This window comes from Mercenaria mercenaria, chromosome 13 (assembly GCF_021730395.1).
Source record: "Mercenaria mercenaria strain notata chromosome 13, MADL_Memer_1, whole genome shotgun sequence".
NCBI lineage: Eukaryota > Metazoa > Mollusca > Bivalvia > Venerida > Veneridae > Mercenaria > Mercenaria mercenaria.
Window position 1 is genome coordinate 256,299 of NC_069373.1, and position 72,089 is coordinate 328,387.

General features: G+C 34.2%; 1 protein-coding gene and 3 long non-coding RNA genes across 5 annotated transcripts in view; 3 read left to right on the forward strand and 1 right to left on the reverse strand.

The window, feature by feature from the left end:
* LOC123528577 (uncharacterized) overlaps positions 1-3,848 on the forward strand; it is a 3,886-nt gene extending 38 nt beyond the window's left edge. The window contains exons 1-5 of the long non-coding RNA XR_006682001.2: positions 1-167; positions 1,097-1,215; positions 1,743-1,888; positions 2,263-2,359; positions 2,806-3,848. The exon at positions 1-167 is cut by the window's left edge and continues 38 nt beyond it. This is a non-coding gene — a long non-coding RNA (uncharacterized LOC123528577). The remainder of the gene's footprint in view (positions 168-1,096; positions 1,216-1,742; positions 1,889-2,262; positions 2,360-2,805) is intronic.
* Positions 3,849-26,827: 22,979 nt separating this feature from the next.
* LOC128547685 (uncharacterized) lies at positions 26,828-39,506 on the forward strand. 2 transcript variants are annotated; one of them, XR_008366638.1, is made up of 4 exons: positions 26,828-27,110; positions 33,585-33,652; positions 35,318-35,449; positions 39,011-39,506. It is a non-coding gene; the product is annotated as an uncharacterized LOC128547685 (long non-coding RNA). The 2 variants fall into 2 exon arrangements; XR_008366637.1 differs by lacking the exon at positions 26,828-27,110 and adding an exon at positions 32,779-32,888.
* A 1,717-nt stretch (positions 39,507-41,223) lies between these two features.
* LOC128547632 (uncharacterized) lies at positions 41,224-47,759 on the reverse strand. Its single transcript, XR_008366602.1, has 2 exons — positions 47,427-47,759; positions 41,224-41,422 (listed from the first exon to the last, which is right to left on the reverse strand). It is a non-coding gene; the product is annotated as an uncharacterized LOC128547632 (long non-coding RNA).
* A 19,663-nt stretch (positions 47,760-67,422) lies between these two features.
* The window catches only part of LOC128547692 (beta-1,3-galactosyltransferase 5-like), a 6,770-nt gene continuing 2,103 nt past the window's right edge, over positions 67,423-72,089 (forward strand). Inside the window, exons 1-2 of the mRNA XM_053520777.1 lie at positions 67,423-67,696; positions 71,988-72,089. The exon at positions 71,988-72,089 is cut by the window's right edge and continues 2,103 nt beyond it. Coding sequence (XP_053376752.1) covers positions 72,056-72,089 — 34 coding nt within the window. The 5' untranslated portion in view covers positions 67,423-67,696; positions 71,988-72,055. The remainder of the gene's footprint in view (positions 67,697-71,987) is intronic.

Consider the following 72,089-nt stretch of genomic DNA (forward strand, 5'->3'; position numbering starts at 1 on the left):
TGAAATATCACAAACCTAATGAGTGAATTAGCGAATTGTTTCCCTTTGAAATCAACACGCCATTATCGGTGGATACATGTCTGAAACTGGGTCAGAGAATACATGCAGTTATTGCTCTGAATATACGCGGATATTTAAAGTGCATGGCGGATTTAATAATTGTTATGGTAAGTGTTAATTTTCATTATAAATTTATTCGTAATTGGAGGCAAAACAAAATGGACAGACCGCTTCGTTTGTTGACTTATCGAAGATACAACTTTGCAGCGAAAAATAGCAGTGTTGGCATTTCGATTCGACTGTCTGCTGTCAAATACTTTTGTATTTGGAAGTTTTCATGATGGCAGAATATACTTGTACCCAAGACAGTCGGGCATCTACTGTGTTAAGTAGGCCTACATTCTGTATGAAACTTTCTATCTAGAAATTGTAAAGAGGTAAATGAACTGATGAACAGGAATGGGCTATTCCAGAAAATATTCCCCACCCCCCCACTGTGAAAGCAGTTTTTTTCGGGGAAAAACTTCCCCCCACCTCCGGGAGACATTTTACCCCCCTCGCCCCCTTCCACACCCCGGTTACCTGAAAATACCCCTATCCCCTTCCTCCCAATAAGATCCCTCCAAATACCCAACCCCCTTCCCTCCTCTCGGGTTATTTCAGAAAATATCCCCCCTCCCCCTTTCCACACCCCGGTTACCCCAAATACCCCCCCCCCCCCCCCCCCCCTCTCCCCTCCTCTCAGGTTGTATCAAAAAAACTGCTTCCACAGGGAGGGGATGGATATTTTCTGGAATAGCCCAATATTACAAGATATTGTACAATGTTTAAACTGTCACAGATGTCATTATGTACAGTGGAATCTACGAAAATTGAAAATTATAGTACAATAACACAGGAAAAGTGGTGTTTTAAATTGTCACTTTTTGTTGTAATTATAGCAACTAAAATAGACTCCTGAAAATTTCTTAAAAATTCTACATGCAAATTACAAAAAAAAAACCTACTTTTTTCATTCTCACTACTGCCATTACTGGTAGACAGCATGCTGGTAGGCTACTAAATAAATGAGAAATTCTTTTTTTATATTTTTCAGGATAACCTCCAGCAGTAAGAAATATAAAGGCTCACTGCAGTTTTGAGTGCTCAACAAGTATTGACCCCATACTATGCTCAGCAAGTAGGGCCCTTGTATTTCTGTGAATCCTCATGCAGGTATAAGATTTTGAAGTTAGTGTTTACATTCATATCAGTGTCAGTATCCTCAAATGCACTTTTTTCAATATCAATTTTAACTATGAAATTCCATATATCACTAAATTAAATTCCATAGTCTTCAAACAAATCATGCCTGACTCTATGAATAAAAGCTTCAGGCCTGCAGTGCACATTTTACATTGGAATTATAGTGACACCTTTGCAGAAATTTTGTCAAGTAAAATTATCTAAAGGAAGTTATATTTTGTTAAGACTTGATATTACTAATTTCTATGGGTTTTTTTTTTTCACTGAACTTTCTGTAAATCCCTGAAATTGGGTTGAAAATACTGCATTGCTTTATAATAAAGATGCTATACCATAAGCACTGTGAATTTGAATTCAATTAAATTTTGATAAATACAAGTTAATGTTAAGCAATATTTATAAGAAAGGATGAACTGTTTGGTCAGTGTTGATTCACTCCATTTTTGATGAGAATTTAATACATTTCTTATAAACTATTCTTGTTTTTGTATGAAAAGTACAGTACTGCTGTTGGAAGAGGAGCAAACAGTGTGGTACCTATGGTTCACCATCACTTCAAGCATCATGGCTATGGAGAAAAGAATGTTTCATTACATATGGACAATTATAGTGGACAAAATTATAAGAAAAGTGTTGTAATAAGGTAAGAATTCCCAATAAATAAAGAACTATTTATTAAGCACACAGAATTTGATGTTGAAATATTTAATTTTACTGTGTGTTCATACACTTCAGTTTGGAAAGTCACTAGTTTCCAGTTTATATATATAATGTGCATAATTTTATCTAAATGAAAAATAATATCTCCACTGATAAACATTGAATTACAATTTGAATATTGCATACTTACACAACATACTGTATTAAGACTTAGGTGTGTATGTAAGAAAATAAACTGTCCTAGCTGGCATTTATTTGTTTAATAAAGTGATGCTATGTTATATTCTAAGGACTCACTATTGCTACTTAGAAGTTTTTGTTTAAGAATTCATTGTTTAAATATACCCGTTATTTTAGCTATGGAATGTGGCTTGTTATGATGGGTCTACATGATGACTTGGAGTACAGCCTGATGGAGGCCCGGCATACAGAATTCAGTCCTGAACATGTTTAGGTATATTTGGCTTGAGCCTCTTTAATCAATTATGTTTTTATTAATAATCAAGTATTGATAAAACTTGCTGCAGAGATCATGTCTGTAAAGAAGCCATTTATATTAAAATACCACAGTTTCTGTTTATGTTTGTGTTGTTTAAGAGTGTCTAGCTCACTGCAAGCAAGTTAATCAGAAATAACATAATTCTAATAAAGTAACTGTTTTTTCTTAACCAGGTTAAAGAACTATTTGTTAAAATGAGATCAAAATCATGGCCCTTACTTGATGTAGAATATGTGCGATGGTTGAATGTTTTCATGAAAAGAAGTTATTACTGTAATAAAATCCTAAAATGTTATTTAATGTACTTATGTGTGGGATGTCTTTTGGAATGCTGTTGTTCAGGATTGATGAAAAGGTTATGTGTTCTTTGTCTTAAATATTTGATACATTTATCATTACAGAATGTCTTCTGCATGACCTGGTATAGATAGTATTCTTGAAGGATTATAACTTCAACACAGAGACGGAGATTAATATTTTTAGGCAGGGGGTTGGCATGACAGGCAAATTCACCAACCGTATTACCATTCCTGAGCTGGATGCCAGTCGACAGTGGTACCTGTATAATGAAATAGTGCCCCTTTGCAGCAACAGCAATGTATGCTCAAAACCAGCAGTGTCAAAGCCATTAAAATTGATAATTCAAGTCATTTAAAACGAAGAATGAATGGAAAAAAAGTGTTTAACATTTAAAGTAATACAGAGAAAGAGCTCTGAAATTTTGAATAATTTGAAAGTGTTTTTGATTTTTTGAAGATGTACTAGACCCAAATTCCATATATTTGAAAAATAACAAATGATACATATAGTTTATGTAAACATTAAATTAACAACTTTATGGTGTCACCAGTACTATGCATTTGTTAAATATTGACTCACTATATACATGTAAGGCTTAACACAGTATAAATGTGAAATTCCTCTAAAACACTGGAAGATTTTTCAACAATAATTGTGACATATATGGTAGTACATTTTTTTCATTACGACAGTTGGATTATATAGATCTACGAATATTTTCTGCTGTATTCAAACTGCATGTATCATTTCTGTCGGTATCATGTTTATTTTCACTTTTCATGAACAATTAATTTAACCTGTCTTGAAAGCACAATATATGTATAATTTGTAAAACACACATTGGATTATTGTGGAAACAATTTAGTTTTTATATGCCTAATTATATATTATTGCCGTTAGTATCATCTAACTCTTTTAATATGATCAAGACATTTAATAAGGCAGTTTTCTTAAACTATTACTGTGTGTTAAATGAGATTATGTAGTATTATGTTTACGGAATTAACTGCGTAACCATGGAAACATTTTTCTGTTGTTCTATATTATGTCTTGAAAAAAAACATTGTTTGAAGAACTCTTTTCAGTGGTGCATTTTTTAAAAATTTTACATGTAATGGTAAATGCTGAAAGTGTTCTACAATAACTTAGCAGAAATATATTTTAGGATTACAGAAATTTTGAAAAATGTTTAAAATAGCACCATATCTAGGGGCAAATTAAATTGAAACAAAGCTGGTGACCTAGTGTTTTTAGTTCATTTTTCAATACATCGTAACATGATCTTTTAATACAAAACATTTCATCAAAATCTATTATTGAGAAAAAAATTACGAAACTGTAGCGAGCGTCCTTAAAAACAACTTAGTTGTATTCAACGTGGGCGGGCTTAACCCGCATTCAGTGTCGATCAACTAGATAATTTTAGTTTTCTTAAGTTGTTTCACATATCAAAATTGAAAATAAACTGAGCCAAATAGCCTCTGAAATTTATGCGTCTAAATTTGATAAGAATTGCGGGTGAAAAGTTACAACGGAATATCAATTCTACAGACAGGTTTTGCTGTACATCAAATTTTATGAAAAATGAAAGTGAGAATTTGAGTGTAAAATGTCTGACTTCTCTTATAATGAGTGTTTATGTTTGACCATGTTATAATTGTTTCTTTATTGTGCAGCAGTCATGTGCTTTTTCAGTCGATAAATCTTACAAGTCAGACAATTAAGCCTGCAAGTAATCATTTCGCATTTCAAGACCACCCTTAAATATGTTTGTTTGCCATTTCCGACCCATTACTTCTGGGTCGGTATTTTTTTTTTCTAACATCAATGAAATATTAAGCACACTCGAATAAAAATACTATGAACTCATCCATTTCAGAAACGGTCATTGGCTTACAGAAACGAAATAAATTCAAGCCCTGAAGCATGCATTCTCATTTGGTTGAAGAATATTTTGTTTACACTTCCATGAAAATTTAATATAGCTGCTGACACGAAAATATAACGCAGATACTAAATTTTCTGTAAACACACGATCAATACCAAAGGAGCATCATGAAAGGCACGTGCAGTTTTCCCGCCAAAATAATTGAAGAAACGTCTGCTTCCAGTTCAATTTGGAAATCCATTATAAGGTAGAAGATAGCCCGATATTACGAAAATATAATGCAAATACTAAATGTGATGTTAAGTTGTTAACACGCTGTCAGTACTAAAAGGAGTAATATGGAAGCCACGTGCAGTTTTCCCGCCAAGTGATTGAAGAAACAATTATCTTAGTTTTAAATTGGGAGTGCGACATTTAGCGTTGTTACTGCGACATGTAACGGTGGACAAAATAGAATTTTTTTTTTTAAATAGAATTGGATGAATGAAATATTGAACATTTAACATCAGATCTGTTGTATTTTGAATTAAGAATGTTGTTTTTTTAGCAAAAACTGTGTACTAGTATGTCCTTCTTTTTCCTACATAGAAAATATGTCCCCTATTCAGAACTGGCTTCAGGAATATTCTTTGGAATGAAACTGATCGACCATTAGATGGGCAGATGGAAGGATGGATGGATGGACAGATGGAAAGACATACAGGTGGCAAAATGGAGAATACGCAGATTGTTATACGACATGACTGTGCTTGTTTGTTCCGTCAATAATCTGTATTTTCTGTTACAAATTAATATTAGATATTTCTCTGAATTATTTCGTACGACGGTGTAAGAAAAGAAATATACCTTCAAAGATAAAATTAAGAGTTTCCCAGTTATTCCACTACGGCTACATCAATACTTGGCTACTGGCTATTTATCTGACGCCACAAGATGTGAGCAGGAAGAATGTTGGACGTCTGCAATTTGTTGCTTTTTCCTGTCTTGTAATTCAAACTGTACTGTAGTCAATACTGTCCGATGTTTCGGTTCGTTTAGGTTTCTGCAAATAAAAAAAAACAATGATAATCGTTGAGAATATTTCCTTATTGTATTCAGAGATTTTAGCGGGCTAGATAAACAGGACATGTTTGGCAACTAAAGTTTGTTCCACCTTTTTCGTAACAAGTGTTTCCCTTTATTTTTTTAATCTGAAGATAAGCCGAGGAATTTATAACCGCAAGTCCTGGCGGCCAAGAGGCAGTAGAGGGCGTGAGGAAAAGCAGCCCCAACCCCCTCCCATCCCCTAGGAGTTAACACAATTTGCTCTCTGCAATACGGTTTATCATACTGTCTGGATTCGATCTAAAAAAAATTGCAACTATAGTTTGCTTGAATTTCGACACATTTAAATGTTTCTAAAAATCACAACAGCGGAGTTCATTTTATGTTATTTTTCGTATTCCCTGCACATAGCCCAGATAAATTTCTGTTTATAGCCTACAGTAGTGTAAGCTCAATGTAAACGTTAAATTCAATAACAATCAGGCTTGAAACAAAAAAGAAGTGATAAAGTCTATCAACACTACAAAATTCGTAACTGCGATAGTAATTCTTTAGGCGAACTGCAATCATTGTCCATTGCTTGATAAAATATAATTACTGGACCCAGGGATGAGGAGTTTGGGTAAAAGCTAGGAGTTTCCGAGAGTGGAGTATCTGACAGTATACATATAGCTTAAGTGCATTTCAAAACTCGTTTTGTCAACAATCATCAGAAAATATTTTCAGCGAAGATATCAACATACTACTCATTTTGCCACAATTGTTTCTTTAAAAAATCAAATTATCACGCGTCACGCGTGACGGTCACAATTACATATTCAGAATAATTTAAATGACGTTGCCATGTAGGCTAGACATTTTAAAAATCTTTTTTCTTTATGTGTGTTGTAATATTTTAAAATGTGTGTTTGTAGCTAAATAATGTGAACATTTGTTTGTATATACATGTAGGCCTAGGGAATGATATAAAACGCATACATGTGTCATTTTCCCGCAGAAATAAAACGCCGTCGATTATTTTTTATATTCAGTTCATGTATCGACAAAATCGTACAAGCATGTCCACAATAAATTCATTTTCAACACAGGCTTTTGAAATTCAATATATAATAATATTTATTATGATGAATGTTATCATTTGGGCTATTTTTTAGAGATCTATAACGCACGCTTTTTTCGGGTTATAACGTCTACATCAGGGATATGAAATAGCTATTATTATTAAGGGGCCCAGGCTGTCAAAAATAAATATTTATAGGTTATTAGCTTTGTATCAGGAAATATGCACGAGTTCTTCAGCGGAAATATTGCGCGACTTTAAGAGCGCAATATTCTTCTGCTGAAGAACGAGTGCATAATTCCCGATGCAAAGCTAATAACCCTTCTATTACATACGCATCTACATGTATAAATATTATGTAAATATCATAAATATGTTCAATAGCCTGAATAGGATTGACAATACTGAACTAAATAGAAAAAAATAGTGCAACAACACACACTGAATTACGTCACGCACCCGATATGAAATTCAGGCGTCAGTGTAAGGAAAAATATTGACGTGTCCGGTACCAGTGTAACTTAACGGGGAATAAAAACGAGTATGTAATAATTTACATTATGGACATTTTCTCCAACAATTTTGGGACCCAGTCCAAAATCTAGGTGCTGTGGGTACTTGGCCTTTACTAATTTATATTCCTGTGCAGAGTACCAGAGGAACGTTGACAGAGGGATTCTGCAGATGACGAAACGAAATAATGCTATTCTAGCAATAAATATTTATGGATCGAGAAATATGCACGAGTTCTAAAGAACGAGTGCATATTGCTCGATGCAAAGCCAAAATTCTTTTTATTACATACATATTTACACAATCAGGGGTGGCGAAATCTGATAATGACTTGTTTATCCATTTCTGTCAAGTGCTATTTTGTACTAATTGTCCGTATGGCCAAATTTCACTTGTCCGTACACGCTTTGGAACAACCTGGGCAATACCCTGTATACGGACAATTGAATTTCCCACCCCTTGCAGAACTAGTGCATATTTCTCGATACAAATCTAATAACCTATGATTATTGACTTTTCCGGTTCCACTGCAACTTAACGAAGTAGATCAACATGTTTAAAAGCTCATGATGCCTAATTTCACTTTCATTAATATTTGTCAAAGGTTTGAATATTGCTGAATATACCAGAATGTTTTATTGAATCTATTGTTTTTAATCCCTTTGTGTCATTACCCATAACAGTTGAGTTCATTTGTAAAATTGCAATATTAAATGTAGTGCTTCTATACCACCATGTAAGTGGTCATAACATCTATCTGAAAAGCTGTATCATCTGGGTTTTTTTAATAAAGCATTACTGCAGTATGGACTTTTAATAACATAGTCATTTCAAAACATATCCAGTCACTCATAACGAGCTAGATACATCAAGCTAGTTTGTAAATCATGGACTGAATTTGTAGATTGAATAACGTCATTGACCAGTAAGAGTACAAGATAACGTAACTTCACGCTGCTATACCGCTAGACTGCTAACACCACGCTGCAAGGCCGCTAATTTCGGGTTGCTATGCGTCTTACTGGTTATTTCGCGCGCATATTCTTGCATCAAGATATAGATCTACCAAAAGTATCTAATACAGTAGATATCTTTACCTGCATGCTCTATCTTGGTTTTGTCATCTTCCAAAACAAAACCACAAATCGTGAAACCCCCGTTAGACGATCCTATCATTAGTGTAAATTACAGCAACTGTTTAAATCTATACTAATTAGATATCTAAATCAAATGATTTTCCTTATTTCTACGACCTCAAAATTAACTATTGTTGATGTTTAATAAAAACATTTTCTACTCGCCTTCTGTCATTTATTGAAATCCTCCTGCCTTTGCCAATGCAATAAAAATATCTTCAGCCAACGCAAGCATTGACTGTGACGTCACTTTTAAAACACGTGAATTACATCATATATTTTCTCTCGGTTGGTTATTTAGGGTTAGGGTTAGGGTTTAGATATAGAGAATAATAGGTTAGTGCCGTAGATGAGAAAGTCTATCTGGCGAGGTGGAGGATGTTCTCGGGTGAGCCGAAGGCGAACCTGATAACGTCCAGAGCCGAGCCAGATAAACTTTCTTCATCTTGGGCACTAACCTATTATTCTATTTATTCTTCATTACTTCATTTTCCGATATTTGGCAATTCATATTACAAAAATAAGTGTGCGTCAACCGTTTCAATGACGTCATATTCGTAATGACGTCACTTATATAATGACGTAATCACCGACAAAATCGCAATAACTTCTTCGTTTCTGAATAAAAACCTATTATTTGACCACTCATTTTATTAGTTCGGACATTTCCAACACAATGGTGATGGTTTCAATGCAAAATTTCTTATGACAACAATATCGATCATAAGGTCACATGATCAACTGACCGTATATCACTGGTCACATGATCAACTGACGGTATATCAAAAAAGATATACGGCACCCTGATATCGGGTCGAAAATACTTCAAGTGACAGGATAAATTCCAATAATCACTGGAGTTAGGGGTAGGGTTTAGATAGTCCGATAATCTGTTTTCGGAATTTATGTGTTTATGAAATGAAAAAGTTTGTCAACTACTGTAGATTCTACTGGCAGGGGAGAAAAGTATGATACAATGACACTACAGTAAAGTAAAAAATGAAAGTCCCGAAAGCATTGATAGACAGGCAATCCTTGCGTGTATCAGTGCTATACACTGGGCACGTTAAAGAACAAGGCTGTCTATTCGCAACGAGCTAGGCTAAGTTAGCCGGACAAGCCTGTATCTGATTTCTGATCTCTCTGTCGTGGGGGGCTTTGTCTCACTCTGTCCCTCTGGTCAGATCGCTCTGTGTCTGTACTAGTAGAGGATGAATTATGCGCCCTGTGTGGCTGCATTGAACTATGTAAAGCGCCTTTGAACGTGAAATTGGTCATGAAAAGGGCGCTATATAAATCTGGTATTATATATATATATATATATATAATATAATATAAGTGAGATATTAAAGAAAAAACATCAACGAAATGCCTTTCAAACACACTGGATCCCGGAAGGATACAAGAACATAAAGATAAAATTATAGAGTATGAGAAAAAATATATGTTCAAACAGTGTCAAAAGTTTAATTATAAACCCGAGCGCTTTCGGCTTTTTAAAAAAGCCTTTTTCAAGGGTAGCATTTATATATCGAACTATACAGGCGGTATTTACGCCGTTGCTGTGTTGTTTTGATTTATGCTACCCTTGAAAAAGGCTTTTTTAAAAAGCCGAAAGCGCTCGGGTTTATAATTAAACTTTTGACACTGTTTGAACATATATTTTTTCTCATACTCTATATATAATATAATATATATAGACAGTGCCTATTTAGTGATATTTCAGGGTCAGGGTTAGGGTTAACTTAGATTTTCCTATCATATGGCGCAACATTATGCTGTTAACCAATCAAAACGATCAAAGCGCACGGCATTTATTTATTACTTTGGCGGTACATAAATTTATCATAAATGCTAATCGTTTCCAGTGAGAATAGCGAAGACTTGTTATTTCTAACAATATCTAACATATAATATTTATTATTAATCAAACCTCAATTTATCTAAAACTGATACAGTTACTCCTGCACCCGCCTAGCTTCTGGGAAACAGATCCACGAGGAAAAAATAGCAATATCAACATCATAATAAACTAATTATATTTATCCTTTTGTTTAGTTTCAGTCATACTTTGGTCTTTTCTTCATTCTTTTGTAATGCATGTTATAATTGTTATATTTGTAAAAGTAGTTAATTTTATCTAATACTTAATTTTCAAGGGAATGTGTCTATTGTGTTCACAAGACTGAAATAAGCAAAATTTGCCTTTTCGTCCATAACTCCGAGACAAATGGCGCAATATGGCTGGTTTAAAAGGAAATGAGATCCTATATAAGTTTAATAAAAATTATCTTAGAGTTATGACCCCAAATATATAGCCTCCACTGTGTTGACAAGGATAAAATCAGCATTTTTTTGCAAATTCAGGGGCTGTAATTCCAAGTCAAATCAAATGTTGCAATACGGTTGTTTTTGAAAGGAATCGAGATCTTACTAGATTTATAAGTTGTGTGCAAGTTTAATCAAAATTAACAAAAAATGTGGTCTCTACCGCGTTCACACACCTGTAACAAATGCGATCTGTTACGAATGTGGTCCTACACGCTCTTTACAGAATTGTCCGATACACATGTGTAGATGAAAGGAATTACTGAACAAGACTTAGTGCTATAATATAACAGTGTCCTGAAAGCATGTTCAATGAAGTGACATCGGTCATAATTGGCGCGCTAAAATAGCAATAAACATGACATCTTAACTGGACAATAAAGCTTTTTATTACAAAATCTAGTGCATGATCTTAGGTTTCTATTCTCTGTGTAACAAGAACGAAATGCATCAAGCTGCGCTCTTAACCCTTACCTTGCTAAATTTCTATAATGAACTTGTCCGTCTTTCAACTTGGACAGTACTATTAACTGTTAAAAGGGGCGCTGACAAAAAGATACAGACTCAATGGCGAACAGTGTAGACCATGATCTGGTATGCACTAGTCGCAAAAGCAGAAGCACTTGTCACAATCAGGCTAAAGGTTGAAATAGAAGAAAGGCATTATGCATAATATACTAGGTATTACCAGACGTTAACGATTCTAGGGACAAAACTTTCAGTTGTATTTTAACAAGATACTGCATGTAGTTTTGAATAAATATTGCCGAGTCAGTGATTTTTTTTTTTTGGGGGGGGGGGGGGGGGGGTGTGGGGGGCATTTTAGTGCCGAATATGGGCTGCTTCCCCTTGCAAAAAAACTTCCATTTTCCCCAAAAACATTATCATTATTTACCAAATATATTTCACATTTCCCCTTCTGATGGACATTGTTTTCAATTAAAATTCAAAAAGTCTGTATCACAAAGTGAAAACGAGTCAGTCAATAACTAGTCCATTTGTCTTACAGATATTTCAATAGAAAAGGCAAAAAAGATTCAACAACCTAAGAAAAAAAAAACAAGCTTGCCATTATTTTCCCAATTTCTGGATTTGTCGCGCTTATTTTCCCATATCCATGGGCACAGGCAGTTTAATTATTTCCAAAAAAAAAAAATCACTACGAGTTTGTTTTCTAACAATTGAAAGCAAAATTGGTAAACGAACCTTGTAGTTCAATGTGGAAGACAACATAATAAGCGGTATTTTCCGCGTTTGAAAAAAAATCAATTCAAAATAAATACATGAAACCAGGTGTGTTGTATTTTGTCGAGAGTTGCTATAAAAACAAATTATACACAGTCAATATATATTCAAACAGTTCAGACCTATAATGTAAATAAGTGTATATGCTGCGTATGTGTACAGGCACATGTATGTATATACCGGTATTATTGTAATGATTATGCAGGATTACCTACCGGCTTCTTTGTTCCGATGAGGTCTATAAACACCTTAGTGACCGCTTTAGAGGTCTATAACAATTTCCAGACCAGTCCTACTTCTACTGTCTACACAAAAATCTCAAGTGCTTGTAGTGGGAATCGAACCCGAGTCGCTCCGAGTCCAATGCTCTAACCACTAAGCCAAATTGTCGACACACGTATGACGTAAAGTCAAAAGTTGCAACCCATTAGTGTAACATAAAAACGACGTCAAAATCATGAAAAATCATTAGTTTACACATGATAAAATCGGGACGTCTAAATGCTATTATTTCATTTCAGGCACATTTTTGTTTTATGTTATATTATATAAAAAACAAGGCATACTTATATTAAAGTGTACATTTAAATGTAATAAAAACATTTTAAAAGTACAGATAATACATTTTATAACATCTGAATGTTAAAAAACTTTTTTCTGTCTCGTAAGTTTGTGTTTCTTTATAACTGTGAGATTTCACCCACAATGTCCAGAATGGTTTCGTGGAAATAAACCGGTAACAAATTACAGTATTTGCAATCAATTTCTTTAACAACACACATTATTAAACTTGAATTAGTGCGCATTTATTCTCATTATATCATCTTGTATGACAGAGATCCTGTTTTTGGATAGTAAAGACCGCGGTAATAATCTGAAATATACATATTAATTTTTATGGTTCTCTTTAAAAATCCACATTTTTAAACAAATAGCAGACCTATCTATCATTGTAGGTATATTCATTGTATTTTGCCGTTATTGAATAAAAAAGAAGACAGAATAAAACGTATCTTGACGTTATTTTCTTTTGACGCTAGTTTTTTTTTAAAGTGTGACATTTTTAAGAACTCATTCATCTGTAAATAAAAATATCATCTTAACTTTAAAAGCATTTTCAAAATTAGACTTTCGTGTTACAGAGAAAAGTAAGCGAAATTGATCAAACTTGTTAAAATACAAAAAAGAAAACACTTTTTTTTGTTACCGCAGTTTACAAAACATGGCTAATTTTTTATATGTTTAATAATTGAAAACGTGACAATTTTAAGAACTTGTATTCCTGTAACTACAAACAAAGAAAAGGCTAATTTTTAGCTTAGCGTTGCTTATACATGTACTGTGAAAACAGCGAAGTAAAATAATCTGAAAATAGTTAGATTTTATCAGATAATGAATTTTTCTCAGCATTTTATAGCTCAACATGTCTTAATTTTGTATTATTTTAAGTGAAAATTACATAACTCAACGGCCGCAGAAAACATATCCAACTTGTTTTTTTAACGTACTCACAACCGTCAAATTACTTCACAAACGTTATCACGTTCAGTGACAAAGCATGCAGAATTTCCCGTCAAGTAAAAAAAGAATAATTTCCTTAAAGGTACTGTTTGTTTTAAAAGATTGTTACAAATTACATACACTTTTTCGTCAATTGTTTTACGCAATTGTTGGTGTTTTTTTCCATATAACTGTGATTAAACAATAACTGTTTTAATACTTTACTACAGTCTAATGTTTGCTGTATATTTTGATACTTTTTTCAAGAAAATAGGATGAATAGTCATTAAAAACTTTACGGTTATTTATATCACTTCAAAGAATTTTAGCATGGGTCGCATCTTTTGACGTTACGTCTATGCTCTTGTCAAAGATTAAATTTAAAGTTATGCGTAAGCGACCGAAACAATGCAGTAGAATCATGAGAAGTCCGTGCATGACATTTACGGTGAACGCGTGATTGACTCTGTATATAGTATTAATTGTTTCAAAAGAGTACGTTTTTCAAGTGGAAAAATCCGACCAGTTTTATATATCTTGAAAATAGATCTAGACATGACTTTACTGTAAAGTTTTAACATTCAATTCTGAACAGGTGATATTTGTCTGAAAGTTAGTTAGGCATACTCTTACGTCAGAGTGGAGAATACTACATGAAGCAGGACATTTTATTTTACAAAGAAAAATATTGACAATGATATAATTGCAAAAAAAATTAAACTACTGTACACAAATTTCTTCCAAGTTAATTAAGAATCTGCTAAAGAAAATTGTGACGATTTCTGTACAGTTAACATGGAACATAAGTACCGAAGTTGTATTTTTGAAAATACATTGTAACCAAGTAAAATTATTGTGATACATTCCGAGCGTGTCTGAAATAAGCTGTCAGTTTAAACATATTTAAAGGCAGTTTTTAGCCTAGGTAGTGGTAATTGTTAAGAAACTTGTTAAAGTACATTTCTTTTATTCTTAAAAATGTTCTAATTTTGCTGAATGTCGTTAACCCATATCGAATTAACAGTTGACATTTTTATGTCTTTTAAATATTATTAGATATTTTGCACTGTACAAGGTTTCATTCTATACATGTATTGACATCCACAAGTATATAGCAACTTCTTCACGTGAATCAGGGGTGGAGAACCAAAACGACATTAAACAAATATATAATGTTTATTCAAATCGTTGCCATGTCAATCAAAACAGAGGCCTAAGTACAAACCTCTTGATTAGTTGTACTCTTTACTTTCATTGTCAAGAAAACTGAAGGTTTTTATATCTTCTCGATGGTTTTAAGGTTTAGCAGTATATCACAAAACAGCCGATTTGTTTAGCAAATGAACACTCTCACGATGTTCATCCGAGCCATTAAAGCATTACATTTTCGTTTGAACTTGTGTCAACTGATAAAACAAATTTAACGATCAAAAAGCAAAGGTATATAGCTACGTCTTCCCGTGGTTCATATTTTTATGCACAACTTTTGTTCAGGACGAACATTTAGACTTTCTGAGCTCCCTGACAAAGCAGCGACGTTGGAGTTCATTGTTTACCACATAGAAGGTCCTGTGCGCGAACAGAGAGAGATCTCATATGCATACACACCGTGGTTCTCCTATGTATTTATATATATATATATATATATATATATATATATATATATATATATATATATATATATATATATATATATATATGTCGACCATTAGAATAATAATAACATGTTTAAAATTGGTCCTATGTGATGAAATTAACGGCGAAAAGGCGTCAGTCTGGTCAATGGATTACAGCTGAAATTTAAAGACCAGGGATGTCACATTTTAACGGTATATTACCTATTTGTAAATGATGTCAGAAAATAAAATTAATGTTGGGTCAGTCATACTTTCTATTCACAAACTGAATTTTGATTGTTTCTTGTGTTTTTATTGACCTGAACAGCTCCGCTTAGCATCGGTTTTAATCCTCCAGAATGTCTCGGATATCCCCATACCCCCTACCAAACTCGCCCCTTCGGCGCTCGATTTATCGGGCCTGCAACTTATAAAAAGCCAGCTACGCCCCTGAACAGCATATTGACACACAACTTATCTGTCCAATACATGTTTTACTGTTCTGTCCCACGGAGTTGGATACTTAAAATATTCTAAATGAGTTGTCCCCCTTTAAATAAGAATGCCATATGCAAAGAAATAAATGTAAACAATTGTCAAAACGATGTTTTACCTAGTTATGTAAAGTTTAAACACTCGCACGATGTTGCATCAAAGCGAATACATGTAACAGCTATTTAAAAATGGTGAGTTTTTAAAGGCGCTGGACTGTCCAGAAGTGTGGCCCCTTCATGTAGTCCCTTTCCGGAATTCAATACATATATGAATAAATTGACAAACAAAAATCCACAAAATAAACCATTTTAGAACTTTTCCGGGAACTATACGTTTCAGCCGAACAACGCATTTCAAGATGACACAAAACTGATTTCTCTTCGTAAACAATGTCAAAGTTCACATGAGGAACATTGCTGAAAAAGTAAAAGTGCTTACTTGTTTCAGTTTTACGTCCTGTAGAAAACAATCAACTTTCAACTTCAAATGCGTATAGTTCTATAATTATTCCAATATAAAAAAACGTCCGATCTTTTCCGTGAGAAATAAAACGAAGCATATTTAACTATTTGTTTACACTTCAACCATGTGAAATTAAAGGCATGTACTATCATGTACTATCACGAGACTCCCGTGCATTTTGAACCTCGTGGTGAATAAACTGAATTTACTTTAAAGTATGGTGTCTCAGTTGAGCCAGTTATTTGTTAATTTCAGAGAACATACATTAAAGAAGTGTTTATGAGATTATGCATATGTACGAATATTTACTAGTCTACTTTATATTAACGACGATAGAAAACAAGTGTGCACTCGGCAAATAGCAAGTCTATTATTTTCAGGTGTATACTGAACACTGATCCCAATGTTTGTAATTTTCAGATAAAGAACTCGTTATCCTTGGTTTCGTAGACAGTCTTAGTACTGGACCGCTGCTTCCGCTGTCATCACCGCAGTAATCACTAATGTAAAGTCAGTGTCCATTTCTATGCCGGAATTTCAATACACATTTATTATCAGTTTAAATCTATGAAAATGTGAAAAAATATCATTATTTAACGAAGAACCAAGATACAGAAAAGTTACTTTTGAGATATTGCTGATTTTAATCATCAGGTTTTCGCGTGAGTTCAACTGATTGCATTTTGTAAAATGTTTCATATTTATCTACAATTGTATACAAATTGTATTACCTCCTAGCATATTTGGCTGTACATTTTTTCTGCGATTTATTCTCACTGTGTTTTTAAAAACATGCTGCATCAATTCTCATATTGTATAAAAAGTCGATAGATCAAAATTGGTTAGTTTACGACGCATGAAACATCTAATAAGGAATCACTTGTCCCGGACCAGTATGCGGAAATACTGTGGCCAAATGTTTCAAGATTGTCTAAAAATATTTGCATATATCGTGATAAAGCAAATATTTCGATTGTTTTTATAATTTATAAATATACAATCACGTATGGGTGAGAAAGTTACGTTAAGTAATTTGGGTAGTTACCGCAGGAAGCGCCGAAAATTCCATTTCCACCAAATTTTCCGTGAGATAAGCAGCGCGTAAGTACATAAATTCCACCATAATAAATTAAACCTTTCTTATACTTGCACAATCCTTGAAAAGAATTTTGGATCGTTGCCAAATCTTGTTCACATTAAGTCTTGGACTTGTCTTACAATTTTAGGCAGTTTGGTACACCATACGTAGAAAAATCATTGTCCGCACATTGCACTACTTTTATGTATGCTGAAAATAGCAATATGTACAGATTTATTTTCGTTTTATACATGTGGTCAGATTTGAAAACAGATTATGTACTAAGTTTAGTTCTATTCAGTAAGACAATTATCCTACGCACTAATTGAAACTTTGAACTATATTTTGCCATTCATGAATTTTTAATAAAGTATTTTGAAAGGATTTATAAATCTAACCAAAAATTTGGAATAAGACAGGTAAAATATCTTCTTTGTTTATTTCCAAATTTTAGTTTTACTTTTTATACAGCTACTTTTAGTTCAGGTCTAGCAAACTGAGCTAATTTTGTACTCTGGAACAGCTGCATTTGAAAGCTTTTGCTCACTATATTTTCACACCTCAAATGAATGTCACCCTAAATTCAAGATGGCGGAAGTACCTTAAGCACATTCCGTTGTGTCTTCTTGGCGTGTGCCAAAATCAGGGTATGATGATATGCATTTCTTGTGATAATGTAATGATAAATCTATATCAATAGCTTTATACGGCAATGTATATTTAAGTGTCAAATTAAAGAGCTAAATAAACTTAAAGTTTCTTAGAATAATTATAAAAAAAACAAAAAAAAAAAAACACTTATAAAATACCATTCGCCACAAATTCAGATCAATTGACTAGACACACATGGATGATCTCAGAGAGAGACTATTTCCCAGATGTGCACGGATTTTTCATGCAATACAAAATGTCATGTTCTAATTGCTGACAAATATATTTACAGGTTCGTAGCAAGTTGGGTATTTTGTTATATAAATAGTACCGGATAAATTGTGACACATACTGTATTGGCTTGTTCCTTCTTCTAACTATTTGTTTTTATCATATATACACGTTACAAACGTTCTTCAAATCCTAAACCAATCTGGACTATGTAAAACAAAAATTCATGTAAGGAGGTCAGTTATCATTCTCGGAATAGGTCTGCATTGTGTTTATAGACCTGTGAGGAAATTTGAAACCTCGCTCGCTCGATTCACAAATCCCTCACAGGTCTATACAGGGCTGGATCCAGAACTTTTTGACTGGGGGCACCAGTCTTGAACGAAGACATCAACGCCGAGGCGCAAGGTTTTCGAGGGGTCGCCTTTGCCCATGTTATGTAGGGGTTCAGGAGTCAGGGCGGATCAGATTGACTTTCCTTGGAAATTTTTGAAACACTATATAAAATGGTGGGCTCTGGTTCATTTTATGTCTAAATTTTGAGGTATTAGAGGAGTACGATACGCCCCTCTTGATTGGGGGGCCAGGGGGGTATGAAAAGGTGGCCTCTGGTACATTTCTGGGTCTAAATTTTGAGGGGCATCTTTGATGAGTACACAGGGGTCGGCTCATGCCTAGGCCCAGGCCCTACCCGTGATTTTCTTATAGGGTAGGGCCTGGACCTAGGCATGAGCCGAACCCATGTGCACTGCATCAGTGATATTTAAGTCAAAATGATAGGCCTAAAATTAGAACAGAAAGATCAACTCAAAGATGCTCGGCATCGATTCAAATAATTTCTTAGGCCTAAACAACAGTGTACATACGCAAAACATTTAGATTTTACATAAATATAAAGGTGAATTTACCTTAGACTTAGCTGTATTATATCACAAATGGCGGCGGGATCCGGACGTGCTATAAACACAATGCAGACCGATTCCTCGAACAATAACTATTACTTATCCTGAAATATACTCCCGCAATATTTCACTTTTGTAACTAACACTTTACGATGTTGGGGCCTCCGTGGCCGAGTGGTTAGAGTCGTTGACTTCAAACCATTTGCCCCTCATCGATGTGGGTTCGAAACCTCATTTGGGGCGTAGAATTCTTCACGTGAGGAAGCCATCCAGCTGGCTTACGGAAGGTCGGTGGTTCTCCCCAGGTGCCCGCTCGTGATGGAAGTATGCACGGAGGGGCACCTGGGGTCTTCCTCCACCATTAAAGCTGGAAAGTCGCCATATGACCTAAAATTGTGTCGGTGCGACGTTAAACCCAACAAAATAAATAAACTTTACGATGTTGCTTTCCCAAGACCGATAGAAATATACGTTTTGGCGGAGCAAACTAGATCTATATTAATATTACCTTCTCATCGATAGCTACTGTAGTGGCTCTACCTGTGTTTGATGTAAACGCCCATTCGGTGAGCTTTACAAAAAGCGGGATTAGATGTAATGCAAAAAAAAGCACTGCTACGGATTCTAGATGGAACAAAATTTAGGCTCTTGTGATCTAGATTCTATTTTTTTCATGAAAATCACGAAAATATTTGTGGAGGACATTTAGATCTATTAAATCTACTATTGTTACGAGTGTATATAATATTAACAAATTTAATAATAATAATCAGTTAGAAACTTAGAATCTAGATACTTACAACTTATGTAGAGTCTATAATGCGCCTCGGAAAGATGTTTCTGCTCTGTCGTCATAACACGTGCGATGACGTAGATAAAAATGACGTCATCCGGCTCAGCGCTTTCGACTGCAGATCTTCACCGCCGCCATTTGTGATATAATACAGCTAAGCCTAAGGTAAATTCACCTTTATATTTATGTAAACTCTAAATGTTTTGCGTATGTACACTGTTGTTTAGGCCTAAGAAATTATTTGAATCGATGCCGAGCATCTTTGAGTTGATCTTTCTGTTCTAATTTTAGGCCTATCATTTTGACTTAAATATCACTGATGCAGTGCACAGGGGTTCGGCTCATGTCTAGGTCCAGGCCCTACCCTATAAGAAAAACACGGGTAGGGCCTGGGCCTAGGCATGAGCCGAACCCCTGTAGTGCAGTGGTGACTGGTGAAGGAGTTGCTAAAAAAATTTCAGCTCAGAGATGTTTATATGCTGTTACGAATATCTTAGGGTAGTGGTAGATTTAATAAATCTAAATAAGTTACAATATATCCCTGTTTCTCGTATTCTCAGGGTTTCTCATATTCTCGTTTCTCGACTTACTAGCATTTAGGAGTGACCTATCGCTTTTATTAATAGATTTTAAAGGTTACTCGAATAAACCACTTCAGTAAAACGGTACGCTACCTTTTTATAACTTATTTTTATAATAAATATTTAAATGACTGCCTCTTCGACATTAGACGCCATGGTGCAGTGGTAAGCTTCACGGCTCTAGAATCTAGCTTGTGAGTTCGAATTCCAACGGAGATCAATACTTTCCATTTTATTATTTTTTTCATTTTATATTTTGCTAACATACATTTTAAAATGATGATAATGTTAAAATGTAGATTCTATTTGAATTGCATTACTTGTATCATTTTGCTATTTTCGCATATAACATAGTTTTTTTTCAAATATCTTCTTGATTGTGAATTATTTAACATGGTTGACATAGCTCTTGACAATTTGGTCATTCAACAAGCTGACGACACTGATTCGGAGGAAACCGACGCTGCCAGCGAGTGTGATGATGTTCCATTGGACCAGGGGCGGCAAATTCAATTGTCCGTATTGCCCAGGTTGTCCCAAAGCTTGTACGGACAAATGAAACTTGACCAGAATTTACTATATAACTATCATACGGACAAGTGAAAAATAGCAAATGACAAAAACGGACAAGCAAGTCAAAATCAGATTTCGCCGCCCCTGTGGACGCATGTGTTTGAAATGTATTGAATGCATTGAAATTGTACGAATGAAATTAAAAATGAAATTGAAATGATGAAATAAAATAATTGCAAAAGTTAAATCACTAGCAAGATTAAACAATTCTACCAACTGAGCTACTGATGCATTTTCAATCTGCTCAGTATTTGAAATATATTTATAGTTTTAAATAAGTCAGATATCTTTCAAACCCTTATTTAATAAATGGAACAGTCTGGAAAATCCAAATCTTAAAATAAAACCGACAGGTCACTCCTAAATTTTGCTAATAAAAGTGTCAAATAATTTAATGTTTGTTATTTTCTAAACAGGAACGGTACAAAACTGACACACTGAAAATTTCAAGTGATTTGAATGCATATTGACGAAACTAGATCTATCAGCATTTTACTGAATTTTCAAAAAAATCCTTTTTTTCTGGTGGTGTTAGCAGATTTGCCATAAATTATTCGTTATGCACAGGCCTTTTTTCATCAATTTGGGAATGCCACCGACACCGGTGGAATTGGGAAAATGCTCTCGGAATTTGTCTTAATTGGGACAATTTGCAAATTATCAAAATCTACATAAATGTATTTTTGTGTGAAATATTAATGAATTGCATTTCAGTAATTGTTCAACAGTATTATAATGTAACTAAATATACATAAAAAATAGCAAAACTATCTTAAAACAGCAAAAACTCTAAAAGGTGTAATCATTTGGGAATTTTTAATTCAACTTTGGGAAAAAAACATACTTTTTTTTTGCATTGGGATTACCTCCTTTTACAGGAGGTAGATTTATAGGGGAAAAAAGCCCTGATGCAATTATCTTATTTCTTGATGTATTTACTACAGGTTATATTTATTACACAATGGTAGATTCTAATTCTAATGTTTTAAATTCTACAACTTATTTGTGATGAAAAGTCAAATCTAAATCCACGGGAATACGAGAAAGTCTTGGTCCATTTTTGCGGGTAAGGGTGGTATTAAATACTGTAACAAAATAACGAAATGGGATAATTTCAGAAACATTTTATGACTCCATCTGAAAGACAAGTGAATTTTATACAAAATAACACCCAAATATTGTTTATGAAATGGTTAATCTTTTACTGGGAATAAAAACAACCCCTATGGCCCCACCCCCGAGAATATGAGAAAACAGGATAGTCTATTTATAGTAATAACAAAGAGACGTAATTCTAGAAACAAGGGTGCCTCACGGTGGCAAACATTTGTGCCAAGTTACATCAAAATCCCTCCATGTATGAAGAAGAAATGCTCCGAGCAAGGTCATTCTTGTATCTGACATTTTGTCTCTATGTGTGACTTTGACCTTATACTTATGGGCCAGGTTCTTGCGCATGACACTCCGTCTCATGTTGGTGAATATTTGTGCCGAGTAATTTCAAAATCCCTTTAAGGATTGCTGAGTTAGACTGGACAGGAATAAACCCTTTTGGCATTTGATTCCCAAGTGTTACCTTGACCTTGCAGCTAAGGGCTCGGGTGTTGCAAAAACACATTGTCTCATCTAGGGGAATATTTGTGCAAACTGATATTTAAAGCCTGTTTTGCATGACAAAGTTACAGACCGGACAGGAAAAGATTCCATTGACCTTTGATCTTAAAGTGTGACCTTGACCTTTAAGCTAGGGTTCTATATATTTTATCTAATATTAAAATCCCTTGACGGATGACAGAGTTCTGGATCGGACAGGAAAAAATCCTGTTAACCTTTGACCTCCAATTGTGACCTTGACCTTTAAGTTAGGGGTCCGGGTTTTGTGTATGACACATCGTCTCGTCATCGAAATATTAAAATCCTTTAATGAAAGACAGGAGTCATGGACCGGACACGAAACAGACCCGGTTCATGCTTTGTAAACATTTCACTGCCAAGTGTGACCTTGGTCTTTGAGCTGGGGTCTTAAAGTTGTGCGTGACGCATCATCTTATTATGAGATACATTTGTGCCAAGTAATGTTGAAATCCCTTCAAGGATGGCATAGTTATGGACCGGACAGGGAAAAAGCCCTGTTTACCTTTGACCTCCAATTGTAACCTTGACCTTTAAGCCAGGGGTCCGGATTTTGCACATGACACGTCGTTTTGTTATGGGAAACATTTGTGCCAAGTAATATTAAAATCCCTTCACGGAAGACAGAGTTATGGACCGGACACGAAATTGTGGATGGACGTACGGACGTTCTAACAAGACGGTATTTAAACCCCCATTGTTCTCTCTATTGTTCTAACAGTCACATAAAAAGAAAAAGGTCACATAAACAGAACGGAATAAATGACATCAAAGAGAAAGTACCGTTATGCAGTCACTTAACCATCATTTCGCGGGCACGGAATGACGGACGGAAAAGCGCATTCCTATAGTCCCCGCAACATTTTTCAACCAGTAAGGGACTAATAAAAAGACAAATTTATCTCCCCTGAAACATGGACTAAAATCAGGCCATGGAACATAACAGATTAGACCTGTAAATACAGGTTTGATTATTTCACACTCATTACAGTTATGCCAACGTTTTTTTGTGATTTTTCGTTACTCAGACCCTCCTGCCCTATTTTCTGTCATTTTAAAAAAAAAAGAAGAAAAAGTGAAATTTCAAAAATTGCAAATATTTTTAAGAACAGTGATTGATGTTTTGCTGAGTTACACAATGTGACACAAGTGTATGAGAAAGTGCTTAAACACATCTTTACTATATTCTATATGACTAAATATTTCCCAATTTGGAACATTTACGCATCAAAATTCCCAATTTTGGGGGTATAGGCTATGTTCACACACTTGACATGGGGACTGTTGCTCCCAGTGAAGACTTTAATAGTAAATAATTATTTTAAGCTTCAAGTCAAAAGCTTTTATTTTAGCAGAGATATTTAACTTTATCAAAAGCTTCGAAAACTGGAAAAGTGGAGCTAAATATGCTACATTTTCATAAAAGTAAATACATATATTCAAGTCACATATCTGTTTCATGATTATGGGTTTAGGTTAACTTATGCAGTGTTGTATATTACATATTTTCTATCAGCATTTTCAAACGCATACATACTTGATTACACTGTTACTGTACTGTATGCCAATGTTATTAACTTATTACCTTTTTTCACGAGTTCGCTTTGTTGTGTGCCTTCAGGTCAAAACGTACCCAACCCAAAATGTACCCATGTTTTCTCAATCCCTGTGAATTATTTCTAATGTAAAAGGGCTGTACATTCTATTTCACGGTTTTTATTAATCGAGAGAAAAAAAAAAAACAAGACAAATATATTTCTTCACTCTTAAAATTCGCTCCCTGCTGATTTTGCCGCCTCAATTTTTTCAGACAAAAATCCGATGAACAACTTTTTTTTTAATTTGGTGTGGCCTAAAACATTATTTTTGTACTTTTTGTGATATTGTAGAATTTAATAGACTTTGTTTAGCTGCAACATCTACTGTCAGAAAAAAACAAAAACAACCCAGATTATTATTATTGTAGAATAACATTAATTCAGCCAGTTAAAATGCCATTTATAAGGGGCTGACCATTTGATATAAGGGAGGTTGGTGCTTTCTTGGATTTGTTTTAATTCTGAGTAGCTTTGCTTGAAAAAAAGTATTCTGGCTTCAACAAAACGAAAACAAGTCTGGACTTCCAAATCCCGGAAGAAACAATTGTGGCTTCAGGTCAGATTTAAGAAAAACCTTGGGGCATGTGATGTGATGTCAAAAACTGGGTCACTATGTCAAACATGTCTACAAACTTTACACTGTTATGGTTTGTTAGTACAGTCTGTGTCTGATAACTTCGGAGTGACTATTTGGACGAGTCCAAGTCAGGGGGGTCATCGATACTTATCATTATTTTATAAGTGCACACTTTTATATTATACTACTAACTGGAACGCTTACTTTGAAGTAGAAGATTAGTACCGGCCGTAGAGCGTTAACCTTACATGTGCAATTCTTTTTATTTCCATTTTCGCGTTGGTTCGAATCCCACTGTGATTTATACTTTTTTTGTATCTTTGTTTTTTATTAATGTTTTAAATACTTTTTTTCAAAGACAATTGAAACTATTCAAAATGCAGTAATACAGCACTACGGTATACAATGACGAAATATGGAAAAATGATGTCGCTTGAAATTTGTAGTATGCATTTATCACCATTCTTATACTGAACAATGTTTTTCTTTGCAACAACAGACGTGGACGCCTCTGACATGTTGACTACACTAAATACTGGCAATATACCAGAGAGGAATTTAACCTGCACGAAATTTCCGAGTGTTTTCGTGACTATGCATTCATAATACGATGTGTTTACACAGAGCTGAAGGCTGGTCACCTTTAAACAGAAATTAATTTAATATATTTCTAAATATATTAATACATTTCAGGAAAAATGAATGATTATGGTGGTTACCCTGAAAGAGAAAAAAAAAACACACCTAACGTGATTCGAACTTACGACCCACATAATTCGACATTTCAAACACCAATGCTTAACCACTGAGCTACCGGGACTGACAGACGTGTTGCAATAAAATATACCTAATATTATTGTTTATGTAAGCTGCTTTACCTATTTTGTTAGTTTTATAAGTCCAGAAAACATAAACAAATGTGACGTCACTCCGAAGTTATCAGTCACGGACTGTACATTGTTTTCTCTTGTAAAGCTTAGGCGTAAAAAAAAATTGTTTGTTTCCGGTATCCCGACCTACCCTAAATATTTTGCCCGGCCCTAAATGTTTTTATGGCCTTGGATAATATTTTTTTCAACTTTTAAACAAAAAGATGCAAAACTGCACTTTGTATGCTTTAAACATGACCAGTGATGTTAGAAATCAACTTACTGATGCTCTAAAGGCATAACCCCCTTATTTGTAATCATTTCTTGACAAAAAAATAATTTCCGAAAAGTCTCCCTTAATAAAAAAAATTTCCAAAAAAAAAAAAAAATTTCCCACCTACCTACCCTAATTTTTTGAGCATGTTACCGGAAACAAAGATGTTTTTTTTTAGGCCTTATGAATTTGTGAAAAAGAATTATGCATTTCCTGTTGTGTATAAAAATATTTTTGAAATTGTGAATTCAGAAACTTTAACTTATTTCTGGAATATCCTGAATTTAGTTCTTAATCTTTAGAGAGTATTTCAGTAAAAGTTCAGTAAAATCATTTTCTGAAACTTTTTGAATTCATTTCTGAATCTTTCAGATACAGTTCAGTACAACCTCCAAAACTTTTAGTAATGTTCAGAACAGAAACACACTGTTCAGAAAGATTCAGACTGCTAAAAATGGTTCAGGCAGGGTTCAGTCTGTTCAGACATGTTTCAAAATTATTCAGACAAATAATGTCATGAGGAAACTTTTCTTCTGATTTATAAAAAAAACCAAACACTTGATGATAACAATTTTTTTCTCTTAATTAAGTCAGCAAAATGCAAGATTGAGCATAACATTTCTTTAACAAGCTTATTAATAATTTAAGTTTTGAATTCCCCAAAAATATCTTTGGGTTACTATGAAAAAAATATTCTGACACTCAAGTTCTGAAAAAATACTGGGTCTTTCAAAGAAAGGGGAAAAAATCTTTTTCTCCAAGTAAACAAAATCCTGGGAGGCCCCTCACACTAGCCCCCTCCTCCCCCGCCCTTGAAACAAGTGTGCAAGTGAGATTGCATTTACAAATTGGATAGACAGGATTTTCTTCATAGGAGTTAGTGCATTAAGCTGGATATTCAGTTTAGGTTATTGGAACTGTACATATTACTTCAGGCCAGTTAAGTAAGGTATAAGATCACACTGCTTTGTACTTGATATTTTTATTACTTAAACTGTAGATTACGGCACAATTTACATACAGGTATCAGTTTGTTTTTGAAAAGGTCAGAGTAATTTATGATATAAATGTTCATGGTGAAGTTGCTGTGAAAGCCAAAGGCACTTTTATTTATATAATTTCACATTTTCTTGGCAGTCAGATTGTTTTGACACTGTTGCACAAACATATGATCATTTAAGATGTTCCTTTATTTAATGAAAGATAGTAAGACTGGCTTCCATCATTTTTCAGATGTTGTACAACTACAGGACTTTCAATCTCAGTCAAGTTGAGGGGTCAGTTGCACGAATGGTAACTGTAATTCAAACTGGTCACTGGAAAAAGTGCCGCTGTGTGGGAATCAATTGTAGTTTCTCCGGTTTGTATTTCATATGTTTTTACAGCAATGTAGAGAGTTTGAAAAATTCTGCGGGCAAAGTAGAACACTTAATTCATACCTTACATAGACAGGAGCTGTTTTTGCCCGAAAGTTCAGCTGTGTTACACAGTGTAAGAATTTGTGCAGGGTAAATGGTGCTGCCATGGTGTTGGAGATTTATGCACATAATTTTGCACTTAATGTCTATAAGTTCTGTAAGATTTAGGTATGATTATACATGACATATCTAAGTAGGAGAACAGTCTATTGTTACATTTAAACAATAATAAAAACCAGTAAGAGGGACAACAGGTCAAAGGCAACAGTTGAATATGAATGATTTTAATTTCTTATATTCGCCACAATTACTAGGCTGCTTAAAACTGGAAGGTGACAGCTACAGGATTTTTTATAACCACAGTGTAATCATATGAAAACTATTTAGTGTTCAGTTCTAAAATGAAACAACTGTCCTACATCAAATACTGTTTCAGACATAAAAAAGTCATGAGGTTTTTGTACAAAAATATAATGATTAGATAATCTTTAAAATTTTGAAATTTATGCACTATAATTATGTCCTTGATGTAACAATTTTTATGACTTAAAAGTAACACTGGCATTACCTCAGGTACCAAGTGTGACATATTTTACCTAGATTTTAGATAATATACGGCAAATCCAAGATAAATGGGCACTTTCATATTCCCCTGTGTTATTTGTTGATTTCTGACAATATTTTAGGAATACAATATCATCTTATTCTTTTTTAAAACAGATATTTATAAGGGCTTTCTGGTGATATATGGTTTATCATACTTTTGTTCAGTATTTTTTTATTTACAAGAGTTGGAGAGTCGAAAAATGGCTCATTTTTAATCGTTATGCTGTTGCACGGAAAATTCATTACTTTTTGACCATTTATTTAATTACTATTTAAGTTTGTTACAGTTTTTATTTCAAGTTTTCAAACTTCAAATGACATTCAGGTAAGACATACATTTTACAGATTTGAAATTGGTCCGAAAATATTCAAGATATTTATAAATAACTAAATCCATCACTTTGTTATACGTTGATGGTTTTTACCTGCTGTGTTTCTACAAAGGGAATACCAAAGTTATTCTTTAAACTGGCAGATATAATCATTATAATCATGAAAAAGAAACACATTTGCCAGCATCTAAAAGCAAGATATTGATTTGCACTACATTATTTTCTGAAAAATGATAGCTGAATCTTGACATTTTTATGTAGAGTCCGTAGCCCCATTTTCAAGAGTGTACCGCTTGCACAAAAACAAGAGCAATATAAAAATGAACCTTTGATTATTTTCGTGTTATCCCACATACAAACTACAGAAAAGACATTTCTTCAGAGAAGAAGCAGAAAAAAAGTTTTGAACAAAAAATAGTTGTCCGTAGCCCTGTAGAGTCCATAGCCCCACCATATTCATGCAACTAAATCAGAATTGTTTATGCAATAATCATATCTAATAGTAATAATTTTTCTCATTTATGATAAAACAAAAGAGCGTCATTCTTTCAAACATCTAAGATGTTGATAGTAAACAGTGTAATGGGAAAAAAGATATAATTGTAATAAATTAATTATATTTTTGCCAATTTCCAACACTAATCTTACAGATCTAATGCATATTGATGTTTGTTTAGTATCATAAAGTACGGTTAAGGATACACTGTATCAGACTTATAATAAAAATTGTATTAACAAGACGATGTGCAGAACCCTTGAGTCAGCCATGTCGGCTTAAGGTCAAGGTCACAACTCAAGGTAAAAGGTTTGAGCCTTTCATTTTGTGTCCGCCCTGTATCTCCTAAACTCCTTGAAGGATAATCATGAAACTAGGATCAAATGATCACCTCATCAAAATGATGTGCAGAACCCATGAGTCAGCCATGTCGGTTCAACGTCAAGGTCACAACTCAAGGTCGAAGGTTTGAGCCTTCCGGGCCATTTCGTGTCTGCTCTCAGGGTTTTTATGCCCCCACTTTGGGGCGGGGGGCATATTGATTTGCCCTTGTCTGTCCGTCCTTCCGTCCGAGAATGTTGTGTCGCGCCTACCTCCAAAAGTATTTGACGTAGAGTCACAAAACTTTACAGGAATGCTGGTTAGCACGTGTAGTTGTGCACCTGGGGTTTCGCATCCTGATTCATCCAGTCATGTAGTAGTTATGGCCCCTGACTTTTTAAAAATTGGTAATTTTAGTGTTGTTTCGCGCCTAGCTCCAAAAATATTTGATGTAGAGTCACCAAAGTTTACAGGAATGTTGGTCGGTATGTGGGGTTGTGTACCTGGGGTTTGGCGTCTTGATTCATTCAGTCGTGTAGGAGTTATGGCCCCTGATTTAGTTAAAAATTGGTCATTTTAATGTTGTGTCGCGCGTAGCTCCAAAGGTATTTGACCTAGAGTCACCAAAGTTTACAGGAATGCTGGTCAGCATGTGCAGTTGTCCACCTGGGGTTTCGCGTCCGGATTAATTCAGTATTGTAGGAGTTATCGCCCCTGACCTAGGAAAAATTTGTGACCTTTGTAGTTTAGTGGGGGCGGGCATCTGTGTCCTATGGACACATTTCCAGTTTCGTTTTGTTTTGGGAATGTAGCCTAGACCCCCAATATTGGGAATTTTGACGCATAAATGTTCCATATTGGGAAATATTCAGTCCCATATAGGATATAGTAAGGATGTGTTAAAGCACTTTCTCATACACTTGTTTCACATTGTACAACCTCTTTAACTCTTTAAAAAGGCAACTCTATCAAGCATTTTGACTGAATTATGGCCCCTTTTCGACTTAGAATATGCTTATTGTAATGTTAAAGTTGGCCAAGTTCGATAGCTAGCCAAATAGGTCCAAGCATTTTGGAGTTACGGCCCTTGAATTACCGAATAAATGTTAAAGTTTGCGTACCACCCAAAATATTTTCAAAGTCCATTGAGATATTGCTTTCATATTTTGCATACTTGTTTACCATCATGACTCCAGTCTGTAAAAAGGAGGAGGCAACTCTATCAAGCATTTTGACTGAATCATGGCCCCTTTTCGACTTAGAATAAATGTTAAAGTTTGCGTACCACCCCAAATATCTTCAAAGTCCATTGAGATATTGCTTTCATATTTTGCATACTTGTTTACCATCATGACCCCAGTCTGTAAAAAGGAGGAGGCAACTCTATCAAGCATTTTGACTGAATTATGGCCCCTTTTCGACTTAGAATAAATGTTAAAGTTTGCATACCACCCCAAATATTTTCAAAGTCCATTGAAATATTGCTTTCATATTTTGCATACTTGTTTACCATCATGACCCCAGTCTGTAAAAAGGAGGAGGCAACTCTATCAAGCATTTTGACTGAATTATGACCCCTTTTCGACTTAGAATAAATGTTAAAGTTTGCATACCACCCCAAATATTTTCAAAGTCCATTGAGATATTGCTTTCATATTTTGCATACAAAGGTGCTTTACATAGTTTAGTTCAAATGCAGCCACACAGGGCGCATAATTCATCCTCTACTAGTACAGACACAGAGCGATCTGATCAGAGGGAGAGAGTGAGACAAAGCTCTCACGACAGAGAGATCAGAAATCAGATACAGGCTTGTCCGGCTAACTTAGCCTAGCTCGTTGCGAATAGACAGCCTGGTTCTTTAACGTGCCCAGTGTATAGCACTGATACACGCAAGGATTGCCTGGGTTCCTGACCAGTACACCTCTAGTTGGGTGGGAAACACAGAAAAGCGTTTCTGAAAATTCCCGAGTAGCTGCCGGGGATCGAACCCCCGACCTCAGGATTGGAAGGTGAGTGTGCAAACCACTGAGCTATCCGTCCACCACCATTATGACCCCAGTCTGTAAAAAGGAGGAGGCAACTCTATCAAGTATTTTGACTGAATTATGGCCCATTTTCGACTTAGAATAGGCTTATCGTAATGTTAAAGTTGGCCAAGTTTGATAACTAGCCAAATAGGTCCAAGCATTTTGGAGTAACGGCCCTTGAATTACCGAAACATCAACCTTTTTACTCTTGTTTAGCAGGGCTCTCGTTTGCTTTTTGGGACTGTGGCCAGGGTCCATGCAAGGGGTGGGGGGTGGAATATCTGTAGGTTTTTGTATATACAAAATTTAATCCTAGTGTTTTGTTATAACATATTGTATGTATAGTACAATATTGTTTACACATTATTGACAGATATCAGTTCATTATAATATACTGCCGTAGAGAAAATTAGGTGCCTTCCAGTAAGGGAATTTGTATTGCATGGCAATTATAACTTCATTCATTTGTTCTCATAGTAGGGTATTAAAACAAAGCACTAGAAGTTAACAACTACAGGGGCAGATCCAGGATTTTTTTCCAGGGTGGGAGGGGAGGTCTCCCTCCTGTTGTGATTTTAAAAGAATTTGTTCAAGATTGTCATAATTTTTCTATGTTACTAGATCTTTTCTTAAAAAAAATACCAGGCTTGAAGTTGTCATTTGTATGAGGATTTCTGTACCAGTGAAATTTAGTCATAGAAAAAGTGCTGTTAAATGTGGGTCCAGACCATTCTGTAAAATCATTAAAATTCGGAGGGGAGTAATTTGCTAAAATGCTTTCTTAGTTTAATAAATCTATAAAATTAGAAATCCAAATGATCCTAACAACAAAGAAAAATCCCTATTCTGTTTTTTTTTAGGTCCAAACTACAGAACTAAATGTCCATGAAATAAAATGATTTCACAGTATTACTTTGAAAATTGTTTTCCACGTTAATACTGAACAACTTTCTCAAGATTTGCTGAATAATAAAAGGAGTTGTTTTTTCAACCATACACAAAAAATTTCTACTCTTTACCACACTAAACAGAAGCCAATTTAACCTCCTTTTTCTAACACGGATTAAGGGATAATCAATAAAAAGTATATGGCTGATAACAGTGATAAGACTTTTTAATGATCTCAACATGATGTGTTGGCATTATTTTGTGATTACATACACACACTTGTTTTACAAATATGATTATTTTAGTATTTTCTGTACGTTTGACATAATGAGTAACAGTGTTTTATTAAATTAAATTAAGTGCATATTTTTTTTTTTAGTTTTAGTTTGAAAGGTTTTAGAATTATTGTTATAAATGTCTGTGCTAGATACTTTCTTTAGCCTTTTGCTTAGAATTAGTACACTTATAATGGAGTCTCATAGAAACTTCATTGAATCAACAAATTTAAAGAGATGCTTGGACTGTGGGAGTCTATGTAATTCATTGAGAATTGTGTTGCACTTACTCGTTGTAGCCGTTCATGTGAGTATACCAGGGATATAAACTAGTATTTTTATTTAGGGGCCCATACTGTCAACAATAAATGTTTAACTTTAGGTATATGGGCTACTGGGCCCCTACTAATTTATATCCTTGTATAATACTATTCAAGGGCGTACCCAGGGCGATCTGAATTATGTCCCCCTCTTTCCGGTGGGGGTATAGGGGATCTTCTCTAGAAAAGTTTTGAAATATTGACTTCATTTGGTGCAGTCTTGGCTGCTTTTTAGGGCAGTAATTTGACAAAATATTATACACATGTGCGTATTGTGCGTGACAGTAGTTACGCCCTAGCTATTACATAGAATTTTCATAATATAGCTGACTTTGATGTTTATAGATTTCTTCGGTTTTTCAGGATATTCATTCACAAAATACAAATGTAAAATGGAATGATAACTCAGGCAAGATGAAGCAAACAGACTAGCTATGAAAGCTGTACCTAAGGTAGGTCTTAATAACTAAGCCATACAGTTAATCAGAAATCTGTTATTAGAATTAACATATCAACCTTCAGTGCCACTGATTTCCTTACTTCATTTAAAATTATAAATGTACTTTATATCATCTGCATTTTAATCATGCAGAACATGACTTCAAGGTAGTTACATTGCAAAAAATGGGATTAATGCTGTCAGATTCTGCCTCTGGGTTGATTTGAAGCCGGGAGCTATATCACTGTACTGCACCTTCCTTGTTTGGATTTTAATATCAAATAACAGTCTACAAAATAATGAACATACAAACTAAACACAGTTACATTTGATTAAAAAAAACTGTTCCATTAAAGAAATAATATATCTCATTTAGTGATTCGTCGCTGAATAAATCATTGTTTGAAGTTCAGATGCAAAGGAAATATATCACGAGGGCGCATCCCGAGTGATATAATGATACGCATCTGAACGACAAACAATGACTTTATTCAAAAGCAAATCACTAAATGAGATATATTATTTCGATTCTAATACGTTACCAGCTGTTTTCAGCCTTCTTTGTTCAATAGGAAAATGAATCGAATCGTGTTAGAATATTAATTAAAAAATTCAATGGATTTTACTGTCCAATTCACTTATTGATATATATATATATTGATATATTTCATTATCAGTAAGGTTTACAGCTTTTAGTTGTATATTTCAGTGTCACAGATCATTTCAAGGACGTATAGTGACTTAGGAATGTTCTGTTACTACTATATGGATCTTCAGGTATGTGTTTTGCTCACCTGAGCACGAGGCCACATTTATGGCCCCATCTTCATGAAACTTGGTCAGAACGTTTATCTGTATGATTTCTAGGCCAGTTTGAAACTTGGTCATGTGGCGTCCAAACCTAGGTCACCCACTCAAATCAAAAGAATGTTTGATAACATTTTAGAGGCCACATTTATGACACTATCTTCATGAAAGTTGATCTTAAGGTATTAGGCCCATAATAGAGTACCTCCTTTTTGAAGAGTATTCAATTCTTACCATAAACCTACTTTGACTGCAATTCTCAGAGGGGCGTAGGTTCAAGCCCCACTGGGACCAAATTTTTTTTTCTTTATTTTCCTTTTTTTTCTAGCAAGTTTTTACTTCTTTCAAGACTTGTTATTGATTTATTGTACAAAAGTGGAAAAAAATTATTTGATAAGCGATTTCTTGCTGTTCAAAGTAAATTTACCTCTGAAACAGAAGGGGTGGAGTTAGACATCTTTAAAAATACTGAGTTACATGCGGTAAAAGTTCTCTGTTTTGCCTTCATTCTTTAGATTACATATTGTGGAAGAAATGTAGGTAGGTTTTACTTCTGCCCCTAGGTTATTTTTGAATGAAGTGAGCAAAATTCAAAACAGACCCGCAGGATTCGACCTTAATTTTACGGTGTTGGGAGTTAGAATTCTTTCACATTAAATCCGTTAACTTGAGGCACCCTAGAAAAAATGATATTGACAGTTTTATTTTATGTTTTATAATTGTTAACCAATAGTTTGATGTTTCTTTCATAAAAAATAATGGTATAATAAATTCTCTGCAAACGTTTTAGATAAAGGCCATCATTTTGAAATTTGTCTCTACTTGAGCTATACCATAAATTACACAAAATATATAAGAAAAACGGCACGGTAAAAGATTTTAAAATTTTGCAACACAGTGCGAATCACGGGCAACTGTAAGAATATGCAAAGCAAATGCCATTTTTTAAACATTACTATTAGGGACCTAATACCTTAATGTTTATCTTCATGATTCCTAGTTCAAATTTGAATCTGGGTCATGTGGGTAACTAGGTAATATCCTCAGATCACATGTAAAGCTTATTAACACTCGACTAGAGGCCACATTTAGTTAGAAATTGTTTCTGACATAGTCCTGCCCACTATAATATGTAAGCTACTGTGAGTTGAATTAGTGCATACATGTATTGCTTTTTATGCTCCCCGAAGGGCGAGGATATAGTTGCTTTACCTAGTATTTGAATTATCTCCCTTAATTATACAAAATAAGGCTTAACACTTCTGTCCATAGTATAACTTGAAAAGTATCAATGGCATTTGATTGAAACTTCACATAATCATAGAAGCCATTTAGACAAAGTGCAGCATTAAAGAGTCTTAACTCTGCCTTACCGAGTTTTTAAATGATTTCCCTTTATTATACAAAATAAGGCTTGTCCAGAGTGTTACTTTTAAGTATATAGAAAGCGCTTTAAAAACTATCTTGTTTGAAACTTCTAAAATTGTTAAATCATCACAATAGGCTAGCCCCAACATGTTTTAGCTGTGAAACTCATGTGAACAATCAAAGGCATTTATTGCCCTTTTGTTTCATATGTTGCAAAAAGAATGGTTATGCTTGTATTTATTTTACTTCTTGAACTTGTTTTCACAGGGAGTCGTGCACAATGTGAACAGTGATGTTGAAAAGTTCTGATGAGCCTGCTATCGTTACAGTCGAGGCAAGTCAAAAATAGCGAACAGGAGTTAGAAATTTTGTCTGACATGGACTTACCTGCTATAATATGTAAGCTGCTTTGAGTGGAATTAGTGAATCTTACATGTATTGCTTTTTATGCTCCCCGAAAGGCAAGGATATGGTTGTCGCTTTGTCCATCCTTCCATCCGTCCATCACACTTTTGTCCGGAGTATAACTTGAAAAGTATTAATGGCATTTGACTGAACATTCACTTAGAGGCCATTGAGACAAAGTGCACCATCAAAGAATCATAACTCTACCTTACCTAGTTATATGCCTGAAGGGACGTATTATGTTATGACGCTGGTGTCCGTCCATGCATCCGTTAGCAATTTCGTGACCACTCTATAACTCTTCAACCCCTTGAAGGATTTCAAAGATACTTTGCTTAAATGTTCACCACATCGAGACGACATGCAGAGCGCATGTTTCGGATAACTTGCTTCAGGGTCAAGGTCACAGGGGTCAAAGGTCATATGACTTTGTTTCGTGTCCGCTCTGTTACTCTTGAACCACTTGAAGGATTTTAAGACTTGGCACAAACGTTCACCACATTGAGATGATGTGCAGAGCGCATGTTTCGGATGGCTGGCATCAAGGTAAAGGTCAAACTTAGGGGTCAAAAGTCATTTGACTTTTTTGCATGTGTATATTGCACTGCATTGCGGTGCTCTTGTATTTATTTGGCAGATCCCTTTTTTGTTCACTTTCAATAATATTTTATTGAATTACTTCCCTTCTGTGTTACTATAAATAGCTTATTTTGTAACCTTTTTATTATTGGTCATAGGGAAAAACCAAGACCACTTTTTTGTGGTACAACATGGATGGTACCTCCAATTTTTAGGTGTATTTTGACATATCTATACCTGGTAATGTTGTTTTTGTGGACTTATAATTTTTTTCTGTCGACTTAGATTTTTTTTTTTAATTTCTTCCCTTTGTTCTTCCTGTCCTTTGGGCTTCAACAGTTAAGTTCTTTAAATTTTGCTCCCATTCTCCTATGATATAACCCTTCGGGCGTATATTGCCCCGCTTGGTATAGCTCTTGTTTTTAAATGATCTCCCTTTATTACACAAAATAAGGCTTGTCCGGAGCATTACTTGAAAATTAAAAAAAAATGGCATTTCATTGAAACTTCACGAAATTATAGAGACCATTGACGAGAAGTGCAGTACATGTCAAATAACCATAACTCTACTTTACCTAGTTTTTTAATTATCTCCCTTTATAGTACAAAATAAGGCTTGTCTACAGCATAACTTGAAAAGTCTTTAATTGCATTTCACTGAAACTTCACAAAAGGATAGAGGCTATTGACGGGAAGTGCAGTGTCAAAGATTCAGAACTCTTCCTTATCAAGTTTTTTGAATTACCTCCTGTTATTCAATTTTCTTCTTTTTATTAGATCTCCATTAATATAACTCACCTGTCACATAGTTGACATTTTGTGATTGCCCGTCATTTTCTTGTGAACACGATAGAGACCACATTTTACAATCGATTTTAAACTTGAACAAAACTTTTATTTGCATAATATCTCGGTTCCTTTTGAAAACTGGTCAGACCCCATCATGGGTTCCAGAATAATGGCTCCTTAAAGGGCTAAAATTTGCTTTTTGGCTTGTGAACACGATAGAGACAACATTTTGCAAGGGACTTAATCAAACTTGCACGCAACTTGTGTTGGCGTAATATCTTGGTTCTTTTTGAAAACTGGCCAGATCCCATCATGGGTTCCATAATTATATGGTCCCTTAAAGAGCCAAAATTTGCTATTTTGGCTTTTGCAGCCATCTTCATTTATGGTTTGATTTGATACAAACTTGTAAATTATCTTCAATAACAATAAATCTTGGATTCCATGATGAATCTGTCGGATCTAATCATAGTTTCCAGAGTTACAGCCCCTGATTGACCCCTGAAAGAGCCGAAATTTGTTAATGTTTACCTTGTGAACATGATAGAAGTGACATTTTATATTTAATTTTAACCACACTTAAACACAAGTTAAGACACAATATATCGGTTCCTTTCGAAAACCAGGTAGATAATGTCATGGTTTCTAGAGTTACTGTCCCTGAAAGAGGCGAAATTTTCATTTTTGGCCCTTTCAGCCATATAGAGGTTACGTTGATGCTTTGATTTGATACAAACTTGAACAGAATGATTATCTTGATAATCTCTAGGTCAGCATTGAAACTGGGCAATGTCGGGTCAAAAACTAGGTCATCAGGACAAATCAAAGGAAAAGCTTGTTAACACTCTTGAGGCACCTATTACATTTTATCTACTGACTTAGATTAAGGGCATATTACACTCGAAACAATATATAGCAAAATCGTGTTTTACTAACAATGATACACTCATAATCACTCATAATCACTCATACGTCGCGAGAATAATTCACTTGGGCTACGATCTCGTGAAAGTCACAAGAAGTTGTTTGATGATGGAAGTATCTGTGATCATTTAGTATTTCCAGTGGTTCAGAAAAGGGTTATCTTGGGTCAAAAACTAGGTCACTAGGTCAAATAAAAGAAAAACATTGTGTATGCGATAGAGGCTGTATTTTTCAATTGATCTGCATGAATTTTGGTCAGAATGATTACCTTAATAAAATCTAGGTTAATTTCGAAAATGGGTTATCTGGGGTCAAAAAGTAGGTCACCAGGTCAAATAAAAAAAACCTTATGTATGCGATAGAGGCTGTATTTTTCAACTAATCTACATGAAATTTTGTCAGAATGATAACCTTGATGAAATCTAGGCCAAGTTTGAAAATAAGTTATCTGAGGTAAAAAACTAGGTGACTATGTCAAATCAAAGACAAACCTTGTGTATGCGATAGAGGCTGTATTTTTCAATTGATCTTCATGAGTTTTGGTCAAAATAATTGCTGGATAAAATCTAAGTCAAGTTCGAATATGAGTCATCCAGGGTCAAAAACTAGGTCACTATGTCAAATCAAAGATAAACCTTGTGTATGCAATAGGGGCTGCATTTTATAACGGATCTTCATGAAATTTAATCAGAATGTTTGTCTATATAAAATCTAAGTGAATTTCGAATATTCATCTAGGGTAAAAAAGTAGGTCACCCGGTCAAATCAAAGAAAAGCCTTGTGTATGCAATAGAGACTGTATTTTTCATTTGATCTTCATGAAATTTGGTCAGAATTATAGCCTTGATGAAATTAAGTTCAGATTCAGATATAGGTCATCTTGGCTCAAAAACTAGGTCACTAGGTCAAATTGTAGAAAATACTTGTTTACACTTGAGAGACCACATTTTTGGTCCAATTCTAATGAAAATTGGTCAGAATATTTGTTTCCATGAAATCACTAAGTCAAACATGTTTACACTGTTATGATATGTTTCTCAGGTGAGCGACCTTGGCCCTCTTTTTTAAGTCTTTTAGTTGGTGTAAATGTCAGGTTTACATTTTTTAGTTACCATTGTTACATGAACAATACCTGAAATTTACCTTGTTTTCATCCTTTGCATTAATTTTGCAACACCATTTGAGAATGATTTTACTAGTATATGGTATATGATATATCTTAACTAACATCACTCATTCCATTTTCCTCTTTTTATAATACAGGTGTGGCAAGAAGTTTGAAATCAAAGTCACAAGAAGTTGTTTGATGATGGAAGTATCTGTGATCATTTAGTATTTCCAGTGGTTCAGAGAAACAGATTACACTAAATGTGATATTTATCTATTTGTGAATGAACGAGGACTTAATGAGGATAAAATGTTAAGAAGACAAACCTGATGCAGCAACAATTTTGTGACAGTATCAATGTAATATTTAACCATGTACAACTGTTTTTCATTATAAATGCAATAAAAGGTAATACAATGTTAAAACTGCTTTACACTTTTTATGCGAGGGAATATGTTGTATATGGTCACTATAGAGGTTTTTCCATTTGAAGAAATAATATTGTGGGTGAACCGGTGAAGAATATATTGACCAAATCTGTCATGTTGACCATAATGTTCCGTGCAACCTTTATTGTACAAAAAGTAGATTTGTTATAGCACCAAATAATAGTGAGATTGGAAGGCCAGTGTGCAAACCACTGAGCTATCCACCCACCCATTAGATATATTAAGGCAAAAATCGTCATCTCGGCGCAAAACTGTATGCACTGCCGTTGTCCTTAAAATATTTTAGTGTAATCTAGACAGAAAATAAGTAGAAACTAAGAATCTATATTTTATCCATTTAAGTATGTCCCTTTTCTTTAATGCTGTTCTTACAAGATTTCAGCATTGTTACTTAAACGCTTCAAGCGTACTATTAACTGCGATCAAACGCATGTTCGGCTCACGAGCAAATGCCCTTCGTCTCAAGGGCAAACTCCTACACGATAGAGATTTGAACTTAATTTCTTTTAAATTTAAATAATTGCGATATGTTTGTCACAGGTCGTATTTTTATAGACTATAGTAACGTGCATCGTGCATTAAGTCAAACTTATACTTAACCCTCACGCATGCGCCAAATTTCCAATAGTGTCATATTGTATCGGTTAAGTTTTGTCGGAATTATACTAGATCGACATTAAAATCGCCGTTCCAGTAATTAGCACTAAGATCAATGTCTCGATGAACACGACCAACAACGAATACGTGTATATCTCAGGCAGTCATACACTGTACTTACTTTGGCGTGAAAACTGTACGTGCATTATACCATGGACCATAATGACCGCGTGTTGCGGCGTGTACGCTGAATATTGAATATTGTTAACAAACTGTATTTCTTCGAAATGTAATAAAATGTTCTAGAATTTAACCGAATGAAAATGAACATGAATTTCATTTCTTTACTCGTGAGCGTTACTAGCTCTGGAATGTTAGGACTTTATGACATTTTTCTTTCCTAGTTCTTTATATGGTGATTTTATATTTAATGATATTATGTTTAATTACCAGACTGACAATGACGACTCGGGTCACTTATTCCGGCGAAAAAAAAATGCCAGTTTAGTGCTGAGTCGGAGAAAGCAAAAGCATTTTAAGGGATTAACAATGTATATTTCTTCCTCAGTACACAGAATCAATAAATACGTCATGCACTCGATGCTTTTAAAGACATGTGTCATGTGTGTTAATGCACGAGAAACTAGCGAATCGAGCTGGTTCGATTAACAAATATTTCATTATTGTTTTTAATAATAATAATAAAGTGATGATGTTAATTAGGTGTTTATTCAATCTGCTGTCCTTGAAAAAGTATTCAAGAATGTATGAGTATGACTTCCACTGGGCTTAACGCTAACAAGTTAACGCATCATTTTACTATAGCAGATTTAAAGTTATTACAACAAATAAAAACTAAAAACAAAACACAATGAATTGTTAATATTATATATCTTAGTTTTAAATTGGGAGTGTTACTGCGACATGTAACGGTGGACAAAATCGATTTTTTTTTAAATAGAATTGGATAAATGAAATATTGAACATTTAACATTCTGTTGTATTTTGGATTAAGAATGTTGGGTTTTAAGCAAAAATTGTGTACTAGTATGTCCTTCTTATTCCTACATAGAAAATCTGTCCCCTATTCAGAACTGGCTTCAGGAATATTCTTTGGAATGAAACTGATCGACCATTAGATGGGCAGATGGATGGATGGATGGACAGATGGAAAGACATACAGGTGGCAAAATGGAGGTTATGCAGACTGTTATACGACATGAGCTTGTTTGTTCCGTCAATAACCTGTATTTTCTGTTACAAATTAATATTAGATATTTCTCTGAATTATTTTTTACGACGGTGTAAGAAAAGAAACATACCTTCAAAGATAAAATAATGAGTTTCCCAGTTATTCCACTACGGCTACATCAATACTTGGCTACTGGCTATTTATCCGACGCCACAAGATGTAAGCATGTGAGCAGGAAAAATGTTGGACGTCTGCAATTTGTTGCTTTTTTCTGTCTTGTAATTCAAACTGTAGTCAATACTGTCCAATGTTATGGTTCGTTTAGGTTTCTGCAAATAAAAAAGACATAATGATAATCGTTGAGAATATTTCCTTATTGTATTCAGAGATTTTATCGGGCTAGATAAAACAGGACCTGTTTTGCAACTAAAGTTTGTTCCACCTTTTCCGTAACAAGAGTTTTCCTTTAATTTTTTAATCTGAAGATAAGCCGAGGAATTTAATTGTAACCGCAAGTCCTGGCGGCCAAGAGGCAGTAGAGGGCGTGAGGAAAAGCAGCCCGCACCCCCCCCCCACCCATCCCTTAGGAGTTAACACAATTTGCCCTCTGCAATACGGTTTATCATACTGTCTGGATTCGATCTAAAATATTGCAACTATAGTTTGCTTGAATTTCTACACATTTAAATATGTCTAAAAATTACAACAGCGGAGTTCATTTTATGTTAATTTTCGTATTCCCTGAACATAGCACAGATAAATTACTGTTTATAGCCTACAGTACTGTAGTTCAATGTTAATGTTAAATTCAATAACAATCAGGCTTGAAACAAAAAAAGAAGTGATAAAGTCTATCAACACTACAACATTCGTAACTGCGACAATAATTCTTTAGGCGAACTGCAATCATTTTCCGTTGCTTGATAAAATATAACAAGGTAGTCTGAAAGACAGCTAAACCTCCCGCCACTGGTATAGATAGTGAAAGGGTAAACTCATGAGTTCTTGATGAGGTGATCATTTGACCCAAGTTTAATGTAAATCCTTCAAGGGGTTTAGGAGATACAGAATGGACACAAAATGGAAGGTTCAAACCTTTGACTCTAAGTTGTGACCTTGACCTTGAGCCGACATGGCTGACTCATCAATTCTGCATATCGTCTTGATGAGGTGATCATTTGACCCAAGTTTGATGAAAATCCTTCAAGGGGTTTAGGAGATACAGAGCGGACACAAAATGGAAGGCTCAAACCTTTGACCTTGAGTTGCGACCTTGACATAGAGCCGACATGGCTGACTCTTAAGTTCTGCACATCGTCTTGATGAGGTGATTATTTAGTCCAAGTTTCATAATTATCCTTCAAGAGGTTTAAGAGATACTAAGCGGACACGAAAGTGTAGCCTCAAACCTTTGACCTTGAGTTGTGACCTTGACTTCGAGCCGACTCATAGGTTCTGCACATTGTCTTGATGAGGTGATCATTTGATTCAAGTTTCAAGATTATCCTTCAAGGGGTTTAGGAGATACAGAGCGGACACGAAATGTAAGGCTCAAACCTTTGACCTTGAGTTGTGACATTGACCTTGAACCAACATGGCTGACTCATGGGTTCTGCACATTGTCTTGATGAGGTGATCATTTGACCCAAGTTTCATTAAAAATGTATTTTTATAAAAAGTAAGGAAACATTTTCTGACTGCATTGACAGTGAATGCATATCTCTATTTAAAATTTGTAAGAACATGTATCAAGCAAAATCTCATGACCACAAAACGAGTTTTTTTTGTCCCCGAAGATGGCATATTAAAATCGCATTGTCCGTGTGTGCGTCCGGTAAATTCTTGTCCGGGCTGTAACTCTTACATCCATAAATGTATTATGAAATAACTTGGCATAAATGTTCACCATAATAAGATGATGTGTCATGTACAAGATTCAGACACCTAGCTCCAAGGACAATGTCACAATTAGAGTCAACAGTTAACACGGTCTGTTTCGTGTCCTGTCCAGGGATATAAACTAGCTATTTTTAGTTCGACTATACGAAGTATGGAGAGCTATCCTACTCGACCCGGCGTTGGCATCCTTCCGCGTCCGAACTTTGGTTAAAGTTTTGATGCACTTTCTCTTTATCTTTGTTATTACTTGATGGATTTACTTCAAAGTTAAAATAGTTGTTTCTCATCATCACCCACATAATATGGCACAAGGGCCATAACTCTTGCACCAATATTTCATGAATTATTCCCCCTTTTTACTTAGAATTTCAGGTTAAAGTTTTCACTTTATCTCAGTTATTACTAAATGGATTTGATTCAAACTTAAAATAGTTGTTCAACATCATCAGTCACATCATATTACACAATGGCCATAACTCTGGCACCATTATTTCATTAATTATCCCTCCTTTTTACTTATGATTTTATGTTAAAGTCTTGATGCACTTTCACTCTAACTCAGTTATTACTGAATGGTTTTGATTCAAATCAAAATAGTTGTTCCACCTTATCACCAACATCATATGACACAAGGTTCATAACTCTAGCACCAATTTTTCGTGAATTATGCCACTTCTACTTAGATTTAAAGGTTAATTTCGATGCATTTTCGCTATATCTCAAGTCTTTACAAAATGGATTGGATTTAACATGACACAAGGTGCATCACTGTTGCACCAATATTTCATGAATTACGCCCCCTTTTTGCTAAGAATTATACTTAATATTTGACACAGACTCGAGCTATTATCCAATACTTCGTCCACGTTGGAGTCATTAAACACTCCAGTGACAGCTCCAGCTTCAACAAATGTGCCCAGTTTCACTATCCAGCAGCGAAATAGTCGAGTGTGCTGTCTCCTGTGACAGCATTTGTTATTTAGGGGCACAGACTGTCAAAATTAAATGTTTAACGTTAGGTATATGAGCATTTTCTTCAACAATTTAGGGGCCCAGCCCAAAATCAAGGGGCCATGGGCTACTTGGCTCCTGCTAATTTATATCCCTGCAGTCTATAACTCTGCCAACCATGAAGGGATTTTGAAATAACTTGGCATAAATGTTTACCATAATGAAACAATGTGTCATGCGCAAGACCCAGACCCTTAAGTCCAAGGTCAAGGTCACAGAAGTCAAAGGTCAACAGGGTCTGTTTTGTGTCCGGTCCATAACTCTGCCATTCTTCAAGGGATTTTAAAATAACTTGGCTTAAATGTTCCCCTTAATGAGACATGTCAGTGTCAGTCCCCTAGCTCTAAGGTCAAGGTCACAATTATAGGTTAAAGGTTAACATTGTCTGTTTCTCGTCCAGTCCATAACTCTGCCATTGATGAAGGGATTTTGAAATTACTTTGCTTAAATGTTCCCTATTTATGAGATGACGTGCCATGTTCAAGACCCAGACCCCTAGCTCAAAGGTCAATGTTACACTTAGAAGTCAAATGCGTATCTTGTCTTGTCCATTGAACAGCCTATAAAACATGTATGTTACTTGACACAACAACTGACAGTTTACAGTTTGAATTCTGGAAAAGGGCAGCATAAAGGGGCCACACTTACAAACAGTTCAGCGCCTTTGAAAATTCAAATATATCAAAGAACTGTTATATATCTTTGTTTCAATGCATTTGCAATAATCACCCATTGCTGAAATTTCACATCATAAACTTGATGGAATATAGATTTATTTTTATTTCTTTACAAATGGTATTCATTTTTTATAAGGGAACAACTTTTCAGCTCATCTGTCACTAGTGACAAGGTAAACTTTTGTGATCGCCCTTCGTCTGTCATCGTCGTCCATCCACAATTTCTTTTGAACATGATAGAGACCACATTTTGCAATTGATTTTAATTAAACTTGTACATAATGTGTGTGAGTATAACATCTTGGTTCCTTTGTTTTGAAAACTGGCCAGATCCCATCATTTGTTCCAAAGTTATGACCCCTTAGAAAAGGGCCAAAATTGTTATTTTTGCTTTTGCAGCCATAAAGTCACTTCATTTATGTTTTGATTTGATACAAACTTGCAAAATATTTTTCACATCAATATATCTTAGATTCCATGATGAATCTGACAGATCCAATCATAGGTTCCAGACTAACAGCCCCTGAAGGAACCAAAATTTGTAATTTTACCTTATGAACTCGATAGAAGTGACATTTTACATTCAATTTTAACCACACTTATATACAACTTGTCAAAATAAGATCTCAATTCTTCTAAAAAAAACAAAAACGACTAGATTCTATCATTGGTTCTAGAGTTAATGCCTCTAAAAGTTTGGCCCTTCTAGCCATATAAAGGTTTTTGATACGCCCGCTTAGCTCAGAAGGTAAAGCGTTGGTCTACAGGTCGCGGGGTCATAAGTTCGTTCCTCAGGCGGGGCATATTTTCTCTGCGGCAATTTGATAGAAGACATTGTGTCTAAGATCATTCGTCCTCCACCTCTGATTTATGTGGGGAAGTTGGCAGTTACTTGCGGAGAACTGGTTTTTACTGGTACAGAATCTAGAAAAAACTGGTAAGGTTAACTGCCCGTCGTTACAAGACTGAAATACTGTTGAAAAGATGGCGTTAAACTAAAACAATCTTGCACAAAATGTTTATCTTGATGATTTCTAGGCCAGGGTAAAAATTGTGTCATATGGGTTCAAAAACTAAGTCACCCAGTCAAATCAAAGGAAAAGCTTGTTAACAGTATTGAGACCACTTTTATGAGCTCTCTTCATGAAACATGGTCACAATCATTTTAATCTTGATGATTTCTAGGTCAAGTTCGAAACTGGGTCATGTGGGTTAAAAAATTAAGTCAAATCAAAGAAAAAGCTTGGCCATATTTATGACCATATCTTCATGAAACTTGGAAAGAATGTTTATCTTGATGATCCCTAGGCCAAGTTTGAAACTGGGTAATATGGGATCTAAAACTAGGTCACCACTCAAAGGGAAAAGCTTGTTAACACTGTAGAGGCAACATTTATGACCTTATCTTCATGAAACTTGGTCAGAATGTTTATCTTGAATATTCCAAGGCCAAGATGCGGATTCAAAACTAAGTCACTTATTCAAATCAATGGAAAAGCTTGTTAATACTTTAGAGTCCACATTTATGACCCTATATTCATTAAACTTGTTCAAAATGTTTATCTTGATGATCCCTAAGCCAGTTTCGGGACATGTGGGTGTCAAAACTAGGTCACCTGCACATTCAAAGGAAAGACTTATTAACACTGTAGAGACAGCATTTACGACCCTATCTTCATGAAACTTGGTCAGAATGTTTATCTTGATGATCCCTAAGCCAGGCAATTGTTTGAAACAGGGTCATTGAGTAAAAAACTAGGTCACACACTCAGATCAAAGGAACACTTGATAACATTCAAGGGGCAACATTTATTACCCTATTGTCATGAAAGTTGATCAGAATGTTTATCTTGATGATCCTTTATGTCAAGTTCAAACCTGGGTCATGTGGGGTCAAAAACTTGTTCAAGTGCTCAGATCACAAGTTTATTCAAATCATGACCCCTGCGGTCACATAAATAAAGTACCAGGTAGTAGTAAACTTAAAATCTTTTTCAACCACAGGGCACAGACCTTACATATATTGCATTTAGCATATTTAACAGGTGAACAATACAGGGTCATCATGACCCTCTTGTTAAGAATATTTTAAGTATCCAGCAGAACATGTAATGGTCAGGTAGATTAATTGTAAAGATGTTGTTCGTTTATCAAATATTTCTGTGTTTTGAAAATACACTCCTAAACCTTAACTAATAAAAGAAGTTAGATCACTCCGTATTGTGACTACATAAAATTTATAGTGTTCAGCAGTATAAACTAAAATATATTGCAAAATGGTTTTCTATACCCCCATTCTGAATGATCAAATATTTTTTCATCGTAAGTCTTAGATAGATGTAATAATCAATCATTTTTTGTTAATTACCGACGTCTGGTCATTATATCTTGGTGGAGTTTGAAAATTATAGTTAATTACCAATGAAATGGTGTTGTTCTACATGCATATTTAGTAGGGGCCATTTTTTGGTTCTTATATCTCGTCCTTTACATGACTTATTGCAATATACAATCTGCACAATATGTTATTTTTAGATTTTCTAACTGCCAAATTGACTAAGATTGTCGTTTAAAAATAGATAAATTCTAACCTATGTTGATCATGTTGTTGCTGTTATGATAACTTAATGTATCAATTTATAGCTCGAAAAAAAAATTCATTCATTATACTTTTATTGACGAAAGGATCTTGCGAACTTAAGATAATTTTGTTGTATCAAGACATATTCAATTACAAAAATCATACCTTCTTTCCAAATATCATATATATATGTTCACCAGTTACTGCTGCGCTGCAGTTTCATCAAACATTCCCATCAAAATGAAGTATTTCTCACAATATGATGAATCTAAGAAACAAAACGATGTTGCATGTTATATAAATTGTAGTATTAAAGTAGTATTCAGCATATTTCCACTGTAATAACATTACAGTTATTTATGAACAAATCGCATGCAATCGACTTACTATGCTACACTCTAAATGTTTATCAAGTGTTAACATTCAGTGATGTGATTTGATGTTTTTTACGTACTGCGCAGTTTAAATCATTTTATTTCCCGAAGCATTAATTTGAATCAGTTCTAGAGATAAAATAAATTCTACTGAGTCAGTAACCAGGCATATGTAAATATATGTTTATTACTCGCCGCCAGGAGGCGGTGGGTTTATTGGTATGCTGGGACATGAAGCGTGAAAGTCACGTGAAAGGTTTTTCGATCCTGTACAGATTTTTTTGGTTCGTAGATATGTGATACACTATTACTTTATTTAAATGGTAAAAAATTATATATATATATATATATATATATATATATATATATATTATATATATATATATATATATATATATATATATATATATATATATATATATATATTATATATATATATATATACTTGACAATGAAAAGACTCGGCTCAAGATGGAAGTATATAAATCAAATAAATAAAATGACTTCACATGCATTTCCAACAGTATTTAATTATAAAAATACAAACTAGTTTCGCCTATCGGCTCATCAGTGCACATACAATGTAACGTGACGTTACTATGGTAATGACGCGACGTCAATATAAAGGGACGTAATTCTGACGTTATTTCCTCAAAGGGGCGTAATAAACGTTGTTATTTAATTATTCAGAATATAACTGTAACTGTAGTCTGTTAAGTTTTGGTTTAAAGCATTTTATAAAATAATTTTCTTTCGCTCTAGCTGTAGTACTATCTACTTTCATTTTAACAAATGGGAACATTTGAAACTTTGGATCTTTATCACTGCAAATATCTATATGATTACTTAGTGGAATTTGTCTAGTTGAAGGGTCTCTTATTTGTTATGCGTGGATAGTTCTTCTTGTTCTTAATTTATCGCCAGTTTGGCCAATATAATATTCTTCGCATCCGTTGCAGGTGATTACATACAGTACATTTTTTACATCACAGGACATATTTCATTTACGTCACATTTTTGCCGTTAAAGTTGTAGTAATTGCTTTCTTTTCTATGTTTGCATAAACTACAGAAGGGTCTTTTGCATTTTGTAACGGTGAAATTTCCCCTTTTATCAGACTTTATTGTGAATCTAGCTTTTGTCAATAATTTTTTAAGGTTTGGTGGTTGCCGTTTGCTTTTGATAAATTTTGAGTTTGTGAATACCTCTTTCATTTTAGTGTCTGACATTATTATAGGTAAATTATTGGTGATAATGTTTTTGTTTATTTTAGGCTTGCATAGAAGACTTGGCACAGAATGGCAGCTTACTGCATCATGTAGAAGTACACACGGGTAAAATATATGTTTGTGACTCCCATGGGAACAATTTTGCAGAACAAATTTTACTTGAGGACCACATTAAAACCCTGTACATATGAATGTATTCAGTTTACAGATAAGAATGAGTTGGAAAATTTACAGGCCGGTAGGTCTAGTAATATGAATTGTTTTACATGGCTGAATGAAAACTTGCGAGAATAAGGTGACAAATATTTTAACTCGGGTGATAAGGTTGTTTCAATTTTGCTCTTGTTCCTATATTTTAGTATTTACATTCTACAACAACAGATGTCAAGTGCTAGTGTGGAAACCGTAGAAAGTAGACCCCACTTTAACTCAGTGTTTGTATACATTCAGGTCCTTCGGGATCTTTGGTCTCTGAAGATAGCATACTGCTTTAGCCGATGCTTAGAGGTTTGGGGCAATGTAACATTTCCCAATACTGCCAATGAACAGACCCAGTGAAACCCAGTCTGCTATATTCCATCTTTCGTGGAATACCGCCTATGGAACATCCGGGCCAAGTTTCATTATATTCCATTCATTTGTTTGGAAGGGTGTTGTTTAAACACAATTGTTGACGACGGACGGACAACTTGACGGACGCACGACTCGTGATCAGAAGAGCTAGAACGAGCTCCGATTTCTCCCGGCTAGTGAGTCTACAACCGGGCACCCACTATATGCCAATTCTGGGCCGGTCGCCGCTGCACACCGGCTGCCTTCAGCTGGCGAGCGATGGCTGAACTCTCTTACTATATGGTAACCTTATACAAGGGCTACCCGCCGCAAACCACCGTGTCGTAAAGACGACCACGGGACGAGCCGTACAGTACAACAGTGTTCGGCGAAGAAGCGGTAGTCTCCGCTGAAGCAGCCGCTTCTGCTATATTATTTGGTCATACATACTGGAGATTGCCTATATACTACTACTGCTAGTCATGCCCCCTATATAATATAGATCTTGCGTTTAAAATGTAGGTATCGGTCGTAGTGCCACTGCGAAAAAAGAATTAATATACGGGGGTGTACGGGATTTCGTATATTACCCTTACGGGAAGAAATACGGGTAAAAATAAAATACGGGCGTGTACGGGGCTTGTATATTTAAAAGTCCGTATACTGATAAAATACGGAATTTTGTATACTATGCAATACGGAATTCTTAGTTTACGATACTCCGTATATCATTGAAATACGAGAATTTTTAAAAAGGGTTATTCTGATCGTACACAACAACGTAAATTTCCCGTATATGTGTGGTGTACGGGAATACATAAATCCGTATATTACGAAAATACGGGACTTATATTTCCCGTATATGTTTCGTATACAACCCGTATATTTCCAGTATATTCTGGAAATACGGGATATGAATTGTTTGTATATGTATTTTGAAAAAAAAAACCAAAACAATAATGTTCGAATATTCGAATTTGATTTTCATATTCGAATATTCGACCGATTTTCGAATATTTGAATACTCGTTCCCATCCCCAATTTTAACTGTTGGTATTTCAATGTATACCCGACAGGACTATAGATTTTAAAACTGAGTACCTCTCATATCGTTTGAGTATTCTTTAAATAATTGACGGCAGTCAATGCTTAACCACGATATAAATTTTAGTTGTGTGAAATGCATATCGGGAAATTTACATGAATTTTAAAAGCGAGTATTGGTAAAATTAAGTGTGCGCCGACTAGCACTAGCTGTAATAAAAAAGTTAGCCATTTTCTGGGACAACCCTCGTATCCTTTTTGTTCTGTTTATTAACATATTTTAATATGATCCTGAATGTTAATCTTATAAATTGAATTATCATCGTTCAAATTAGTTTAGACGACGATGCCTATCAAAAGATAACAAGCTTCAGGTATCATGCAATCCAGTTATTTGTGTAGTATGTCATAAGAATCTAATGTTCTCATGTCTATCCAGAAACGGAACTTGGTGTATAACAACATTAACAAACTAAAGGTGTTTGTTTTTACACTATTATGGACAATTACGTAAACCTGTCTCGGATTTGACACTAAATTGTTAAATAAGGCCAAAATAATTAATAATTACAGCTGAAACTCATGACGTTACGTGACAGTAACCCTGTTAAATCAATAGTTTGTATCTTCAAAATAGGTGATTTTGAATATTTATTTTATTTAAACGACTTCAAACAGTCACTATTTGCCGTCTTATTTTTCTTTAGTTGTGATTAAAATCTGGAAATTGTGGCTTTTATGCATTTGTAATAGAATGGCATGCGGAATATAACCGTCTGATTTCGTCTGGAAAATATGCGGATATAATTATCACGTTGTTTTTTGTTTTTTTATGTTTGTTTGTTTTTTTTTTTCAAGAAGAAACGGAGTAGCACCTTAAGTAAGACCTACTTTTCCGGTCATTTGGTTTAATTATATCGTATTACTGTTGAATATACAAATTTTGTTCCTATTTCAATACCACATGCCGCCATCTTGAACTTATCCTGAACTAATACCTCATCTACTGGTTTATTTATGGAACACATTTTCATCTTTTTAACTGTATTTCACACCATTAACTTCTGTTTAAGTTAAATGCACCGGAAGTATGACGTCATGAACAGGGAAAAAAGCAATGACATGAAAACAATACCGTATTCAAAACAAGCTGACGTCCAAATGCACGGAGCAACGTGCTGTTATTAGGTTTTGTACTTAAATAGGAATGACACTGACAGACACGCGTACTTATCTTTAATTTCCACAAAAGCATTAAAACGGTGACATATTGATGAAACATTCTTTTTTTTATAGAACGTCCGTTTAAATAATTATCCACAATGCATAGTACAAGCCTTTTGTCTGCGCTGATCAGCGCGAAATCATGTCTGAAGAAGGTGTTTATGTGTACTTCGACCTGGTATACGAGCATATACCTTTTTATGAATATAAAATGCATTCAATCGGAAAGGGAATGCTTTGGAAAGGTACAAACACTATTTTATCGTTTAAAGTACACCGTGTATTAAACATGATAACCACATATCACAGTTATATTTTATAGATATTGCATTCATGAGAGGGTGTTTACCGCGAGATATCCTTAGGACGGCCGGCACATATTTATGCAATCTCGCCAGACATATATATGTTTTTGACAACAGAAGAAACAAAAAACAAAAAAGAAACAAAAGAAAATGAAAATAGAAATGATAAACTTGAAAACAAAAGCCGTATTTTGATTCGTAGATAGTCAAGGGCCACGCGCAGGAGTCACCCGGTCTAAATGTGTGCGCGTCGATTTCTTTCTGTTTTTTTGTTTGTTTTTTTTTAGCTAGTGGAAAGTCAATGTTCAGTATTTTCTAACTAATTAAAATTATCTGGGCTTTAGTACGGCATTTCAGCTTTTCATCTACAAAAAAGTATTTGAGCTCGGGATAAACACAAAATCAACATGGGTCCGTAACGGACCAAGTGTACTTTGATAATTTTGGAACTTCATCAAATCACTCAAAAGGTATTTGATGCTGTCTGAACGTGTCAGTATATGCCTCGGATGTAAGATATAACCGTATTTGAGAGCTGCAGACCTAGACATTTCAGAAATATTTTCAATATAAATTTCGTATAATAAATGTTGACTCTATGGAAGCGTGAAAGGGCCATCAGACGCTACTACGTTAAGGCTGCGGAAAGGACGTTTTTAACAGGTAGTTGTTTTCTAAACTTTGGCAATGACGGCAAATTATTGTTTTAAATGAAGAAATATCTACAAGGTTCAAACATGCATGAACACAAGAAAAGTAATTTTATACTATAATACACAATGTAAGTAAGCACCACGTCAAGATTGATGGTTTCAGTCTTTTAATCGAATCTGATGCGAAAGTATAAATCTCTTAATAGGAGATATGAAAAATAATAGCACGTGCGCAGACACACAAAAAAAGCGCTGTTGCTTATGTGCTATAAAATTAAGGAGCATATCACATGCGCAGAACAGAAAATAACGCATGCGATAGGCTTATGATCTATAATTTCATATCACATGCACAACAGTACTATTTTAAATTTCTGCGCATGTGATACTAATTGGGTGATAAGATACCTTCGCATGGATAAAAGATTGCAACGATCAATTATGACGAGGCGCTTATAAACATATAATATAAATATAAATTTTGTTCTAGCATTCATGCATGTTTGAACCCTGTCGTTTAATTTTTCTTTTTAATGGTATGCTCGCCCTGCAAAATGAAAAAAAAAAAAAAAAAAAAAAACATCACCTGAGAACTTTTTTTTCAAATTGTCATCAAATGTATGATGATCGGATAGAAAAAAATAATAAACTAAGAATATCAGAGATCACACGTACGTTTCGTTTATAAAGAAGTTATCGGGTTTTTTTTATTCCGAATGTTACTGATGTTGGTTTCTGCTCTGACGCAACAAGCTAAAATGTATGGAATTTTAGATTATGTGACCTATCATATTGCTAACGAATATTCGCCACAATTTTGGTGTGCTCTATAGTAGTGTAAGAAATGGCGCTTCTGGGACAATTTGACCTCATTTTGACCCTCACCTTTGACCTTAACCGACTAATGCCGACCAATTCAAAAAAAAACAAAAAAAAAAAAAAAACAAAAAAAAAAACCAGATTTTCATAGTACTTTATGAAAACCTATAGTAAATTATGATTAAACGCTTCTGCCAAATTTTTGCCAAAATCCTGCCACGAAGGCAACAATGTGGCAGTCGCTGCCAACTTGGCAAACTTTTGGCAAACTTTTGGCAGATTATTTTTATTGATAAAATGTAAAGGTATTTAAACTTATACTGAAAAGTAATTTATAATTATTTGTTCATTTTCTTTTACATTGTTAATTTTTAGTATTTTATACAGTAAATCGTACCAAGGTACTTTATCTTGTAACATTTTAATGAAAAATAAACAATAGTAACCGCATAATACACTTGTTTTGTCTTGATATTGTATATTATTGCATTTTATATCCGGGATATAATTAATTACTTCTTTTGGTGGAGGAAGTCCAAAAGGGTCAAAATATATTTTATTTACATAACATACCCAATGTGTTCCAGACCCAACAAAGTCGTCCAAATTTATAATTCCACATTCTTTATTTAATTTTGTTTTTGGTAAATTATTTCTACTAAATACACCCCTAAAGTTTTCAATTTTCAACTGTTTAACCCATTGTTCAAGTTAGAAATAGGTTTGTTTAAAAATTTAATTTTTTTTTACTATAGGAATTCGTCTGTAAGGTCTCCGTTGAGAATCAATCTGTATACCTTTGCCGCTTAACAAAGATGTAATCAAAGGTATTCCAAGACTAGCAGCCAACATGCCTAAAAACCCACCGTCTTGTTTTTGTTTTTGTGTTAATTTAATTACTCCAGATCCCACTAGTTGTTTTCTTTGATTAGGTGTAAGATATGGTGATATCATGTTTCTTTTACTATTAGCTACCGAAATCATACCATTTCCAAGTAACTTACTCACAACAGTACTGGAAAGTCCTGACAAAGCACCGATGCCTAGAGGAGCTAATGTTTGCTGCCATTGGAAGAATGGTTTTTCCTATTAATCCAGCCAGAGCTCCTAAAAATCCGCCATTTTCACCTTGACTGGACATTTGTTTTTTTGAAAATGTAATTTCTAATCCCTTTTTGTTTTTAATAGATTTTTCAATTTGATTAATTTGTGTTTTTGTTAAAAGTAAAGGGAAGTTTCCACGTAATTGTTCATGTTTTAATCTAAAAATATGTGGAATTTTGTCATTGTAAGCTTTTGCTAAGTTTTTCTTTTGCCCATCTGTTAAATTTACTTTATATTCAATATAATTTGATACCATTATATATTAAATTTATATTTTATTTAAACAATAACAAGTTCATTTCTAACAGGATTTATTTCAACTGTTTCTTCGTACAATACAATTGCGTAAACACGGATATTAGCTGCTGGCGGAATATTTAATTTAACTGTTAATGTAATATGCTTAGGATATTCTGCAATTCTTTCCTTTTTAAATTCTAAGTTAAAATGAACAAATCCAAACAATTTTTTAAAATTTGACATATTTAAAAGACTTCCAGTATTATTTTGTTTATAATAATAATTAAGAACATCGTCATATTTTCTTGATATACTTGTGTATTCTGTTTTTGGATAAAAACATCATTACCAACTTCAAGACGGCAAGATTCCAACCTACAATTATCATTTGCTGCATTAATTTTAAATGTATCTAATAAATGTGAATTAAGTTCTTGTGAATAACTTCTATCAGGTCGTTGTAAATAAACAAACACATGTTCGGGTTTTGTTACACCAGCTGTTATTCTAAAAGTTATATTAGTCTGTTGTGTATCTGTTGTGTTATTTCTCGGAGGTATTTCCACCTTGCTTTCATATATCTTTCAGAATATTGTTTTGTTCTAAACATGTATATTATATATTATATTATTTTATTTTTTATAAATTAATCTGTTAATACGTTTACGCGTTCCAGATCCCGACAATATTTTATTATTCTTATATCAATATCCTCCTCATTATTTGATTTTTTTTTTTTTTGTAATTCCTTAGCAAATAAATTACCAACAGCAGTACGAGCCTGAGGAGCAGGTTTTTTTTTTAAAACTTTTGATTTTTTTCTGTAATTTTATTAGCAGCTAAATTTCCGACTTCCGTTCCAATCTTTTTTGTTCCACTTTCATGTGCAGTTTTTCCTGCAGTTTCCAGAGCTTTTTTTCCACCAGATGCATCTCCACTTGAAAACAATTTTGTTAAAGTGTCAAAAATACCTGAGCCAGAGATGGAATCTCCGGAAGTCAAAGGCCTACCATATATTATTTTAATTTTTTCTCCTGGCCAAGAATTAACATAAACAAATATCCCTTTGTTTTCATCATAACCTTTCTTGTACATTATATAAAACTAAATTTTATAATTTTATAATTAAAGTTTTAAAACTTCAGTTTTTAATTAATTTCTTTTAAAATTAGTGTAAAACTTGTATCAACTTCATTAAAATTAATTATTCTATCAAATACGTCTGTAATATATATTCTTATTGAATTTATAATATTCTTATTAATTTCAGAATATCCGACTCTGTTGGGTTCTTTTGTAAATGGATAAGCTCTTGTTAAATCTGCAGTACTTAAAGCATAGATAATATCACTAAAATTACCATCAACAAGTGAATTATCAATAAGATCACAATGAATGTAAATTGTAAATATTTGAACTCAGAAAATAAAACACAAAGCGTCACCGAGTAAGGTTTCATGGAGATTTTTTAAACTTCGTCAAATCGTTCAAAGGTCATTTTTTGTGTTGTCTGAAAGTGTCATTATATGCCCCGGTTGTAAGGTATTTCCGTATATGAGCTGCAGACCTAGAAATTTAAGAGATATTTTCAAGTAATAAATAATGATTCTACAGAAGCGTGAAAGGGTCATCAGACGCTGATACGTTTATTAATTTATTTTTCAACCTTTATTATATATAAAAAAACTTCAAAAGTATCATAAAAAAAGAATGTATATAAATAACAATATCATAGTAAAAAAGGTAGTTCTTTTTGCAAAATTGTATATACACTGGTATGGTGATTAAGTATTACTTGTATGCATATTCACAAATATATATTATTATACCTCACATAAATGTCCAATGCAAATTTCCCATTAGTTTAACTTAAATAATATATCATAGTAATTGTATAACTCATGCGCACAATCGTTATTTTCAGTTTCTCCGCAGGTGATGTGATTCATAATTTTATATCACATGCGCAACAGCATTATTTCATTTTTTTCTGCGCATGTGATATTATTTTTTCATATCTCCCGTCGAGAGATTTTAGTTTCGCATTGATTAAATGACTGAGTCGACAAATTTTCAGACGAGGCGCTTATATAAATATACGTTAGGATTTAAATTACCCTTTTCTAATGCTCTTGTATGTGCGAATCCAGCCGATTTTTTTTTTACGATTTGCTGTACGTGCCAAATATTTCGAAAACAACTTTTCATCCACATTTAATCGAAATTACCACCGTAAGATTGAAAATGGTCTAACTAAAAAAAATGAGTGCTCACACTTGTATGTTTCGTATAGAAAAAAGAAAGTTATCATCGTTTTCCGAATGTTACTGATTGACGCAATGATGAAATATTTGAATAAATATAGGAATCAGCGATATGTAAACGTCTCGGCTAAATCTATCAAAAAAGTCTTACTACACAGCAAGGTCGCCACAAGTAAAGACTCTTTAATTCTGTCTTCATTATTTTGTTTGTAATTACTTGTTAATGTTAAATAAATATTTATGTTGATTTTCCAGTAAATGTTTTTATAAGATTTCGTTATAATAAAATAAATATTGCATTCCAAAGAGGTGATATGAAAAATGTTCAACCCTCGAAATATGAATATAGACCTCGGTTGGCGCCTCGGTCGCAGACCTGGGTTCAATTATTTTCAAAAGTAATTAATTAATTACAATTAAAATAGAAATGCTTCAATTAAATTACAATTATAATTTCTTGCTTTTTACAGAAGTAATTAATTAATTACAATTATTTTAAGGAAAATAATTAATTATTTTTGTAATTATTTGGCAATATATTCATAAATAGAATCATGATTTTACTATCAAAGACATTAATGATGCAGATATCCTTATTGAATTTCGAAAACATGAACACTTCAAAGTTAACTGTCTGTCAGTGAACACCAGCCACAGATTTATGATGCAGTAGCTTGTTTATACGTCCTTATTGCATTTCAAAAACATTAATGATTCAAAGTTACTGTCTGTCAGCGAACACAGTTCAGGCCGAAACACTTTCACAGCTATTGAGAAGAGCCGTTCAACTGGCGCAGACGATGCTGTTAGAGCCAGGTGGGTTGCGGCCATCTTTGACAATCTTGTGTAGCCTCTCTGCATGTGCAGACCAATATTGAGAGGGTTTGACTCAGAACTTTCACAGTCATCAGACAAATAAATGTCAAGTTCCGATTATTCATCAATGGTCTAGCAACAGTTTCAGGTTCATATCCTGATTACATTAATACCTCTTTAGATGACCAGCAAGTGTGAAATTTATACCCCCAGGTGATAACAGCTACTGCACAATAACCTGTATTTTTTGCCAGTATTTAATTGCCATATGTTTCTGACAGTTTGCTACATGTAATTGAAGAGTAATTGAATTTAATTGACAATTATTTTGCATTTGTTTGGATTTTAATTAATTAATTACAATTAAAATAATTGATTTTTGTCTCAATTATTAATCATTTTCAATTAATTGAAAAGCTGTAATTAATTATAATTAATTAAATTGTAATTGTAATTGGACCCAGGTCTGCTCGGTCGATATTATATAAATATTATGGCAGCGTGTGTTACATTGATTTTGTCAACCCGAGGGCAGAATGTCACCCTAGAAGAAAGCCGAGTGGTGACATTCTTTTCCGAGGGTTGACAATATCAATGTTACACACGCTGCCATATGGTATTTATTTTGTTACATCGAACAAACCTAAGCACATAAAAAGGTTTTAAAATGTTTTAATTCATTTAATTCGACAGTTTCATCTTAAGCGCGGTAATCAGCTGTGTACACATTGAATAGATTACAATATGACATTGTGTAGATTACAATATGACATTGTGTACAAGGGAGGCAATCATATGGCTAAAAAACTGAAGCAGTTATTAGCCCTTATATGACATTCAAAATATCAGCGCCTTCACATGACCTGACAGTCACTTTCACTTAGTCACGTGTCGAAAAGGTTGAAAATGTTTCTGATAGTCAAAATAGTTCTTTTTCGAGTAATGGGATTTTACCATTGTAGACAAAAGTGAGGTATAAAAATCATATTTCTCTCAGTGAACAGTTTTTATATCACCCTCTCAGGAATGCAATATTTATATAATATCGTTTCGTCCTATCTTTAATCCTAACACGTTTCGCTTTAATAATAAACTAAGTATATGACGCTACAATTTTGGCATACAACTGATAAAAATAAAAGTTACGTGTACGTTCAAATACACAAAAATGATAGATAAGTAAATTCTTAATTAGATAATGCAATATCTTTAAAAATGTTTTTTGAAGTTGTCAAAACAGTTGTTAGTATCTTTTTTACTAAGACGTCAATATTAAACTCAGTTGTAGAATGTAAGCACTTAATAAAGGGAGCTAATATTCAGATGGAATTTTAAACTTAATTAGTAAATTGTCATCTGAGCAAAAAGCAACTATTTAAAAATAAATAAGATATATATGTAATCAGAAAGTATTAAATTTTAATACGTTAAAGGCATATAAAAACTTTATGTGTATGTATAAATAGCTAGTATAATTAATACTTCAGAAAACAGCTTTTCTGAGTGAAGAAATGATGTTCTAATATTAGTAATTGGCGTTGAAACAATTCTCTTTGAGGAGTCTCTCCATTTTATCAAGCACTGAACCAATCATAATAATAAAAAAGAAACAAACAAAAAAAAAAAAAAAAAAAAAAAAAAAACACTAGGATACCAAGACGGTATCCTCGTAGGTCAATTAAAACGATTGCCCGAAGTTTGATGGAACGCGAACCAATAGTATACACTTATTGAATGACTTGTCCGCGAGTAAATAGTAAAAACTACTGAGGCCCGATATGGTGCACTGCATGTGCCAATTACCGGTTTATAGGTAAAACTATTGACCGAGATCGGATTGATGACCAAACGTTCTGACTATCGACCGGCAAACCATTCAGTAGTGTTACATTTCATGACATCATAAATTAATTTTCAAAGTTTCATTACATATATTTTTTACCTATTAGCCCAGTGAATATGTGATGAAATATAGACAGGCATTATAGAAAAAAAAACTAGGGACCGGCGATATATATATATAATGTAATAAACAAGCTAACGGTTTGTAGTAAATGCGTTTTCTACATGTTTCTACAAATTCTGTTGGAACTTATTGTATTGTCAATAATATATAAACATTACAACTCATATACAACTGGATTTTTAAAGAGCATTCTCTTTTTTTTCCACAAGAATACCTCCACCTTGGATGTTGATGGTGATGCTGGAGCTGATTATTTCAATGCTGGCTAAATCTGGTTTCAGTTACCCGTAGATACTATGACTATGGCGCGTTTGTCAGACTGCTCTGTTATCGGTCTCACAGTAACAACAGTAATTACCACTTCACTTGTTGCCATTTCACTGACTTTTATAACGGACATTCCTGGCCAGGTGGTTAACGTCGCTGAATTGGAATCACTTGCCCTTCACTGGTGTAGGTTCGAGCCTCACTCGGGGCGTTGAATTCTTCATGCGAGAAAGCCATCATGTTGGCTTACGGGAAGTCGGTGGAATAATGCACGTATGGAACACCTTGGGTATTCCTCCACCATCATAGTTAGAAATTGGCTATATGACCTATAGTTATGTCAGTGTGACGTTAAACCCAACTTAAAGGCTTTTACAAAGTAGGAACGCAAGGTTGTTCTTAATTCTCTTACTGTACACGTACCGGAAATCAAGGGTTGCGCAGAGCACTTGTTTTGGATGGGTTGCATCAAAACCAAGGTCACACTTAGGGATCAAAGTTCATATGACTTTGTTACGTGATTATATTGATCTGCATTGCGGTTCTCTTATCTTTATTTTGCAGATCCTTTTTTGTTTACTTACAATATTTTTTTCATTACTTCCTTTTATGTTCATAAAAACAGCTTACTTTGTATTTTTTTTTATTATTGGTCTTAGGGAAAACAGAGACCAGTTTTCTGCAGTACAAAATGGAGGTACCTCCAATTTTAGGTGTATTTTTACATAAACAATGTAATCATATGTACCTGGTAAGGGTTTTTTTTCTGGACTTTTTGAGGAATTTCTTCTCATTTGTCGTTCCTGTCCTTCGGGTTTCAACAGTTAAGTTCTTTAAAATTTGCCCCCTTCCTCTGATATAATTGTGGGCGTATATTGCCCCGCTTGGCGGAGATCTTGTCTTTTGCATACCATATACTTGCAATTATAGAGGAAATAGAATAAATAACTATACTTTTTATTGAAGACATTTATGAACTTACGTATTCATTCACTCTTTGATTTCTGCTTTTATTATTTTGATTGATTCATCCTCAGACAATTGTCGGCCCTCTACGCGTAATCATGGCGATCACGGTAAAAAGTACAGTAGTGTGATAACATGAAGAGCAGCGTAAACAGCTACTCATGGGATTACGATGATGTGTTCCACGTCTCCTCAAGCCCGAAATAAAGGAAGTTAGCTAAGCTACTACTTTCACAACGTAAAAAAATGACAGGAATTGCAAACCTCTACGTGGAAGCATTTTCTGGAAAGTTTATATCCTGGAAGATATGTTTAGTGTCACATCAAGATGTAGTGAATACACTGATTAACGTATTGAAACTTATAAAGAAAAAAAAACAAAATGATAAGAATAAAAATAGAAGCGTAATACTAAATTGTGCATGTGCAACCACTGCAAGGATATATAGAAGTTGTCTTCCTCATAAATAATTACATGTATTATTGACAAAACTTGCAAAGCAGCAAGCTTATAAATAAGCCTAAATATTTATATTTATTTATTTTTATCAAGGGCACATATCTCGAATTTAACACATGAACAAAATACGCTTTTGAAAGATTGATAGGAAATACGTTTATTTACAACTAAGAAGTTTATCTACACATTTAAATCGAAACATGTCAATAAAGTGACAGTTTTTTACACAGTCATTCATTATAAGACAAACGTGTTTTTCCAATTGTAATTACTCTCTACATAGAAAACTACATAATTAACCGGTCAAAACATGTTTCATCTTTGACGTTTTGTAGAGTCATTTGATCAAACATTGTTTTCACTTAAACAGAGTTACTTGGGCTAGGTGCCATTAAGTTTAAGATAGACATGCAGCACAATGTGTGATTTAATGCATATATTGCAGGGATGGTAAGAATACTTTACAGTTATGATATTATCCGTATTCAGAAAAACCTTTTTGAATTTACGAAATATTTTTTCTTCTTTTTTAATTTCCAAGAAAGACATGTTAATCTTATGCTGTGAGCCGGTTGCGCAAACCGTGACTCCGAATTGTGATAATATTACTTATATAAAAGCAGGGAGGTAGGGAGAAACCGAGGTTATGACCAGCAAAAAAGGGTTTATTAATAAAACCCAGCCCACCCAGGCCCGGCCCAAACCACGGAAATAACCGATTCCGATTATACGGAAACACCGGAAACTTACGGACGGAAGGCTAATATAATTACGAATGGTTATACCGTCATCTTAGTCAATGTAAATGTGTGATTTACTTCATTATTACAGAAATCCAAGAAAAGTATTTAATATTGATGAAACGTATGTGCATTGAGGTATTTCACTAGACATAAGCAAATACCTAACATAACGAGATAGTTTAGCTGTTTCAATTAAACTCAATGGAGCTCTGCAATCGACATGTCATTTTGTGTAACGGACAGACATGAAATAGCACATGGCTGGATTCTTTCAACAGAACTTGACAGGCTAGTTATTGTTACGTCATTATGAACTACTTTCACAACTACTGTTGTGACACTAGGTCTTGTACTACGACTAGGGGGCCTTTACTGTGTCGGTACGGTCGCCTGCATGTGTTTTTGCATCCTACTGTTTCACAAGCTGGCGAGAGGACGGGGGGGAGGCGTGGGGGGTGGGGGGGGGGGGGGGGGGGGTGGGTGAAAGAAAATACAAATAAGAACAGTTACTGTCCTACAATTTTTAAGTAGGTGAAAATCGTTGTTCTTAATAAATTCCAGTTAAATTAGAAATGTTGACTAAATTGGTCTACAGGAGAACGTGACTATAAAGCTATGAATAGAAATATAAACATATGACTTAACTTCTAAATATATATGTGACAGAATGTAACTTGATATCGACAAGATATCATTCGTAATAATATTAGCCTTACGTCTATTTCCGTGGTATGGACCGGAATAAATACAACCGTAACCGCAAAAAGCCTTTTCACTCCTGCTCTCCGAGTAGAAACTGACATTTTAATATGAACTAAGGAGCTACCTAGAAGGCAGAGCTCCCTTGAAAAATCACCAGTACCCCTTGAAAATTAAAGGAGTGCTGCTGCAGTTTTTTGGAATTATGAATCCGTTTTAAGAAGTTTGTGTTTTTTAAGATCTATTAAAAATTTAAGAATTGATGATAATTCATGTTTTCTGAATGAATGTCTTAGAATGCATTAAGATTAAATCTTGACATGCGAAAACTCTACAAATATGCTATATATAAACGAACTAAAGAAAGTTACGGTTCTTTTTAGAAGGAAGAATGTGTCCAACTTTAAGGCAAAAATACTGCTATGATATGACGTCTGGTATGGGGGAATGAAAATCATTCACATGCACAAAGCTTGTTTAAAACCCAAAAGACTAGCAATCTTTAAAAGTTAGTGATGAGAATTTTACCGAGAAAAAATCACTGTTTGCCGAAATTCTCGAAAATTCCTGTTTTATTTACTGAACTGCCAAACTAACAGTCTATGATTGGTTTATGGTTGTTTTTACAGCACTACTGGTATAGAATAGGAATGGTAGTAGGAGCCTTTTTGATGTTTATTAATAATTCATAGCCAATATTTTTTTTCCCTAGTAATAAACTCTGGTCAGTGATTTTTAAGCTTGTGGATGAAATATATGTGAACGGGAAGAAGAGCATTATGTGCTTTTCACAGTTCAAAGCCTGTATGTTTTGTTCCCAAAACCATTTTAGAAAATAAGTTTTATCTACAGACAGTACATTGGAACCTGACATCACTAACAAAACACTTGTTAAATTCCACATGAATGTCAGACTTTATTTTTTACAATGCTTTCAAAACTCCTAAAAAAACAAAAAAACAAAAAACAACACTGAAATAAAAAAGAAATTAAAAAGAAAATGGCTTCCGGTGAAGATCGAACTCCCGATCTTTGGTTTTCAACGCGAGATCAATAACCACTGCACCAATGTGGAAGTATGACGTCATCATCACAAATATGAGTATACATAATAAATTTCAGTTATGGTAGCATGACGAAGATCGTTTTCCATTGAAAATATCATATTTTATCTTCTTTTTCTTCGTAGAAAATGTATTTAGCACTAAATTCTTATAATCAGACGCTCATTTACATTTTTATTCAACGTTCAAAGCAGTAAGTGAAACGCTTTTGTCAACCGTAAACAGCAAGCGTCTATTGACGTCTTACTGGTTAATTTCTATGAGCTTTGTGAACTGGAAGAAACCCTAACAACACCGATTCCAAAAAAGTACCACGAATTTTCAACTCGATAGTAATTCTATATACACAGTTTTATTCATTTTCTCTTTCACACATTTAACCGTAATGCGACGCTGTCGGCGCCGCATCGCGGCGCGGTAGATCTGCTATTGATGTTTCTACTAGATAAATTTAATGCGCCAAATGGAATAAAAAATAAAAACAAACAATTCGGTTATGTCCATGACCTGTCATTCAGTTACAAATCGATGGATTTCTTAAAGGTCCACTACTAAAGCCCGAACTAGTATTATATGAAAACCAGAGTTTGTAGCTGAGACTTCATATTAACTGAAAATATAACACACTGTATCGGGTCTGACCAAATAGTCGTGGATTTATTCAAGAATAACCAACAAATAAAAAAAAATTTCTTTGCCAATTTCAAACCGAAAGTATGTTTTCCGACTGCTTACGAACCCGTCGCGCATCTTCGGATTTTTTCGGAAGAATGCTCCGAAACGAGGCTATAATTTATAAATAGATCCGATAACGTGATGTTTACAAACATAGCATAGGGAATTCAACATTTTTGTAACTCACAAAAATTTCATGAAAATCATTCCTATAATACAGGTAATATACAGGTATACTACAAGTTTCCGGGTGGACAATTTAGGCCCTTCCTGAATAAATGTGTTTTCACAACTTGATCTGCAAACTTATTTAGTCAGTCTCTTTTCAGAATAGTTTTAAGAATATAGATGGAGAGCTATCTTACACTTTAGAAACAAAATGTGATTGAAATTCACCTACATACACTAGTTTATGTACATATTGCTACATTAATTCAAAAATTTTTATACATTAAACACATCGTCTTTGCCTAATATATGTCACTGTCAATTTAAAACTAAAAGCGTGTATATCTCATATTTTTTCATGCAAATAATATATAACTACTATCGTGGAAAGAGACAAAAAATACAGTTATTTTGTGCCGCGTCTTTAAACGGACATTCGTTTGAATTTATTATAAAATCACGTGATCCCGAAGAATTTCCGATCGCTTACGGAAAAACGATAAACACGAAAGTAGGACAAAATGACCACCCATATCAGTATAAGAAAATACAAAAAAATCATTTGTTTCTCTGCACATGTTTTGACTTAAAGGGAATATTGCACGGCTATCGTTATGTTTAGATGTATATTTCAAAATGTGTACTCTTGTTTTAAGATTAGTTCTTTTTTTGTGTCTTTATTTGGTACCTTTAAAGAAATATTTAAGTTAAGAAGTATTCTATATAATAATTGACATTAACGCCATTTCCTCATATTTCTGTAAATACTCTGTCAGGATTTGACGAATATGCATGTTATCGCTTTGTGTGAATTAAAACCTGCGCAAAGTTAAGTGACAGGGACCTGTTTCGTATTATGGTCGAGTACGATTTTTTACTACAACAGGCAGATGTACTGTAAAGGCATTTATATTCAAATGGTTATTTATAATGTTTATAGAATGTTGGACTCCTGCGTACGAGTAATTTACTGTGTAAAATAAACTAATGCTTGAAGTTCCATGTAGATGGCCGGGTCTAAAATCTTACCTGAGATACTGGAACTCAGATAAAATGGAAATGGTCATTCATCTATCCATCCATCCAGATTTAGCTCAAATTTGTGGAAAAAGTGCATGGTTGCAAATATGATCGCACGCTTTATAAATAAACATGATTTAGGCCCGTCTTTTGCAGATAATGAGGTACAGGTCGCACAAGGAGTGTATTTTGGACCATTTTTGACTCAAAATTTAGTGTCCTGAAACTGGTGTTTTACTCTTTTTTATCATAGAAACAACAGAATCCGTTCGGCAGGCTAAAATGTCACATGATGAAGCGCAACAATAAAATTTATTTCTTTATATGATAATCAATTTTTGCGCTATAGCATCAAACGGATGAATGTTATATTTAGTCTCTATCTTGGATTAATTATTGGTTATTAGATTTGTATAAGAATTGAGAAAATACGCTGGAAATATGCTTTGGATATTCGGCGACGTAATGAGCAGAATATTATTCCTAAAAATACGGAGTGCCTATTTCTAGATGCAATACAAATAATTTGTTACATTCACAAAAGTATATAATTTCTATATGAATAGTACAAATTCCTGTAATTGCATACATGAAAATGGTGTCACAAATGATGTCGCAGGCCCTATATGATATTTATTTGGACGTCAACATAGAAAAAATTTGACGTTTCAGATTTCATTGGAACTCATAATAATTTATAAATAATTATCAAATAGCAGACCGTATTTTTATGGCCGACTGGTCAGTAAATTTATATTAATGCAGTTCAAAAATAATATTAATCGAAACACTGTATTGTTAAATTGTTTTCACTGTGCACCGTCTACATTGCAGAACAATAATGAAAATATATTGTTTTTCAATTGATTTCAGTTGAAATGTATACATGTAATGGCATGAATAACATTCAAAACAACAAGATTCAACATTTATCTGAAAAATTGTATTGTCACTTGTTTCGAACTTACAATTTTCTTCAAACTTGGTATATTGTTATCATTAACTCAGAATAATGATTATAATGGAAAAATGAAACAAAATGCATTGGTCACCGTTCTTGTTTTAAAGCTTTATTTTCATTTAAGAATAGCCAGAATCAGCAAAATACCTAAAAAAAAGCAAAAAAAAAACAACAAACAAGAAAAACCATAATGAAACGGAGATATTTCGAAAACAAGAACAGTGATTTGTAAATTTTATTTCGTACTTCTATTTTCCATGTCGCACCCCCCCACCCCCCCCCCACCCCCCCCAACCGTGTTTGTACACAAAATATGTTGACAGTAAAATAAAAACAAAAACAAGAAACAAAAATAAAACACCCACAAAAAAAAGCTGTTGGAACACGTATATATATATATGTCCCCTCTATTTTTCTCACTTTTTTATTGGTAAACAATTGCATCACACACTAGCGAACTTACAGGAACAGAAAATTATCCAAGTTAAAGGTAATTTAATACAAACGAGTTATCTTCCTATATATATATATATATATATCTGCATGTAAAAACTACCGAGTCAACTATTTCTTTTTTAATCACACTACGAGTGACCTGCAGATCTCGATATCAAAAGAATAGTGCATAACATCAGCAGGCCATTAATGAAAAAGATCAAAGCGGTACACTGAAGTTTAAGAATTTCGACTGACAGGTAGAAGCGGTTACATCGGAATGTAATGAAGAACTGTGTATTCGAAATATTAGGAGACTTATGAATTTCTTTCGCCAGTTAGGGTCATTGGATTAACAGGATGTTTTAACTTTTATAAATTATAAGGGTAAGAAAATTTTGTTTCTGTAATATTTTGACACGTTTATTTGCCTTATGAAGTATCAGAATAGTTTTATCATCGGAGCAGAAGATTATGCAGTTAAAATTACGATTGTAACATATTCTCAGTTGACAGAATGACATCATCTTGCGATCAGTCAAGTCGTTGATTCTAACTATCTTTTGCGAAGTCCGACAAATCCATTTAAACAAGAATATAATTACATATCCCCTCGATTGTTCTCAATTGCATCACATACTAACGAACTTACAGGAACAGAAAATTAATACAAAACGTGTTATCTTCCTTCATTATTGACACTAGTGGGATAATTTTAACAATCTTGTCAGAAGACCTTTAGATGATGCTACATACAAAATATAAAAGACCTCGAACCTGTGGTTTTGCACCAGAAGATTTTTTAAAAGTTTCATTTCGTTTGGTTGCCATGGCAGCCAGAGTTCTATATGGAATCCAATTCTTTGAAAATGATGCAAAGAAGACAAACCAAGAAACATCCTTGTGAAGTTTCATTAAAATTGGCCTGGTGGTTGAGATGTTGTTTAAAGGAAAGAAGGAAAGTGTGGCTGGAAGCTGGACAGACGATGTATGGACGGACAGAAAACGGACGACTAGTGATCACAGTAGCTCGCCCTGAGCTTAAAACATGTCTGAGTCGAGAATCAAACTTTATAAATAAGACAGTTTAATTCCGGTATCCCGTTACAAAGCCTTTTCAATTCTGAATAAAATAAATAAACACAGCTTATTCTTATGTGTTTCCATAACTAATAATCGGTCAGTAACTATGTTTAAAAGCCTTCTTAGGAAATGTAGCAATAGTTGTCTGATATTTAAAAAAATATCCACTTTTGTTGAGGTATGTTCTTTAATTTGCTGATTCAATTCTTTCTTTATTATAGAAAATTTCAGCTTCTTCGTTAGAGATGAAGAGCTGCTATTCTTCTTCTTAATATATCTTTACTGTTGTTCATGAACGTCTCTTTTATAAAATTTTCACATTCAAATTTTGTTTTTGCCTTTTCTCCTGAAGTGAAGTTTCACTACCAGATTTTTCTTCTATGTTCTATGTTGCTTTCAATTCCTTGCCTGATTTGACCTTGACACCATTAAAGAATTAAAAAAAAATATAGTTTCTTGTAAACAAATTATAATAAAGTATTTAATAATCCAAAGACAAGCTGCATTTGAGGACAGTCTGTGAAAAAACACAAGCAAATGAAACACTATCATTACAAAGCCAGGAATAATTTATATACTATTTTCTTATTGACTCTCTTTAAATATATCTTAGAGAGAAAGAGAGAGAGATTTTCATTACTTGTACCCGTTTAAGCTGTGTGAACTGAAGATCATAAGGTTTCTGGTGTATTTGCAAAAGGAAACACCTCAAATGGGCAGAAGAGGGACGAGACCCCAATGCTCCTGTTAGCAAAGCAAATGCTGTACATATATATACGAAGTCTAATGTTCTAACAGTAAAAAGGGAAACTAGCACTGGAATGTTTTTTACACGTACATGAACACACAAACAAATGAGGACACCAATTGAAAATTGGCCGACAACTGAGGCCAGTGTGTGAGGAAACACACGAATCTGAGACAATTTATTGTTGGTAAAGATATTTTGCAAGTTTGTATAATCATAAATGAAGGGTCTTAACTCTGGAATCCATGATGGGATCTGGTCAGTTTTCGAAAGGAACCGAGTTATTATGCCAATTTAAGTTGTGTGCAGCTTGATTAGAGCTGATTGTAAAATGTGGTCTCCATCGTGTTAACTAGCCAAAAATTGCAAATTTTGGCCCTTTAAAGTAAATACTTGCAAGTTACTTGGGGATAAATTTGAAAAGCATAACATTCAAAACTTATCTTTTATCAATAAAAACTGGTGTTTCCTCACTGTGAAATTCTAAAAGTATGTTTTCTGGTATAGAATACAGAATCTAAGACCTCAGACTTTGATCCATAAGAGATTGTTTTCTTCTTACAATATTGTACTGACACCTAAACTGGTGTATCCTCATTCAATGTTTAAATTGCGAAATTTATAAATTGCAGGTAGAGGTAAAAATCTTTTGTGATTTCCTTGTCCAATTTGATGAAACAAGCTGCTAAGATATTTTGATAATTCACAGCTATCACCTCAATCAAAAGTATAAGTGATTCAGAAGTTAATTTTCTGTTATTGTTGCTAAAGTACTACAAGGGGTAGGGGTAAGTGATACAATATTTGAATCATTAATATTCAATACTTGTCCAACAATATTACTATGTCCGTTTCATTTTATCTTCCTCAACAGGTTGATATGTCATTTTTCGAGGCAATATCGAGGCAATATTAAACAAACAGCGAAATCCATAGATTTACAGCCAAAGCATACATGCCGATTTTGATATCTTCTGTATTTCCGGGTTTTTCCGACCTTACTTTATATTGACAGAAGTTGATAACATGAACTCAGAGCAAGCAAAATACCAGAGAGAACACTGTATTTAACCTTTCAAGTATGATATAATAGCTAATGTATTTACCTTTCAATATGTTTTTATGATATAAAATATTGTAAAATGACTCAGATGGCCGCCGCCATAGTGCTTTGGTTTCTCATACATAGCAGTGTGTCCCTGTATTTAGGGACCACCTGCTTAGCCTGTTTGATACATGTAGGACCATGTCTTAACACAAGGTGGCAAGCATCTTTATCCAACAGGACCTGTCGGAAATAACTTACGATTTTATTAGTCACAAACGAATCAGGCAGACCCATAAACACTTTTTCCGCAATTGTTGCTTGTCTGCATAATCATCCAACGACTCGCCTTCCCTCTGGCAAGCCTATTGAAACTGTGTTTGAGCTGCTGCCAGCAACTCTTGTTTGCTTCCAGCTTACTACGTAAACCCTTATACTAGTTCACCTAACCACTACCGTGTATTGTTACATCAAAGTCCATGGCCTTGTCAGTAGTGACCCACAGAAGCCATCTTCTTTTTCAACATCAGGCCATCAGCATGCCTCATCATATCTGGTAAACTTCTGTTCAAAAGCTTCCCAGCTGCTGTTACCAGCGAAGGTCAGATCTTCAGGCAAGTAACTTATCGTTTTTCTTGTCAACATACTATAGTCGGCTCCTACCCCCGTACCGGGTGATTGCCTTCAAGCATTTGCCCTAAAATCACCCCCTTAAGGGATGCTAATTTAACCAAGATCGAACCTTAACTTCGTTCTTTGTATCGACACCTTACTCCTGCCCGCCAGTATTATAGGTAGAAATTCAGCCGGAGTTTTGAACAATGCCTTAATTTTCCTAGAGGCTACTGCAGGCATACATGCTCTGGAGGCCCCGTGGCTAGTAAGAACCTTGACCTAGTACGAGCACCTTTGGCCTTATTACGTGACAACGTACTGGATTCATTCTAAGATTCAGCCTCGTTATCACTGTCATGATGTATCCATAATTTATTCCGGGTAAGATAAATTTTATCAAACTCAGACTCCGTAAATGTTTCACGACACAACACGGACACAGTTTCCAATCTTAGCTCAAAGTCGCTTCCCGAACGGATAAAAGTGACCTGGCAATTTTTTTCATGAATGCCCAGTTGCGTCATCAATTGCTCAAGGGTCGCAAGAATAATTGGAACCACTTGTTCACTAACACAAGATGTAACTAACCTACCTTCTGGACACCATTGTTGTTACATCTTCAATAAACATCAATGACAAAATGTTCTGTAATTTCAATTCTACAATAATGATAAAATAAAATAAAAAACTTTTAAGGACATGAGAAAGACCACCGAAGGAAACTACAATGCCGGCTATATGGATTTTCGATGGCGCATTCGCAGACAGCTACCCACGACATTCGAAAATTTATTTCAATTATTCGACAAATTACACTTGAATGAGTGTCTTAGACCAATAACGTAATCTTCTGAACACAATAAGGTCTCACCTGGTCCCTTATCAAACACTAATCCCTACGTTTTTTACTGGCAATTTGGCAACCATTTACTTTTTGATAAAAAATGGGCTCTAAACTACCGCTGCCACCAATCTTGTACTTGATGGACATTAAGTTTAGTCCAGAACCACTTGCTAATAGCTGATAAAGTTGATCAATAGACAGGATTACATCGGTTAGGCTATCCTCCCGTAGACCGGACTAGATTGTACGCAGGTACTATTACTTATTAAACATGCTTGTGTTGTTGAATGTTGAAAATTGCGATCGGTGAGCTATTAAATGAGAAAAGCATTTTCTTTTTCAGACACGTTTAGAAAAATTGAACGAGACATTACCTATTTGTGCTCAAATGTGGAAAAAAAAGTAACCAAAATGAGCGTTAGGACAACAAAAACTTCATCAAAGT